The 72089-nt window shown below is 34.7% G+C and overlaps 3 protein-coding genes across 3 annotated transcripts in view; 2 read left to right on the plus strand and 1 right to left on the minus strand.

Annotated features, from left to right (window-relative positions):
* The window catches only part of LOC120083741 (laccase-13-like), a 3615-nt gene extending 409 nt beyond the window's left edge, over positions 1-3206 (minus strand). The window contains exons 1-5 of the mRNA XM_039039592.1: positions 3090-3206; positions 1868-2019; positions 1169-1413; positions 954-1085; positions 1-858 (exon numbers count right to left, since the gene is read on the minus strand). The exon at positions 1-858 is cut by the window's left edge and continues 96 nt beyond it. Coding sequence (XP_038895520.1) covers positions 1-858; positions 954-1085; positions 1169-1413; positions 1868-2019; positions 3090-3206 — 1504 coding nt within the window. The remainder of the gene's footprint in view (positions 859-953; positions 1086-1168; positions 1414-1867; positions 2020-3089) is intronic.
* Positions 3207-46115: 42909 nt separating this feature from the next.
* Positions 46116-51256, plus strand: LOC120083340 (sorting nexin 2A). Its single transcript, XM_039039060.1, has 5 exons — positions 46116-47506; positions 47594-47803; positions 48082-48342; positions 50202-50288; positions 50825-51256. Exons 1-5 carry the CDS (start codon positions 46469-46471, stop codon positions 50903-50905), a joined length of 1677 nt encoding a protein of 558 aa, XP_038894988.1. The 5' UTR covers positions 46116-46468; the 3' UTR covers positions 50906-51256.
* A 2308-nt stretch (positions 51257-53564) lies between these two features.
* On the plus strand, positions 53565-55933 carry LOC120083339 (exocyst complex component EXO70B1-like). Its single transcript, XM_039039059.1, has one exon. The coding sequence runs from the start codon at positions 53788-53790 to the stop codon at positions 55687-55689; it is 1902 nt and encodes a 633-aa protein (XP_038894987.1). The 5' UTR covers positions 53565-53787; the 3' UTR covers positions 55690-55933.
* The last annotated feature ends 16156 nt before the right edge of the window (positions 55934-72089 follow it).

Raw genomic sequence — 72089 nt, forward strand, 5'->3', positions numbered from 1 at the left:
GATCTGTGGCTGGGTTAAAATTCCCAAAACCGGAACCAACGACGTAGAAATGGTAGCCATGGAGATGCATGGGGTGATTTTCAGTAGTTACAATGTTGGTATCTTGCAACACAATCTGCACACTAGAACCATATCTAAGCCTATAAGCCTTAGTCCCTCGGCTAGGCTGCCACAATCCTCTGCTCACATTCCCAGTGTAATCAAATTGCAGCGGTGGAACCGGCGGAAAATCGGCGGTGAAAACGCCTGGAACACCTTGGTAATAGGCTTGCATTATGGAATTGGACTTTGGGAAAACAAAGGAAACGTTGTTAATGCTGGCAGTGAACCGAGTGCCGTTGGGGCCTTGGCAGCGAGGGCTGTTTGGATTGGTACAGTTGTTGAGGCCTAATCCGACAGTGAAGAATAAGTTTTCGTCGATTTGGGTTGGGACGTTGACTTGATTCGGGCTTCGGAGTTGGTCGGTGAATCGGGTGGCGGTCGGGGTGTCGTTGAAATTTGGGAGTTGGGCTAGAATGGGTTGTGATTGTTGTTTTTTTTGTTGTTGTGGGCAATTGTTGTATTGGAGGATAGCCGTGGTGGTGGTGTTGTCAAAGGCGGCGTTGATGGCGGTGTTGTAGGCAGTGGCAGCCATGTAGTAGTGGGCTGGTGGTTGGTTGGCTGTTATGAGGACGTCGGTGGTTTGTCCAGGTCCGATCATAATGACGTTTGTTGCGAATGGTTTGGTGTAAGCTGCGTCGACTGCCACCACCGTCATCTGGTGGTTGGCGATGGAGAAGAATAGTTCTTGATTCAGTGCTGAATTTATGATTCTTAAAAGAATCGTCTCACCAGAATCCACGGCCAACCTCACCGTCTCTACCAAAATGTCATAAACAAAAACTCTTTTCTAATAACCTTATATATATATATATATAATATATATTATAATAAATTTATCAATTATTCAAAACCAACTTTTTTGGAGCAGATATAGAAATCGCCGGGCTGGCCATTAATGGTGTAGGCATCAGAGACATTAGGAGCCGCTCCAGTGAAAAGTGCTTGCCTCAACACACTAATCGGATCTCTATCAAACCATTCCCCTGTTTTACAAAACCAATATTTATTTGACAACGAAATGAGTAGCTCATGTAATTTATAAAGATTATGAGATATCTGCATTTACCAAGAAGAAGAGGAACTTCTCTCTCGGGCATTATGAAAGGATATGGAGAACCCAACTTAGGATATATAATGAGAGCCCCATACACGGTGGCTCGAAGCCATCTGCTATGAGCATGCCACCATAGAGTTCCTTCTTGATCCTCAATGGTGAATCGGTAGGTGTAGCTACCCCCTGGCTTTATGGAGCATTGGGTCACAAACTCTGGTCCATCTGCCCATGGATTCCTCAGCTGCCTTATCCCATGCCTAACCACATCACAACTCAAAATTATGTTGGATTATAGCAAAATATTAGATGAGTGGTTGTTGTATATAAAAAAAAGTTCAAGAAAATCATTGACTCTAAGCACTATAAAATGAGTCTATATCTTTGGTTTCAAAGTATCCCAATTAAAAACACCTTATGTTTAGTTAAATTCTCTTTATGCATTATCTAATTTTCTAACAAATTAATTATTAACACGGTTAAGTATCACCTACCATTTTAAAAGGAGGGTGCTAAATTCTTGAATGAATACTATTTAATCCATATTTTTGACTTCTACATAGAATTCCCTCTTAAAGCTTTCTATAATTCGAAAGAAATGGAAAGAATTAGCCTCTTTGGAAAAGAGTTGTAGAGTTGGGGATTTTCTATTGAAACATAAGATTTGTTGATTATTGTTGAATGAATCTATTTTTGTTAAAAGTTAGTAAGTACCAATGGAGAGAAACATTGTAGCGGGCAGCATTCACAACTTTGATAACAAGGGAATCGCCATCTCTGACCGCTAGAGTGGGGCCAGGGAACTGCCCGTTTACCGTTATGACGTTGTGGACTTTGCACAGCCTCTTCACTGCCTTCGGTTGCACCTGTCCGTTCATTTTTTTTTTTAGTATATAATATATATAAATCTATAAATCATGATTAGGTCCATCATAATTCCATTTTGTCCATTTTTATACATAGTTTAAAAAATAAAAATAATCTATTTTTTTTAAAAAAATAATCTATTTTTGTAAAAAATAAAAAACTGTCATATGGTAGATACTTATTTGGTGTAGTTTGAGATACACACTAAATAATATGCACTCAATTTTTGCAGTCAAACTATTGGCTAGAATGAAAGAATGGGCATAGTCTATCGAGCAGGTAAGAATTGGTCAATAGAGAATGTGAAAAGTGAAGACTTCTCTTGAAAACTATTTGATTTTTTATTTTTTCATTTTTAAAAATTAAGCCTATAAACATCGCTTTCATTAATTATTTTCTATGTTTTGTTGTCTGTATTTAAAACCAAAGCCAAATTTTGAAAATTAAGAAAACGTAGGTCTCGTTTGGTAACCATTTTTTTTTAATTTTTGGTTTTTGAAAATTAAACTCATTTTCTCTTCGTTTCTTACAATGATTTGCAACATTCTTGAGTATAATGGTTGAATTCTTAGCCAAATTCCAAAAAAAAAAAAAAAAAAAAAAACTTTTTAAAAACTAATTTTTTAAGTTTTCAAAAAATTGACTTTGTTTTTTAAATTATTGGTAAAAAGTAGATATCAAAGGTTGGAAGTAGAAGTAGTATTTATAAAATTAATTTAAAAAAAAAACAAAAACAAAAAAAAAAACCAATGTTTAGATAGAAAGTGTGAAAATTATGAGTAAGAAATTGTGAGAAAATACCATGTTTGATAACCATTTAGTTTTTGAAAATTAAGTCTATTTTCTCTCAATTCCTTACAATGATTTTTATTTTTCTTGAGTAATTAAATAAAAGAGTAGAATTCTTGACCAAATTCCAAGACAAAAACTATATTTTAAAAATTACTTCTGAGGTGTAGAAAAGATGTTTATAGGCAGAATGTTTAAAAACTTAAAAACGAAAAATCAAACGATTGCTGAATGAAACCTAAATGATTAGTGAATGGAATGGAAGATTTTGAGAACTTACAATGAACTCATGGTAGTGAGTTTCAGCAACAGCAAAAGTAGAGAGTAAAGGGAAGAAGCCCAAAAGGGAAACCAAAAAGAAAGAACAAAAAGACTTCATGTTAAACAACTCCTCCATCTCTCTGTTTCTTTGTGATGTGTTTGGTTGATGGAGGAACTGAATGAAAGTAGCTATTTATAACAAGAAAAAGAGGAGGGAAAAAGGAAGACTAAATTCAATATAATTTAAGAAATTCCCAAAAAAAAAAAAAAAAACATTTTGTTGCAAAATTAGGTTCAGAGAGTCAGCAGGTATACTGAGGATTTAAGGTTAAATCCTTTTGGTCCAACCATAATGGGGATTTGTTGTACCCACTTCTTTCCCACACTACTTATCATTCTCCATAAAACACAAACATTCAATTCTATATCTTGAAACTACTGAGATTTTTATTGATTCACATTCTCGATACGATTACAAAAGATTACGAGTATATAAATGAAATAGTACATTACTAGATCATTTGTAAGAAAAGTTTTGAATCAGATGAAAGAAAATGTTATAAAATAACCATTATGGATTCGCCTAATGATTGTGGGAACATAAAAAAAAAAGTCAAAAGCTAAGAAGTCATGAGTTTAATCCAGGGTCATTACATACCTAGGATTTAATATCTTACGAGTTTTCTTAACACTCAAATATTATAGAGTTATGTAGATTGTTCCGTGTGATTAGTCGAGGTGTACGTAAGTTGGCTCGGACACGCACAAATATAAAAAAAATGTTAAAAAATTAAACTCATGTGGTAACATCATACCATTCATGGAAAAAATATTAAGGGAATTATGTATAGATTTTCAATATAGGCTAAATATATCAAATGGTCTCTAATTTCGATTTTACCACTAAAATAATAAAATTTCTTTACGTAAAAATAAATATGTTGTCATTTTTCTTAAAGAATAAGTATGTTAATATTTGGTACTAGAGGGCAGTAATTTGTCAAACATAGCATTTAAATGACATTTCCACATATGTTATTTATTAATAAAATTAATAAGTTGATATTACTAAAAAGGTGTAGATGATTGATGACTAAATTGAAAAAAGAAAAGAAAAGGACGGATGAAATAGTTAGTTCTTCAATTTAAATACATTTATATGTCAGTTGAGCTACGTTAATTGAAAAAATAATAATTATTATTATTAGTGAGGAAGAGTCCAGTTTTAAAAAAGAATTTGTGATTTTGTTTTTCGTTTTAATTGGATTTATTTAAAAAAAGAAAAAAAAATCTCCCTATCAAGGCTGGAGTTGTTTAGTAATTGGAATTTGTCTTAATCAATGATTGGTTAGCTCAACTAAGAGTGTTAACTGTCTACTCCCATTTATTTTATAAAATAAAAATAAAATATATTCTTTTCAATATATTTACGCATGAACTCAGCTTAATTACCATGGAGGGACTTGATTGCCTATCCTATAATTGTTGTATTAAAAAAATAAAGTTAAAATATTATTTTGGTCCATATATTTTGAAATTTGTTCAATTTGTAGTCTTTAAATTTTTAATTATCCAATTTTAGTCCTCATACTTTAAATAAATCTTAAATTTAGTTTCCACTACTAGTTTATTGTTGATTTTTTATAAAAAAAAAGTTATTTATTAGTATTTTTACTTTAAATTTTGATAACATATTCACATATTGTCTTTCTTTGCATGAAAATTATTATTAATATTATTATTTAACCAGTTTCAGTAAAAATTAACTTAAGAGAAAATTTATTGAAACGACAAGAATTAAAATTTGACAATTAAAAGTACAAGAATTAAAATTAATAGTATTTTTAACCCAAAAAAAGTTATATATCTAATTCAATGTGTTTTTTTATTTTTCTCATTTGAAAGTTTTGCTTATTTATGGTCAGTTTTTATGTCAATTAATTGAAGTTAAGAATTAAGATTGAGATTCAAACATTGACGGGGCAATTAAGGTATATCCAAAATCTTTAGATTATTATATTTTTTTCCGCTAAAATGAGTATAGTTCAATATATATATATATATATATATATATATAAGGAAAAATTACATATCATACTTCTCAATTTGTAAAGGTATGAATTTTTATTAAGTTTTTAATTTCATTAAATTGTACCTCAAACTTAAATAAGTGTTACAATCTTAACATTAAACGTAACATTAAACGTAAATGATGAGTTATTATCCTCTTGAACTTTTATTTTAGAATTTACTAAAAAAAAAATATATTCTCAAATACTTTCCATTAATTATAAAATATATGCATGAGATAAAATTTATAAGATTTAAACATGAACATTTGTGAAATTTTTAGTAAAAAGTTAAATCATCATTGAATTTTTCAATGATTAATTTATATATTAATCAAATTTAAATTTGTAGAAAAAAAAAAAAAATCCTCGATATTACTGAATTACTGAGTTTACAAAGATTATATATATATAATAAATAAGACTGCGGCATTATTAGACCTAGATTCTTTTCGAAACTATTGGTTTTGGAAGATTTATTTAGTGATTGTGCATTAGCTAGACTAATTTTGTCATTGACTTGATTGATTGAATACTAACGGCCAAGATACCACATTTCAAATATTTTTACTTTTTAGAATAATATATCAAACAAGAATGCGATCATAATCTCACATATCAATTATTGATAACAACTTTAATAAATTTAAAACATTTTAGAAATGAAAAAAAAAAAAAAAACAAGATTATGGAAATTTATATCTAAGTTGTGGTTAATTACATCTCATCGGTGAACACATGAAAAGTCTTGAATAAAAATGATATATAGATGATTATTTTATAGAGGTCTAACTATCCATCGTTCAAGAATATGATATAAGGAAAAATAACTCTATTAGTAAAGCCCTTTTAGTCAAATCAAAATAATAACCACGTTACTTTACAATAATATAAATTAGTATTATAGTATATATCTTGTATAAATAGATTATAGGGAAAAAATCAATTTGCACCTCTAAACTTTAGATGTTGTATTCTTTTTGAGATCATATGTGAGGTGCATGAACTAAATCTCTAACGAGATCGATTGTATATGTTTTATGTCTGATATTAATAAATCAATTTATATCCTTAACCACCATAAATTTTGGAGATTGTATTTTGTGTTTTCTATTTTTTTTTCTTGGACAAATATAGAATAGATACAAAACATTTTTTTTAAGAAATAAAATTGGGTTTCATTGATGGTTTAGTTATTGAAAAAAGAATTGACATAAAATTTGAAACTAGGTTCAAAGTACTACCTAATTCTTTAACGTTGTCAAATTTCAATATTTTTTAGTTCATTCTCAAACATAATATAAAAAGCTTCCTATGGTATTTGGCTTAATGTATTCTTTTCTTTTCTTTTCTTTTTTTCCCTTTTTAATAAGTGTTATTTAGAATTAATTGTTTATAATATAAATGAGTCAAAAGTAGTTAATTTTGTAATTAAACATCAATCAAGGCACTAATTGGCAATGTGTAGTAGTTCAGTATATAAAAATGAGCAGGTCAGAGAGGGGAAGGTCAGATTCGTTATAACAAATTAGTTAGCCTACTAATTGACACTCTCTGAAAATCATGGCAGCTTAGGATAATATTTTGTGATATAAGTAACTAGAACACCAATGAAAATGTTCCACATCAAAATAAAATAAAATAATAAACAAGTGTGAATGATAGCTAACCAAATATGAATTTATAGCACCGTGTTTGGTAACGATATCGTTTTTAATTTCTTGTTTTAGAAATTTATGTTTATTGTCTCAATTTTTCAATTACCCTTTTCATATTTCTTGAAAAAAAATACCTAAATTCCTAGTTGAATTCTAAAAATCAAAATAGGTTTTTAGAATTTTTTTTTAAGTTTTCAAAACTTATCTTAAGTTTTGAAAACATTAATAAAAAGTATATTGTTCATTAGAGGGATCAGTAGTACTTAAGTGTTAGATGTAACTACGGGGATAAAACGGTAATTTGGCCTAACTGTACTTATGAGCACTTTGTGAAGGGTCATTATACTGTTGATTGGTTATATCCAATGGACACAGAAATTATCTGTAGTGCGAAGAGTGTAACTATCGGTCTTTAGTGGAGTGCCCGACAGTTAACGGATGGTGGATAATATAATTAAAGAGTTTAATTAATTATTCATGTATCGTTGGAGCTTCAAGCTACAGATCTATAAGATCCTCTTGGTAGCTCAAAAAGGATTTAGTTGAGAATAAGTTTTTGGGTTAATTTGAATTGTTCAAATTAATAAGAGAGAATTTAATTATATATATGATATAATTAAATTGATTCAATTATATATGATATAATTGTTATAATGTATTTAATACATTATAGTTTATTTGGAGGAAATAAATATTTGAATGGGATTCAAATATATTTTCTATGAATGTGATTCATAGTTGTTAAATTTAATATAAATATGATTTATATTAAATGCCATAAAATAGAGAAAAGGAACTATAGTTTATATTGTATATGATACAATATTAAAACTATAGGTTATGTGTTATATTTGATATAACATATAGTTTAATATAAATATGATATGATAAGTTAGTTATCATATTTATTTATATTATTTTATTATTTTGAATAATAAATTCCTATTTTCTCTCCAACCACCATAGTGGGTGGTTATTGGGTTTTGTGGCAAAAGGAATAAAAGAAATTAGTTTCTCTTCTTCTTTCTAAGACGAACAAAACAACAAACTGCATGATTGAAGCTTTACTATACGATAGAGTTTTTCATAGAATTGTTCTGTGAGTGTTCTTCAATCTCCTTCCTCCTCTGAACTCAAACAAACCCTCCAGAGCCCATCACTTATGGGTTCTCATCTTGAGAATACAAAAGGTTCACTATGGTAGTGTCTCTGTTTGGTTCGTGAAGTTCTTGAAGAAGGTCTTCAAATTTTTGCTGAGTTCGAGGTTCGTGACTGTTCGAGGGAATTACAAGAAGAAAGGTTCTTCAAAGGTGATATTTCTTGAACCTTTTTTTTTTTATTATTGTAAAAAGCATGTTGTAATTTGTTTATGAATGCATACCTTGAATGTTTACTGTAAATTTAGTTTTTAATAAAAATGAAATTTGGATGATATCCACTTCCACTCAAGGATCTCCTTTTCAAAACGAGTTCTTTCAATTAGTATTAGAGCCAGATTGTAGTTCTGATTCCAAATTCCATTTATGTATTAAAATCATTTATAGTTTTGGTGGGTTTTAATTTCTGCATTGTGTTTATATGATAAATCTTTGTGGATGGTTGTTGATGGATGATTTGGGATAGTAATCTATGTTTATGGTTTTATGTTTAAATTTACAAAGTTAATTTGTAAGGGCCCCTGCATTTGTGGGCAATAAATTGCAATCGAATCTGTATTCGTTAAGTTTTGAGTCGCTCGTGAGGCTTCAGAAGAAGAGTTGCAGTGCGTTTCAATGGAAAAGATGAAAGGGTGGTTGCCGCATCATATAGTTGGAGCTAAATGATCGTTTATATTTTGTTATGCGATCGTGTAGAATTTACTACACGATCGTGTAGCATTTGCTAAATGATCACATAGCTAATGCTACGCGATCATGTAGAGTTTACTACACGATCATGTTGCATTGGCTGCATGATCGCATAGGCGCTCCATGGGTAGACGATCGAGCGGTATATGATACTCGATGCAAGCTTGCTGCTAAACGATCGTGTAGACTATCATGCTCATCGCATAGTCATTAGCTACACGATCGCATAGTATACGATACTCGAAGCTCGCTACACGATCGTGTAGACTTTCATGCTCATCGCATAGTCAAAAGCTACACGATCACATATAAACGATCATCTATACTCGACGATTAGAAGTTTGCTACACGATCAGCTGCAAGGGTTCTTGGTGGAGCGGTTCGAGGTGAGCGGTTCAAGACCCGGTTCACTTGTTCCAAACCGGTGGACTCAATTTTGTAATAAGTTAGCCTTTAATTTCCAGTTTTTTGAGATTGTCTATCTCGGTCCATCAATTTTAGTTAAATATACAAATGTATGTATGTTTTTTTATATGTCATATTGTATGTCATATAGTTTTTAAGACCCACCATAGGTTATGCATTTTTTTCATGCATCATTTTATATTATAAGTGTTATATATATTTAGTATGCATGATTTAAATTACATAAAGCATGCTCGCGCATCATATAATATAAGAGTTAGTATGCATGCATTATAGCATAATCCATGCATCATTTATATTATAAGTGTTATAATATAAGGTTGAAAGTTGCATGGAATGTTGGGTTTTATGTCCTAAAATCTTGTAGTTTATAAAATAATAAACATTTTCTGTTATTAATATATTTATTATTGATCTCATATTGTATGAAATTCTAAATCCAATAAATTAAGACCCATGACTATCGTATGAGTACTTGAACTTTATGTGGAGACATAAGAGTGGATCGAGTTCGAGCAAATAGTCAAAATGATCTATGGTACATGAATGAGGTTGGGTACTTATTCTAGTAATACCATTAATGCGACATACTCTGTAGTTGTTACAAAGAGTTGTAAAATGCTATATACGATGTGATCCTAATTCGTACATGTTATGACATGAGGAGTGAGGGTGTCCTATGCAATGAGTTTGCATAAGATCAGGACCAAGAAATAAGTCACTCTTACTTTATAAACACTGTTTACTGTTTAAGACTGACTATTTCACCTAGATGACTTAGGTAATTCGATCTTAATCTTGAGCTAACTATGAACTCCTGTTTATTCGGATTGCCCTTAGATTTGTATAGTTGAGGGTTGGCTCAACAGCATCGGCTCAATAAGACTCCCATTTTAGGGGTGAGATCGGATAGATAGCTGAGGACATAGGGTGCAAGACGAAGTTCACGCCTACCCGATTTAGGGTAAGAGAAAGGTTGTTCTCTCAAGTACTGAATCCAGATCTTGAACAAGAGCCCCACCCTCTCACTGGGCTGAGAGAGTTTGGTTTAGTGATTGGATCACTAACCAGTTGTTCATTAGAGGATCAATAGGGACTTGAGGAATAAGACGTAATCTCGGGGGTAAAACTGATATTTGACCAGCCGTTATACAGAACAACCTGTGAAGGGTCGACTTGCTGATTATGGTTAAATCATGTGGACATAATATATCTACAGTGAGGGGAGTGCAACTATGGGCTTTAGTGGAATGACTCATTAGTCAACGAATGGAGATTTTAGTAGAGTGACCCATTAGTCAACGAATGGAGATTAATTTGTTCTAATGAGTTTAGCCAATTAATCTCAGATCGTTAGAGCCCATGATCTGTAGGTCTGCGAGGTCCCCCTACTAGCTCGTAACGGACTAGCTCTAGAATAGCGTGACAAGTTAATTTGAAACGTTCAAATTAGAATTAAGGGAATTAGTAATTATATGAGATATAATTATATGTTTAATTTTATAATTAAATGGAATAGGAGAATTTATATATTTAAATATGATTTAAATATATAAAGATGGATATGTATTAATTTAATATTTGATATTAAATTAATTAAGTTTTATTTAATAATTAATTTATGAGATTAATTAATTTTTTTCATTTTTAAAAAAAATAAAAATAGATTTTATAAAATCAAATTTTGATTTTAGATAAAATTGAAAAAGTAAAAACCAAAAACACACAAAATCGAAAAAAGGGTTTTTCCATTATCCATCACCTAAGTAGCTTACACATGAAGCAATATCTTGGCCTTGTCTTCTCCAAGCATGAGCTGTAACTCATGCAACTCTTCTCTTTGCATATTGATCTGCAATATAATGAAGAGATTGCAGTGAAAATCAAACATGCAATTTATAGAGATTTGAGAGAAAATTTGGTTTGAAGAAAGAGTTCTTCAGCTGTTTTTCTTCAGTGAGCTTTTCTACTTCTATCCTTGATTCAAGCTTGTTTTGAGTCCCACAACTCAATCTAGAGCACCAAGAAAATAGTGGGGAAGATCTTGAGGTGGTCTACAACAAGATTTGGAGAAGATAGCAGTTGGTGAAGAAGCTTTGAAGAAGTTCTACAAGAGGTATGTCTTGAAACTCATTTTTTTTTTTTGCAAAAGCATGCTTTGTATTTTGCCAAAATTAGTGAATTTGAGTGCTTAGATGATCCTTGTGGTTCTGCTGTTGTTGATACAATCCTACATGGAATGTATGCTATAGCTTTATTCATTACTTGTTTATATAAAAGTTATATATTAGTAATGAATGAACATTGCATGAAGCATGACACAACTTTAGGTTAATTTATAATTATTATAATTAACTTATGTATGTCATTCATGTGATGGTTGGCTTTGATTGTTTCATTTCTTATAACATTTCATTTCTTATAAGTATTATAATAAATGAAATTAGAATTAAAATCAATAATAAAGAGTTGCATGCAAACCTTAGGCTATAATCATTTTTTAAAATTGTTTTAAAATTTGATTGAGATAGACCTAAGATCACGTTTCCAATGAGATTAGAAATCTAAGTTTGATCTTTTAAATCAGTTTAATAGGATTAAATTGATTCCTAATAAAAGATTAAATATGTAACAAATATATCTATAAGGGACCTTTTGTCTAAGGTTGATTTTGGCTAGGCTAAGGTACTTAAGTCGATGGAAACATCGCACCCCTATCTGGAAAGATGAATTAGATAGATTTGTTACATGCATGCAAGTTTGATGAAAGTCTATTAAAGAGTTTAATGGGACTTGAATCAAAGTTGTTTAATCAGCAAAAGCAAGAGTTGTTTTTTTAGCAAATTAAATAAATCACTTAAATAAAATCAGTAGCCGGATTTTCTAAGTTAATGAACCCTAGGAAGAACACTCAGTGGGAGAAAAATGTGGTATGTGATACTTCACTTTAACCTCTACACATTTCTCCCTAAAAGTTCACACCATGAGATCTACTCTCGGCCTCGAGGCACCATGGGTGTCTCCCTACTGGTGGCATTTGTGTAGGTTAATATCAAGGTGAATGGAGAGAGTGTTTATAGTAAGTGGGAGCAGGACATGTGACAACATATCCCTCAGTCTCTCTCATTAGGTTGGATAAATTTTCATGCATCGCCTCGAGGCATCGTGGGTGTCCCTCTAAAGGATGTCAGTTTTGCATGACACTTTATTGATCTCCAAAAATGGATATGGTTGCTTTAGTCTCTTGTCCTAATCGGCTTTCCTTAAGGTTGGCTCATTAGGGCGAGACTTTAGAACCTAAAATGAGGGGTTACACTTACACGGAATTGTTAAAGATGTTCACAAATTCATGACCGAACAATGGTGACTATTAGTTACAGTTACAAGTAGTTGTTTTTGTCTAATGGTTAAGAATGTCTCATTTCAGTGAAGGGGCACTTGATCACCCTACGGTGACTTTTATCTTACCTTATTGAAGCATCATTGCAAAATAGATGTCACTTAGGGTACATGATGACGGGAAATTAGAAGTCAATTATTCAACAACTAAAATCCCGTGGATGCAATATGCGATGCATGTTCTTAAGATATGCGTTTATAGTCATGCGTCGATAGTCATGCGTTGGAGTGATAATGTGTTAACGAATGTATGCGATAATCATACGTCCTATCACAAGTTTTCTTGCGTTCACGTCAAGTATAACATGAACGCAAGTTTCTCGAGTGATCCGAGGTCGAACACAGGGACTTGTAGCAAAATGAATGCGGTAATGTGCATACGGCAGTTTAAACAAAAGAATGATGGAGGGGTTTCTATATTAACACTACTCTTACTCCTAGCTAACAGACAACGCAATGAGAATATGCATGAGAGGTAGAGATATGACAACATTTGACATGAAACAAATGAATGGGAAAATAGATAAAATGCGGAGATGTTTTCATTGCAACCCTTAAGAGTGACCGCAAGGGCAAACTTAGTCAACGCAAGCCATGCAATCATGCTATACACACGTGAACCTAACTCTAGAACGTATGCGGTGTATCTGCGATAATGCTGAGAAGCCTATGCCTGCCTAGACCTCCATAACCCGCTCACTAGCTCTCGCCGCATGAACATGGTTGCCACATAACACCTTATCCTACTTCCTAGACGCATGCAATATCCTATCTGTAGGGCACATACGCTGTGTGATAGCAAACAGAGCTTATCTCTAAATTCCCCATTCTTGCCTATGCGTTCCAATCCGCTCTCTCGAGTCTTAGATTTGATTTTTAGACTATTCTATCAAGTATGCCTAAATGATGAATGATGCGCTCATAGGACAAGGTAACCGCATGAACTTGGCTGACCTAAGATTATTCCCATCTCTAGTGAACAATGCATACATTTCTTAATGCGACCAACCACTTACCCTCCCGGGCAGTTGGTTGTTGCTGATTTTACTCATAGACAAGTAATGCGTTAGCCTATAGACAAGCATTGTCGTAGCTTCACACTAAGAAAATAAGGTTACTCATACACTCAAGCAACGCACACCTCTCGGTAGGTTGCTACAGGCTTCATATCCCTAATCCACATGACTAAGTAAGCAATACCCAAGCAATCTCACTAAGTGTTGTAATGAAAGTAAAGAAGCTGAGAAAAGAAGATAGAGATGGAGTCGAAGGAAACAGAGAAATGCATTGAAAACAAATTGTATTAATTCCTTAATCATAAAATGTCATACAATACAATATAAGAAAAGAAAGGAAAATGAAATGATCGGCTGGAAGCAAAGACTTGCTTCCAGCGGATGTGTGTCAAGGCTGCCAGTAGTGCCATGGATGGGCGGTGGAGCTGACTCTCTCGAGATCTAGCTCTAGTCGAAGGCTCCGGTCGTCACTCGAAATGGATGAAGGAAGTGAAGAACTCTCAAGCGTCTTCTCACGCATTTTGTCTGGATCACAAGGATCCGCCCTAGGAGAACCTCAGGCGAAAATCTTGGATAACTTGAATTTCTGCTCATCCACTTCTATTTATAAAGCTTGGATCGCTGACAACATTAATGAACTGCTCTGAGTTTGACATTCGGTGCGTTAGTCCTTTTCTGAACATCTGCCGCTAACGGCGTGGTAGGTGAAACGTCAACATCATCTTTTGATTTTCTCAAGGTAGATGCATTGATGCGTTCATTCCACCAACCTTGCGTTGATCCCATTAGTATGTGTTATCGCATAGCCTCAATCATTCAATGACCGCATTCGCTTAATACCGTAACTCTACATGATGACCGCAATCGCTTGACGAGCGTAACTCCCATGCGATGGACGCATACGGCCTATTACCGCAACATCCATGCATTGATCGATATGTTCGCCTTTGTGATGGAGAGTTTCTTCGCATGCGATCGTCTATGGTGGTTCGATTTCCGCGTTTGCGTCCATTTCATGTATTAGCTACAAAAATAGAACATTGAACGCATAATAACGTATAATAACGAATTAGCCGAGATTCATTATGTTGATCGACGCAAACTCATTTTCTCATGAATTCCTAGCATAATTGCCACATATTCTGCTTAACAACCTTCATAATTCTAAGTAAAAGGCCTAAGATGACATGCATTTCTGCATGTCATCAGTACACTAGACTATTTTGCTAAAACTGATTAGTTTTCTAAAGGTGGTTTAATGTAAGTAGGCTTAATTAAGTTTGTTCTTTTTCAGCAATTTAAATGGCTACCGTGAATCTAAGTTTACTTGCCGCCAAAAAATTAACTGGCGAGCATTATGCTAGTTGGAAAAACACCATAAACACGATTTTAATCATCGATGACGTTTCGTCTTAATGGAGGAGTGTCTTCCCATTCCACCTTCTACTGCTGCTCGAAATGTTCGTGAAGCATATGAGCGATGGAAAATGGCAAACAAAAAGGCTTGAGTCTATATCTTGGCAAGCCTTAACGAAGTCTTGGCCAAGAAGCACGAGCCCATAGTCACTGCACGTGAGATCATGGAGTCCTTGAAGGGAATGTTCGGACAACCGTTCACACAGCTCAGGCATGACGCTCTCAAATACATCTTCAATTCACGTATGTAAGAGGGGTCACTTGTTCGGGAACACTTTTTCAACATGATGGTCCACTTCAATATGGAAGAGATGAACGGGTCAAGCATTGATGAGGCCAGCCAAGTTAGCATCGTACTAGAATCTTTACTAGAAATCTTCCTGCACTTTCATAGTAATGTTGTTCTGAAAAGGATTGACTACAATCGTACTACCCTACTCAATAAGCTGCAGACTTTCCAATCCTTATTGTAAAGTAAGAAGAAGAAGGATGAAGCAAATGTTGCTTCATTTTCTAAAAAATTCTATAAAGGTTCGACCTTTGGAACTAAGTCTGCACCTTCTTCCTCTAGCACCAAAAAGTGGAAGAAGAAGAAGGGTGGAAAGAGGAAGGTTGCTGCTAACCCAGGAGTTGTTGCTCCAAGAGGTAGACAACCAATAAGGGTTGACAAAGGAAAGTGTTTCCATTGCAACTAGGATGAACATTGGAAGAGGAACTGCCCCAAATATTTAGCAGGAAAGAAGAAGGCCAAACAAGGTAAATCTGATTTATTTGTTTTGGAAACTTATTTAGCAGAGAATGATGATTCTGCCTAGATTATTTACTCTGGGGCCACTAATCATGTTTGCTCTTCGTTTCAGGGAATTAGTTCCTAGCAACAACTTGATACTGGTGAGATGACGATGCGAGTTGGAATCGAGCACGTCGTCTCAGCTGTGGCAGTGGGAGGTCTCTGGTTATCTTTATAGAACAAATTTCTCAGTTTGAATTATGTATTTGTTGTTCCTGATTTAAAAAGAAACTTAGTTTATGTAAAATGTCTATTAGGACATCATTATCAGTTAACCTTTTCTTATAATAAAGTGTTTATTACTAAGAATGATGTTGATGTATGCTCTGCTCAACTAAAAATAATTTGTATGTGTTAAGGCTGTTAGCAACCCTTCATAACATAGAGATGTTTAAAACTGTTGTAACTCAACATAAACGACTTAGAATTTCTCCTAAGGAAAATGCAAACTTTGATACCTAAAACTAGGACACATTATTCTCAATAGGATTGAGAGGTTGGTGAAGAATGGAATTCAAAGCGAGTTAGAAGAAAATTCTTTACTTGTGTGTGAGTCATGCCTTGAAAGCAAGATGACTAAAAGGTCTTTTACTGGAAAAGTTCATAGGGCCAAAGAACCTCTAGAGCTAGTGCATTCAGACCTTTGTGGTCTGATGAATATAAGAGCTAGGGGAGGTTATGAATATTTCATCACTTTCACTGATGATTATTCAAGATATGGGTATGTTTATTTAATGCAACATAAGTCTGAGTCTTTTGAAATGTTCAAAGAATTCAAGGCTGAAGTTGAAAATGCATTAAATGGAACGATTAACACACTTCGATCTGATCAAGGTGGAGAGATTATGGATTTTACTTTCCAAAACTATTTGATAGAGCATAGAATAGTATCCCAACTCTCAACACCTAGTACACCTCAGTAAAATGGTGTATCAAAGAGGAGAAATCAAACCCTATTGAACATGGTTCGGTTTATGATGAGTTATGTTTCCTTACCTGACTCGTTTTGGGGTTATGTAGTGAAGACTGCAGCATATATCCTGAACTGCGTTCCTTCTAAGAGTGTTGCCAAAACACCTGTGGAGTTATGGAATAGTCGTAAAGTCAGTTTACATCACTTCAGAATTTGGGGTTGCCCAACACATGTGTTTGAGGCCAATCCTAAGAAACTGGAACCATATTTAAGGTTATACCTATTTGTAGACTATCCCAAGGGAACGAGAGATGGTTATTTCTATGATTCTAAAGAAAACAAAGTATTTGGATCGATAAATGCTACTTTTCTTAAGGAGGACCACATAAGGGAGCACAAACCCAGAAGTAAAATCATGTTGAATGAGATTTCCAAAGAAACTAATGAATCTTCAGCAGGAGTTGTTGAAGAGCCTATTACCGAAGCAAGAGTTGTTGAAGTAGGTTCATCTAGTAGGTCAAATCCACCTCAAGTGTTAAGAGAACCTTGACGTATTGAGAGGGTTGCAAACCCACCTATTCTCTATATGGGTTTAACTGAAATCCTAAATATGGTAGTTGATGGCGAGGTTGAGGATCCATTGTCTTATAAGAAGGAAATGGAGGATGTTGACAGAGATGAATGGATAAAAGCCATGATATCGTAATGGAGTCTATGTACTTCAATTCAGTTTGGGAAGGTGCAAACCTTCAAGACTAGACTGGTGGCAAAGGGTTATACCTAAGTAGAGGAAGTCGACTATGAGGAGACTTTCTCGCCTGTTGTCATGCTGAAGTCTATTCGGATCCTCCTATCCATTGCCTCATATTATGATTATGAGATATGGCAAATGGATGTGAATACTACTTTTCTGAATGACAAGCTTGAGGATACCATTTATATGGTGCAGCCAGAGCGATTCATAATCCAAGGTCAAGAGCAAAAGGTTTGCAAGCTTAATCGATCCATTTATGGACAAAATAGGAATCTCAATCTTGGAATATAAGATTTGATGTTGTGATCAAATCTTATGGCTTTAATCAAAATGTTGATGAGTCTTGTGTCTACAAAAATATCATCAACAGTTTAGTAGTTTTCCTATTGTTGTATGTAGATGATATCTTGCTCATTAGGAATAATGTAGGTTTACTGACTATAGTTAAAAACTGGCTAGCAACCCAATTTCAAATGAAAGATTTGGGAGAGGCTCAGTTTGTTCTGGGTATTCAGATCTTTCGAGATCGAAAGAACAAAATGTTAGCACTGTCTCAGGCATCTTATATTGACAAGATGCTTGTCAAGTATTCGATGCAGAACTCCAAGATGGGCCTATTGCCTTTCAGGCATAGAGTTACATTGTCTAAGAAACAGTGTCCTAAGACACCTTAAGAGGTTGAAGATATGAGACATGTCCCCTATGCATCTACCGTGGGTAGTTTGATGTATGTGATGTTATGTACTAAACTTGACATCTGCTACGCAGTGGAAATAGTCAGTAGATATCAGTCCAATCCAGGATTAGATCACTGGATAGCCGTTAAGAACATCCTCAAATATCTATGGAGAATGAGGGACTACATGTTATTGTATGGTTTTAAGGATTTAATCCTTACAGGATACACGGACTTTGATTTTCAGACTGATGGGGATTCTAGGAAATCCACATCAAGATCAGTATTCACTCTTAACAGAGGGAAAGTAGTATGGCGAAGCACCAAACAGGGGTGCATCGTAGACTCCACCATGGAGCCTGAGTATGTAGCGGCTTATGAAGCTGCTAAGGAGATCGTTTGGCTCAGGAAATTCTTGACTGATCTGGAAGTTGTTCCAAATATGTCAAAGCCCATCACACTTTATTGTGATAATAGTGGTGTTGTGGCTAATTCCCGTGAGCCTAGGAGTCATAAGCACAAAAATCACATAGAGCGGAAGTATCATCTCATCCGATAGATTGTGCATCGAGGGGACGTGATTATCACGAAGATAGTTTCGGAGCACAACGTTGCTGATCCATTTACGAAGGCTCTCACAACTACAGTGTTTGAGGGTCATCTGCAGAGTATGATCTATGGGACAGACCACGGCTGGACTAGGGTAAGTGTGAAATCTTGTACTGGGCGTGTTATGCTCTAATTTATTATTTTTGTGTACTTATATTTTATTATCTTGTACACCCCACTAGCTTTAGGACAAGTGGGAGATTGTTGGGGTTGATGCCCTAAATCTTGTAAGGTCTTATAGTTTGTAAACATTGTATGAATAAACTTTTATGTGATTAATAATATATGATAATTTTATTTACTTTGTCTATAAAATATGTGATATTTTAGTTGCATTAACCACAAACCAATAAACTAACATCCAAGTTTATCGTTGTAACTTAAACATGTATGTGGAGACATATAAGTGGATCATATTTAAATGATAACCTAAATGGTCTGTATTAGATGGATAAGGCTGGGTACCTTATCTTGGTGATACTACAAGTATGACCCGTTTTGTAGGTGTTACAATTGTTGTAAAGTGCTACAAATGATCTGATCCTAATCATTCATGTATTAGACATGCGATTAGGGATCTATACAGAGGAGTTTGTATAAGACCAAACCACGAAATGTTTAGTCTCATTATATAACGTCGTTCATAATAAAGACTTTCACTTCACCAGAAGGACCATTGGTAACATGATTTCAATCCTGAGTGAGTTGTGAACTTCTGCCTATGAGGGTGGCCCTTTGATTTGTATGGATGAGAGTGACCAGATCGCCGACTCAACAAGTCTACCATTTTGGGGATTCGTCTGATTGGGGAGCTGAGAACACAACTACACAAGATGGAATTCACTCCTTCCCTGAAGTAGAGGTAAGTAGATAAATTGCTCCTTTAAGGGCTGATTCTGGGTCTTGAATAATGTGGCGCCTCATCCTCTCCTGGCCCAAAAGGGGTTTAGTCATAGTGAGACTATGATCAATTGTTCATTAGAGGGATCAGTGGTACTTAAGAAGTTAGATGTAACTACAAGGGCAAAATGACAATTTAGCCTAGTTGTACTTACGAGCAATTTATGAAAGGTCATCGTATTGTTTATTTGTGAAAGGTCATCAAATTAAGTTCAAATAGACTTAATTTAGTCCATGAACAAATCAAGCACGAGCTTACCTAACTTGTGGGAATTCTATAAATAGAGGAGTTCTTCTTCATTTTGAAGTTAAGAAGTTTATGACTTCAAATAACCTACAAAGAAAATTCTTCCAACTGTCAGACAATTCCCTAAGCTCCTCAAGATTACTACATTCTTCAAATCAACCGTACACATTCTTTTAACTCCACGAAACACATTTTTTCTGAAATAGCATGTGAATAGTAGTACTCGTTTTAAAATTTTAAAGGATGGTTTATTAAAAAAAAAAAAAAAGGGAAAAATCAAAATTTACCCTAAACTTGTTAGGTTGTATCAAATGTCACTTTAAATTTTAAATTCCATTAAATTGCACTCCAAACTTAGATGGTTATTGTAATTTTAACTTTAAACTTTAAAAAAAGTGTTGCCATTTTTATCATCTAATGTTATTTAAAAGTTTGTTAAAAACTTATTCTTATGCGCTTCCAATCAATGAATTTGTAACACATATGTATGGTGCAAAATCAATCAGATTAAAAATGAAACAACAAAGCTAGAGTTGAATTTTTTAAAAAAAAATTGTGAGTTTTTGACAAAGTTTTTCAATTTTTAATTTACGAATCAATCAAACTTAAATTTGTGCGAATTTTAATATTATTGAAATTAGTGAGTTTGTTAAGACTCATACATGTATTTTAGTTAAAATAGTAGTCAAATGGGTAGAAATTGAAGGGTAAAAATCTCTACTAAAAAAAATAGTGGGTAAATTGTAACATTGAACTAAGTTAGTCATTCGATAAATTTTTTTAGGATTAAGTATTGATAAAAACAACAAACCTCCACAATTGTATGATATTGTCCACTTTGGACATAAATCTTTATAGCTTTATTCTTGGAACCACCCCAAAAGACCTTATACCAATGGAGATGATTGTCCTTACTTATATACCTATGATTATTCCATTCCTTAACCAATGTGAAATTTTAATCGCATTCTTAACATTAAAGATTTAGGAAAAAACCAATTCTTTTGTTTTCCTTAATTTTAATTTAAAATATATTTTTCCTAGAGTGGTTTAAACTTTATTTCAATCGCTTTCAATCAAATCAACATATAATATCATAGAGTGAGTGATCAAGAGATTTGTGTTTGAATCTCCCACTCTTGATGTACTAAAAAATTTGATGTCAATGTCACAATGTCAAAAGGAAAAACAGTCAATTTTAACATTATTTTCTCAAAAAAAAAAAGGAAAAAAGAAAAATAATCCTAAGATTTTAGTGTTAAAAAGATTAATTTGAAATAAAAACTGAAATACAATTATCTCTCCTTCTTTATTGACTTTTGTTTCGAGCTGTCTAATCACCAACAATGCTCTTGTTAAGTTGGAATGCATACATTCTTCAAATAATAAACGACTAGGAATTGTTAAGTTAGACATGAGTTGGAGTTTATGCCCGAAATTTCATGGGTCTTGTAGTTTTTAATTGTACTGTACAAACAATTTATATATCTAATAAAATCTAAAGTATTTTATTTTACATTTAGTAGCATTAACCACAAAACCAATATACTAAGGTCCAAGATTATCTTCTGTAAATTAAACATGTATTTGGAGACATACAAATGGATCATATTTAAGTGATAATCTAAACAGTGTGTAGTAGATAGATAAGATTAGATACCTTATCCTGGTGACACTACGAATACAACCCGCTTTGTAGTTGTTACAATTATTGTAAAGTGCTACAAATGACCTGATCCTGATCATTCATGTAGAGACATGTAAGCAGGGGTATTCTATACAAAGAGTTTGTATAAGACTAGACCACGAATGAATAGTCTTACTATATAACATCGTTGATAGAGGAGACCTACAGTTCACCAGGATGACCATAGGTGACTTGACCTAAATCCTGAGCGAGTTGTGAACTCCTACCTATAAAGGAAGTCATTTGATTTGCGTAGGTGAGAATGACCTATATAGTCGACTCAATTTATCTTCCATTTTAGAGATTCGTCTGATTGGGAGCTAGGAACACAACTTCATAAGAAGAAATTTACTCTTTCCCTACTGTTAGGAGAAATGGAGAAATTGTTTCCTTAAGGACTGATTCTGGGGCTTGAACAATGTGGTGCCACACCTTCTCCTGACCTAAGAGTGGTTTGATCATAGTTGGACTATGACTTATTATTCATTAAAAGAATCAGTGGTCATAAAGACAGGTTTTGAGTCCCAATTTTATTTTTCCGAAATTAAATTCAGAGTTAATGGTGGGATTTTAATGTTTCTTCATTTTTTTTTATAAATGTGGAAAATTGCAATTTTTGGATGGTTTCGAGATTAGTTTGTATATATTTTTGCTATTTTGTTTACAATTCGGTATGCAAGGGGCCGTCATTTTTTGGCATAATTTTCTATCGAGTTTGTAATTATTATAGTCTAGGTCATTCGTGTTGTTTTCTGAAAAAGATCTGGAGCTTTTTGGGGCCAAAATGGAGGAAATTGGAGTAGAAACATACTGTAAAGAAGCTTTTTGTACAACAGTGTCACGGTGCTACGACACGAGGGAACGAAATTTTTTTTCAAAGCATCACAACGTTAGGGTATAGCATTGTAGTGCTCTGAGGCATGTTGACATGAAGTAGAATAGTTTGGCGAGCAGTTCGCAGTCCAGGTGATTCGACTCCTCTAGTGGTTCAGCAGTAGTGTTTTATAATAATTGGTTTTTTTAATTAATTAAATTAATGTAATAGTTATATTAATGTAATTAATCGTTGGAAGGTCAATCTCAATCCAAAATATTACTGTTTAATTATGAATTGGATGAATGGTTAATTTTATTTTATTTATGTCATAATGTATGTCAAATAGTCAAAATTCCACCATATGATAAGCATTAATTCATGCATCATTTTAACATAATGGTTATATTATAAGTTTGCACGAATATTGAGCATGCTCATGCATCATACAATATAATAGTTACAATATATATTTGCATACATAAATAACATATCAGTTCATTATTTATATTATAAGTGTTATAATATATAGTTTCTTATGTTTGGATGTATGTTATTATTTTTCAAACTATGATAACATAATGAAAAATGAGATTGCATGTTGCATGACACCATTTTAGGTAAATTATAAATGTTATAATTTTTTCAAAGTATGTCGTTAGATGCAATCTTAGGTTTTAATTTTTTTCATTTTACTTTAAAATAGTTATAAGTCAAATGAAATTATAAATTAAAATCTATATAAAGAGTTGCATGCTAACACAGGTTTCAAATCATTTTTTAAATAGTTTAAAATTTGATTCACTGTAGACATATGATCACAATATTTTTAATAAGATTAGAAATAGGTTTAATCTTTTAATCAGTTTAATAAGATTAAATTGGTTTATCATAAAAGATTAAATTTGTAACAAATGTATCTATAAGGGACCTTTGTCTAAGGACGATTCTGTCTTGGTTGAGATATTTAAGCTAATGGAAATGGCATACCCCTACTTGGGAATTGACCTGGAAGGTGAATTAGATAGATATATTACAAGTATGCAATGGTTGATTAAAGTTTGTTAAAATGTTTAATGAGCATTGATCAACTTTGTTTAACTATCCGAAATACTCAGTAAAAATAATTAGTCATATTTTTCTAAGTTAATTAACTCTAGGTAAAACACTCAGTGAGAGGAAATCGAGGTATATGATACTTCATTTTTTCCTATCACATTTCTCCTTAAAAGTTCACATCATGAGACCTATACTCAGCCTTTAGGCACTTTTGCTTGTGTCCCCTTACAGGTGGTGGTTGTATAGGTCAATAACAAGGTGAATGGAGAGAGTGTTTATAGTAAGTGAGAGCAGGATGTGTGTCAACACATCCCTCGATCTCTCTCATTAGTTTGTAGTAAACTTTCATGCTCGGCCTCGAGACACATTTGCTTGTGCCCCCTATGGATGGCATGTACATGACTTTTTACTCAAATTTTAGAAATTGATAGGATTTCTTTAGTTTCTGCCCAAATCGATTTTTCCCTATAGTTGGCTCATTGGGGTAGAACTCTAGAATCTAAATGAGGTGTTACACTTACAAGAAAATGTTAATTAAGTTAAAAATTTATGGATCAAATAATGGTGACAAATAATTGTAGGAACAAGAGTTGTTTAGGTGTAATTAATGGTTAAGATAGTCTCAATTCAGTGAAGGGGTAATTGATAACCCTACGGTGGCTTTTACCCTGCCCCACTGAAACATCATTATAAAATAGATGTCTCATAAGGTGCATTAATTTATTTTGTTAAATTTATTGGTTGTTTAAACTAGGTAATGCTTGTATAACTAATATAGATAACTTATACATTTTCAACAATTTCAAATATGACAACCATTACATTAAATTTGCTTGCGACTGACAAACTTAACGTCGATAATTATACTACATGGAAAAATACTATCAATATAGTGCTTATCATCGATGACCTTCGATTTGTCCTCATTGAGAAGTGTCCTCAAGTCCTACCTGTTAATGCCACTCGAAATGTTCGGGAGGCATATGAGTGATGGGTCAGGGTGAATGAAAAGGCCTAAGTGTATATCTTGGAAAGCTTATCTGAAGTCTTGGCCAAGAAGTCCCTGATGGGAATGTTTGGACAACCGTCCACTCAGCTCTGGCATGACACTCTCAAATACATTTTCAATGCTCGTATGCAAAAAATGGCCTCTGTTTGAGAACACGTTCTAAACATGATGGTCTACTTCAACGTGGGAGAGATGAATGGGTCTGTCATTGATGAAGCCAGTCGGGTTAGTTTCATCTTCCTAAAAGTTTCCTGCACTTTTGGTAGAAATGTTGTTGTGAACATGATTGACTACAACCTGACCACCCTACTCAATGAGTTACAAACTTATTAATGCTTAATGAAAGTCAAGGAATAGAAGGGTGAGGCAAATGTTACCTCATCCTCCAAGAAGTTCTACAGAGGTTCGACCTCTAGAACCAAGTCTGTACCCTCTTTTTTCGACACCAAAAAGTGGAAGAATAATAAGAGAGACCAGGGGAAGGCTAACCCAACTGCTGCGAAAAGGGCAAGGAAGCCAAGACTGCAAAGGGAATTTGTTTCCATTGCAATCAAGAGAAAGATTGGAAGAGAAACTCTCCCAAATACTTGCCAGAAAGAAGAAGGCCAAGTAAGATAAATATGATTTACTCGTGTTGGAAACATGTTGAATGGAGAATGATGATTCAACTTGGATAATTGATTTAGGCACCATTAACCACATTTGTTCTTCATTTCAGTGAATTAATTCCTGGTGACAGCTGGAGATTGATGAGATGATGATGTGTATTGGAACTAGACGCGTCGTCTCAGCTAAGGCAATGAGAGGAATTCGTTTATGCTTACAGAAATCATTTCTTTTATTGGACAATGTTTATGTTGTTCCTGGTTTGAAAAGGAACTTAATTTTTGTAAAGTCTTTCTAAAACAAAACTATTCATTAAATTTTAATGTAAATAAAGTGTTTATTTACAAGAATGGTGTTCATATTTGTTTTTCATATCTTGAAGATAGCCTTTATGTGTTAAGGTCGTTAGCAACAAAAACCCTCATAAATACTGAACTATTTAAAACTGCGGTAACCCAGAATAAAAGACATAAAATCTCCTAAAGAAAATACTCAACTTTTGACACTTAAGGTTAGGTCACATAAATTTCAATAGGATTAAGAGATTGGTTAAGAATGGACTTCTAAGTGAGTTAGAAGAAAATTTTTTACCTGTATATGAGTTATGCCTTGAAGGCAAAATGATTAAGAGACCTTTTACTAGAAAAGATCACAAAGCCAAAGAGCCCTTAGAAGTTGTACATTCAGACCTCTATGGTCCTATGAATGTTAAGGTAAGAGGTGGATTTGAAAATTTCATCACTTTCACTAATGATTGTTCAAACCCTCTTAAAGAAAATGCTCAACTTTTGGCACCTAAGGTTAGGTCACATAAATCTCAATAGAATTGAGAAATTAGTTAAGAATGGACTTCTAAGTGAGTTAGACGAAAATTCTCTACCTATATGTGAGTAGTTCCTTGAAGGCAAAATGACTAAGAGACTTTTTACTATCACAGAGCCAAAGAACCCTTAGAACTTGTATATTCATACATCTATGGTCCTATAGATGTTAAAGCAAAATGAGAGTTTGAATATTTCATCACCTTCACTAATGATTATTTAAGGTATGTGTGTGTTTATTTAATGCAACTTAAGTTTGAAGCCCTTGAAAAGTTCAAGGAGTATAAGGCTGAAGTTGAAAATGTATTAAGCAAAACAATCAAAATGCTTTGATCTGATCGAGATGGAGAGTATATAAATCTGAAATTCCAAGACTATTTGATAGAATATGAAATTGTATTCCAACTCTCAACACCTGGTACACCTTAGCATAATGGTGTATCAGAAAGGAGAAATCGAACCTTGTTAGACATTGTTCAGTCTATGATGAGTTACGCTTCCTTATCTGACTTGTTCCAGGGTTATGCAGTACAAACTGCAACTTATATTTTGAATTCTATTCCATCCAAGAGTGTTTCTAAAACACCTTTGGAGTTATGGAATGGCTGTAAATGTGAACCCCGAATCCTAATTTCTCTACTTGAGTATATTCCCTAATGAGACTAGTGTGGTGAGTAGATTGATGTGGAAACTAGTGTGTGATGGTAGAGAAAAGGGTGGAAAATTAGAAGAAAAATGTGTATTTGGAAGCTTGACTTTTGGGGCAAAATTTGAAAAATTGGCTACGTATAAACCTATATGATGGATGCGTTGGATGTGTTGGATCCGTTGAATAATGGATGCGTTGGATGTGTTGGATGCGTTGGATGATGGATGTGTTGGATGCGATGGATGCGTTGGAAGGATGGTATGCGTCCATGTGACTAAAGGAAGGAAAATTGAAGTGATGTGATGGAAGGTTGGATGGCACAAAGGTAGGCGAGGACGCGGGCAAGGCATGCGTTGGAAGGGTGGCATGCATCAATGCATAGCACCCAACCAAGCGCCCATGCGTCGAGCACCTCTGCCAAGTGCCCAGCCCATGCATCGAGCGCCCATGCCAAGCGCCTCTGCCAAGCGCCTAGCCTATGCGTCGAGTGCCCTACCAAGCGCCCATGTGGCCGAGCGAGCCCTATAAGCGATGCCCAGTGCCTATGCCACACGCCCATGCGTCGGTGACCAGCGCCTATGCCAAGCGCCATGCGTCAATGCCAAACGAACCTTGCGGTGATGCTGAGTGAGCAATGCATCGAGTACGAGCAGCCATCCTATGCGTTTGTGGTGGCTGGCTCTTGTGATGGTTAGGACTTGCGGTGACTAAGTGAGTTGGCTTGCTATGCGTTAATTATGAACTATGCATTGAACATCCAAGGATTTGTGGACGCATAAGAAAGATGAGCTCACCTAGAGGACGTCATCAAACATGTGTCTTTTTGGGAGGAAACCTTAAGCCTTAAGCATTTGAGGTGGTTGCATAAGAGGACATGCAATTTGAGTCCCCTTGCGTTGGCTATGTAGGAGAAGGACACTTAGATTACGTTGGTCAAAAGTTGTGTTGGTAGTGTGAGGAAGAAACACTTGAACATGCAGCCAAGTAGGAGGTGTCGACCTTGGAGAGTGTTTGGATGCCTATAAATAGAGCCAAGGACTTCTTTTTCAGATCACAATTCAAAAAGACATTAAAAAGAGTGGGAGAGCTGAGTAAACATTGCATTGAAAGCAAAAAAGGCGTTGATCATAGAGCTTCAAAGAGGACACAGTGGACAGTGAAGTCTGGAAAACAACATCAACTTGGGACGAGGAGTTCTCCCAGTATACTCGTGTGTTTGGAGTGATTCTAAAGCCTCCTGAAAGATCTGAAAGTCTAGTTTTCAGGTAGGGCTGCCGGAGAAAAAGATCTAAAGGATTGGGCTGGAAACTAAGAAGAAGACAGAAGGGTCAGGCTGTTGTGATAAGCTTGGGCCAGTCTTGAAGATTTTGTGATTCCAGCCAAACCACAAGGAGTTATGAGCTCAAATTTTAGGGTAAGTTTCCTGAGACATTTTAGAACATGTTTGTAGAAGAAAGTATCTTAAAATAAGGCCTATAACTATGATTAATCTAAGTTGTAACTTGAATCTGGATTATAGGGGTGAAAAAGGGAGCCCGAGGTAGCAAGGAACTACTAGAGTGAAAAGTTCCTAAGCAATCGAGGTGAGTGACTAAAACATTTGTCTAAATATTTACAATGTTTTAAAGAAATCATGTTTTAAAGAAGATTATTCTCATGCCAGCTAGTTTTATAAAGTAATTTCCAAGCAAACCATGAGTTATGTTTTAAACACATGCATGTGTGGGAAGTTTGTTGAAAAGCTATTTATATGTGTTAAATATACCCAACATGCATTAGTATCTTTAAAGCCATGTTTTTATATGTGTTATAATTTACATGCTTTAAAGAGAAAGTCATTTATGACTAGTTCTACTTAAAACGCGATACCGAAGGACATTTGAGAAGCTATTCGCCCAACTAGATACCAAAGGACATTTGAGAAGGTATCTAACCAACTTGGTACTGAAGGATGTTTGAAAAGGTACCAAACCAACTTGATACCGAAGGACATTTGAGAAGGTATCCTAGCAGCTCGATACTGAAGGATATTTGAGAAGGTATCTGAGCAGAAGTACCTAAGGTATGATGGTACTTAGTATGGCTACGTGCACGTAGGTAGTTAGAGTCAGAGATTGAGCAAAAGGGTTCTCTCTTGACTAGCAGTTGGTGTTGGGATTATTTTTAACCATAGCAGGGTTATTCTCGACTGAGAAACAGTTTTACTGTTTCATGATTTAAACAGCTTTATATATTTTATGCTTGGAAAATGTTTATACTGCAGTACAAGGTACTGTAGAAGCTTATATTTCAGTTTAACTCTTTATTAAGATTTTTGCATGAGAATCAGTTATCTTTCTTAAATCACTCACTGGGCTAGCAAGCTCACCCCATTTTCAAATGTTTTCCTTTCCCCCAGGTAGTGGTCAAATCCTCAAAAGATAGCTCTGCATCCGCTTTACCACTAAAGGATAAAGATATTGTAACCCGTCGGTTTAGGTGGTTATTGTAAATATTGTACACATGTTACTGTTGTTCATATAGGGACTAGGGTTTTGGGCTTTGTGACTTATGAATCTCGTGTTGTAATTACTCTAAACATGTTATGTTTCTGAATTAATAAATTTGTGGCCTATAAGGCATTCCGCTGTATATGAGTTATATATTGGTATCAGAGTTATTCCGCAAGAGTTATTAGGCAATAAGTGTCAACCAAAGGGTTGATAACTGCTGCAGTCACGCCCTTTCCTAGGCTAAGAGAGTGGTCTGGGGCGGGGTGTGACAGTAAAGCTAGTTTACGTTATTTCAGGATCTAGGGTTACCCAACACATGTGCTTCAGGCTAATCCTAAGAAATCGGACCTCGTTCAAAATTATGCCTATTTGTAGGCTACCCAAAAGAACGAGAGGTGGTTACTTCTACGATCCTAAAGATGATAGAATATTTGTGTTGATAAATGCTACATTTTTAGAAGAGGACCACATTAGGGAGAACAAACCACGCAATAAGATACTATTGAATGAACTTTCCAACGAAACTACTGAACTTTTAACAAGAGTTGTTGAAGAGCCAAGTACATCAACAAGGTTGTTAATGTTGGTTTATCTAGTAGGTAACATCCACCTTAATCGTTGAGGGAGCCTCGACGTAGTAGGAGGGTTGTCACCTATTCGTTATATGGATTTAACATAAACCCTAACCGTCATATCTGATGGTGACATTGAGGATCCATTGTCCTATAAGAAGGAAATGGAGAATGTAGATAAAGATGAATGGATCAAAGTTATGGATCTCGAAATTGATTTAATTAATTTTTAAGGGTGCCAAAATATGGTCCAATATTTGCTGCTTAATTTATCATGCATTGGATGTATGTTTAAATTAATGTTTGAATTTGTATTAAATAAGGTATGTCATATAGATTCAAAAATCTCATCTTAGGATAAACATATCCATGCATCATGATTAAGTATAAGTGTTATATTTTATGGATGCATGATTTAGTTAGCATGCCCATGAATCATAATATAAGTGTTATATTATTTTGATGTATGATTAATTAAGCAGTTCATGCATCATACAAAGTGTTGGATTTAATGTCCTACACTGATGGTTTCTTGTAGTTTATAATGATAAATTATATATCCAATAAAAGAAGAGGTATTTTATTAAGGTTTAGACTGCATTAATTCAATCCAATAAAATAAGATCCAAAGTTATTTTATGAAACTTAAACATGTATGTAGAGACATACAAGTGGTTCATGTTTAAGTAATAATATAAATGGTTTGTAGTAAATGTTACAATTGTTGTAAAGTGCTACAAATGATTTGATCATGTTCAAACATGTGGAGACATGCGAGCAGAGGTATTCTATACAAAGAGCTTGTATAAGACATACAGGTGGTTCATGTTTAAGTAATAATATAAATGGTTTGTAGTAAATGTTACAATTGTTGTAAAGTGCTACAAATGATTTGATCATGTTCAAACATGTAGAGACATGCGAGCGGGGGTATTCTATACAAAGAGCTTGTATAAGACCAAACCGCGAAATGAATAGTCTCTCTATATAACATCGTCGCTAGAAAAAACTTACATTTCACTATGATGACCATAGGTGACTTAACCTTAATCCTGCATGAGTTGTGAACTCTTCTCTATGAGGGCAATCCTTTAATTTGTGTGGGTGAGAGTGGCCTTATTAGCCGACTCAACAAGCCTACCATTTCGGGGACTTGCCTGAGTAGGGAGCTGGGAACACAACTACACAAGATGGGATTCACTCCTTTTCTAACATTAGGGAAAGTAGATAAATTGCTCCCTTAATAGCTAATTCTGGGTCTTGAACATTGAGGCCTCAACCTCTCACTGGCCCGAGAGATGTTAGTTTATAATTGGACTATAAACTGTTTGTTCATTAGAGGGATCAGTGGTATTTAAAGAGTTAAATGTAACTATAGGGGTAAAACGGTATTTTGACCCAGCTATAGTTATGAACAATTTGTGAAGGGTCGACTTACTGTTGATTGGTTATATCAATAGACACATAAATTAATGAAAATAATCTATAGGTAAAACGGTATCAATAGACACATAAATTAATGAAAAGAGTGCAGTTATCAGTCTTTAATAGAGTGACCGGTAGTTAATGAAAATTGATTAATTTAATTAAAGAGTTTAATTAATTAATTTTATATCATTAGAACATATAATCTATAGGTCCATAAGGTCCCTTTATTAGTTACTAAAGGATGTATAAAAGGAATGATTTGAATTTTTCAAATCAATTGCATATTAATGAGATTAATATAATATGGTTAATTATAGATGTGATCTATAATTAAGAGAGAAAAATATTTGAATAAGATTCAAATATTAAAGAGATATATACATATAAATATATGATAATTATATGTTGAATAATTTTATATTAAATATGATTTAATATAGTCGTTTAATTGATTAATTAATGGTTAATTAATTAATTTTTTAGAAGTAGAGATAAAAAAACATGTGATGTTTATTTATTTATTAATTAATTATATATATTAAATCCAATTTAATATATGGTTATTTAATTATCGGACTAATTAATTAAATAAAAGTTATTTAGCTAAATTAGAACTAGAGTAGGAATAGGAAAGACTAGGAGAAGGGGGTCACTCGCCCTCTTTATAAATAGGTATTCATGGCTCATGTTTATGACACAATTGAATTGGGAATTCTAAATCCTAGTCTCCCACTACTTCTCTCAAAATCTCTCTTATTTTCTCTTCTACTTCTTCTTCCTCTTTCAAGTCTTGGAGACCAAAAATCCAATTCTTGGAATCTTAGAGAATAACAAGGTTTCACTTACGGTGGTGTCCCTTGATCATGAAGAGACGTTAGATAAATATAATCATTATTTTTTATCAACGTCATTAAATGCAAATTTTAGGTTTTAGTACGACATTAAAATATAAGTGTTATATGTTTAATGTGATAGATTAAAATCTATAATCAAGAATTGCATGCAAACATAGGTCCAAATTACTTTTAAATGGTTTAAAATTAATTCACCTAGACCTATGTTGGAAGTATTTCTATGAGATTAGAGATAGGTTAATCTTTTAATTTGTTTTAATAGGATTAAAATGAAATCCATTAAAAGATTAAATTTCTAAAATAATTTCCCATGAGGGACCTTTGTCTAAGGAACATTCTGTTAAGGTGGGGTATTTAAATTGAGGGAAACGGAACACCTCCACTTGGTAACCGATTTGGGAGGTGAATTGGGCAAATATTTTATAAGTATGCTATAGATGATTGATTTTATTAAAGAGTTTAATAATTGAAATCAAGTATTGTTAAAACATTCAATATAAATGTTATATTGAGAAAATTAAGGATTTAAATATATTCATTAGTCGAAGTTTAAATAAGTATAATAAAACCTTAAAATAGTAGAGTATTTGGTGAGAGAAAATTGATATATGGGATATATCAATTTTAGCTCTCATGTCCCTAAGAGTTCACACCATGAGATCCATGCTTGGCTTCAAGTCGCCTTGGGCGCGGCCTCCCTTCGAAAAGTGTTTGCATGGGTTAATACTAAGGTGAATAAGGAAAGTATTCATAGTAAGTGGGAGAAGGACGTGTGTAAATGTATCCTACGGTCTCCTATATTAGGTTGCACCACGAGAGTCTTATGGTCCGTCTACATGTCGTCTTGGAGTGACCATCCCTTCGAAGGGCCTAATAATAGGATTTGAAACAACACAAACTTCAGTAATGGATAGAGTTTCTTATGGTATTAGTAATTAGCTGAGATTGTCTCAATTTAGGGGAAGGGTAGCTAATGACTCTTCGGTGGCTGTCGCCCTAAACCTCTGAAGTATCGTTACAAAAACTAAATCAATAATTTAACTAGGGTTTTTTTATTACTTGTTTTTGCTAAATTGATTGGATAATTATTTTTGTAATGGGTTAAGACAAATATAAAAAATACGGTCAATTGTTCGTTATTCGTTTCAGCATGTCTTCCACAATCATTTTCTTGCTTAAGAACGAAAAACTAATCGGAGAAAATTATGTGACGTGAAAATCTAACTTGAATACGATTCTAGTTATAGATGATCTATAGTACATCTTAGCAGAGCAATGTCCTCCAATCCCCGCTCGTAATACATCCTAAGCATTAAAGGATGCTTATGACCGCTAGACAAAGACTAGTGATAAGGCCTGAGTTTATATTTTGGCAAGTTTGTCTGACGTTCTTACCAAGAAACATGAGGCCATGATCACTACACTTTAGATCATGAAGTCCCTCCAAGAGATGTTTAGACAACCGTCCTCTCAGATCCGACACGAGGCCCTCAAGTACATTTATAACGCACATATGAAGGAAGGCCAATCAGTTAGAGAACATGTTCTCGATCTGATGGTCCACTTCAATGTCGCCGAGACGAACGACATGGTCATCAACAAGAAAAGTTAGGTGTCCTTTATTCTGGAATCTCTTCTGAAGAGTTTCCTTCATTTTCGCAGTAATGCAGTTATGAATAAAATAGAGTATACCATAATTATCCTTCTGAATGGGTTACAAACGTATCGGTCTCTTATGAAAAGTAAGGGATCGGTAGAAGGAGAGGCAAATGTTGGCCATTCCAATAAGTTTCACAAGGGTTCATCCTCTGAAACTAAGTCCGTCTTCTTATCTTCTGGTTCTAAGAAGATCTAGAAAAAGAAAGAAGGGAACTGAAAGGCTCCCACTACTAGAAAAGGCAAGGCCAAGGCCAAGCTAGCCGATAAGGGCAAATCTTTCCACTGCAATATGGATGATCACTGGAAATGCAATTGCCCTAAGTACCTTTCACCGAGAAGAAGAAAAAGAAGGAAGGTAAATATGATCTACTGGTTCTAGAAACTTGTTTAGTGGAAAATGACCATAATGCCTGGATACTTGATTTGGGAGTCGCTAATCACGTTTGTTCTTCTTTACAGGGAATTAGTTCCTTCCAGCAGCTCGAGGAGGGTGAAATAACAGTCAAGGTTAGAATAGGAGACGCCATTTCAGCTCATGTAGTGGGAGCTGCAAAGTTATTTTTGGAAATAGATGCCTATTTTTTAAAAACTTGTATATAGTTCTAAAAATTAAGAGGAACCTTATATCTATTTCTTGTTTAATTGAACAATCATATTCTGTTTCTTTTTCATTCAATGAAGTATTTATTATGAAAAATGGTGTCATGATTTATTCAGCTAAACTAGAAGACAACTTATATGTGTTAAGACCAATTAATCAGAAGAACTTTTAAATCATGAGATGTTTAAAACTGCGAATACTTAACAAAAAGGTAAAGAATTTCTCCAAGTAACAATAATACCTATCTTTGGCATTTGAGATTAGGTCACATATATCTTGATAGAATCAAGAGACTGGTAAAAATGGACTTCTATGCGAGTTAGAAGATGATTCATTACCTCCATGTGAATTCTGTCTTGAAGGAAAAATGACTTAAAGATATTTTAGTGGAAAAGGTTATAAAACCAAAGAGCCCTTTGAGCTCATACATTCAAATCTTTGTGGTTCAATGAATGTAAAAGCTCAAGGAGAGTACGAATACTTCATCTCTTTCATAGATGATTATTCAAGGTATGGTTACTCATACTTAATAGGACATAAGTCTGAAGTATTTGAAAAGTTCAAGGAGTATAAGGCTGAAATTGAAAACCTGGTAGGTAAAACAATTAAAACACTTTGGTTTGATCGGAGTGGAGAGTACATGGATTTAGAATTCCTTGACTATATGATAAAATAACCCTCTCCTCTGATCTACGCCCTCCTTCAGCTAGACATAAGCCTGGAATTCAATCCCAACTTTCAGCATATGATATACCTCAGTAGAATGGTGTATCAGAAAGGAGAAATAGAACCTTATCAGACATGGTTCATTCTATGATGAGTTATGCTCAACTACCTAGCTCGTTTTAAGGCTATGTAGTAGAGACTGCAGTTCATATCTTGAATAATGTAACTTCGAAAAGTGTTTATGAAACACCTTTCGAGTTATGGAGAGGGTGTAAACCTAGTTTATGTTACTTCAAAATCTGGGGTTATCCCACACACATGCTGGTGAAAAATCTTGAGAAGTTGGAACCTTGTTCAAGGTTATGCTAATTTATTGGTTACCTTAAGGAAATGAGCCTCAAGAAAACAAGGTGTTTGTATCGACAAATGCTACACTCTTGGAGGAAGACCACATGAGAGATCATAAAGCAAGGAGCAAATTAGTATTAAATGAAGCAAAATCAACAAGGGTTGTTGATGTAGCTGGTTCTTCATCAAAAGTTAATGAAGAAGCCAGAACTTCAGGTCAGTCTTGTCCTTCTCAATCGTTGAGAATGCCTCGACGCAGTGGTAGGGTTATATAACAACCTGACTGTTACTTAGGTTTTAACTAAAACTCAGTTTGTCATACCATATGATGCCATTTAGGATCCATTGTCCTATAAACAGGCATGAATGACATAGAGAAGTACCAATGGGTTAAAACCATGGACCTTGAAATGGAGTCTATGTACTTCAATTCAGTATGGGAGCTTGTAGATCTACTGAAGGGGTTAAACCCATAGGATGTATATAGGTCTATAAAAGAAAGACAAATATAACTGGAAAGGTACAGACCTTCAAAGCTCGACTTGTAGTAAAGGGTTATATCCAGAGAGAGGAGGTTGACTATGAAGAAACTTTTTTCCTTATTGCTATGCTTAAGTCTATAAGAACTCTTTTACCCATAGCCACATATTATGACTATGAGATAGGGAAAATGGATGTCAAGACTGCCTTTCTAAATGGTAATCTCAAAAAGAACATATTTATGTCTCAGCCTGAGGGGTTCGTAGCCCAAGGTAAGGAGCAAAAAGTTTGCAAGCTGAATCGATCCATTTATGGGTTGAAGCAGACGACTAGATCTTGGAACATTAGATTTGATACTGCGATCAAATCTTTTTGTTTTGATCAAAATATTGATGACCTTATGTCTACAAGAAAATCATCAACGATGAAGTAACTTTTTTAGTACTTTATGTGGATGATATCCTACTCACTAAGAATAATTTAGGGTACCATACTGATATTAAGAAGTGGTTGTCAGCCCAATTTTAAATGAAATATTTGGGAGAGGCGCAATATATCCTTGGGATTCAAATTATTAGGGATCACAAGAACAGAACACTGACTTTGCCTCAAGCAACTTATATCGATGAAATGTTGACTCGATATTCGATGTAGAACTCTAGGAAGGGTTTATTACCTTTTAGGCATAGGGTTCACTTGTCTAAGGAACAATATGTTAATACGTCTCAAGAGAATATGAGACGTCTTCCCTATACCTCATCTGTGGGTAACTTAATGTATGTTATGCTCTACACTTGGCTAGACATTTTTTATGTAGTAGGAATAGTTGGTATGTACCAGTCCAATCCAGGGTTAGACCACTGGACTGTAGTTAAGAATATCCTCAAGTATCTAAGGAGAACAAAGGACTACAAACTTGTGTATATGTCTAAGGATTTGATCCTTACGAGATACACCAACTTTGATTTTCGAACTGATAAGAATTCTATGAAATCTGCGTCAGGATCAGTGTTTACCCTGAATGTAGAAGTTGTAGTATGGCGTAGCATCAAGTAAGGATGCATTGAAAACTCCACTATGGAGGCAAAATATGTAACTACTTGTGAAGTAGGGCTTAGGAAGTTCCAAAGTGATTTGGAAGTGGTTCCAAACATGGACTTACCTATCACCTTATACTCTGACAATAGTGGGGTAATAGCCAACTCTAAAGAACCTCGCAGCCACGAACAAGGAAAACATATTGAGAGGAAGTATCACCTCATATGGAAGATTGTGCAATGAGGAGATGTGATTGTCACAAAGATCACTTCGGAGCACAACATTGTTGATCCATTTACGAAGGCTCTCTTGGCTAAAGTGTTCGAGAGTCATCTAGAGAGTCTAGATCTGCTAAACATGTACGCTGTGTAATCTAGACCAAGTGGGAGATGTGTAATAGGTATATGGATGCTCTAGTTTATTGTATTTATTTATCATTCTCGTTGCTTTGGATAGTGATATTATGTACATTCCACTGATTAGAGTTTTAGTTTAAGTGGGAGTTCGTTGGGTTATGCCCTAAAACTCGTAGATAGTAAATGTAAATAATTGACCGTCATCAATAAATAGTTATCAATGTTATTTCAATAAATGTTATTGATTGTGTTTGTCATCAATAAAAAGTTATCAATATTATTTCTATTGATTGTGTTGTATTCTATTTTGTCTTAATAACCCTAAATCCAATAAACTAATATCCAAGGTTGTCTTATAAGTCTTGAACAATATGTGGAGACATACAAGGATCAATTTCAAGATACGACCTAAGGGTCTATAGTTAGGGATAAGGTTGGGTACCTTATCATGGTGACACCGTTGATTAGTTAGGTTTCTATTTCAATAGGATGACTTAGGCAACTTAGTCTTAATCCTAAGTGTATTGTGAACTCATTGTTCACAAGGGATTGTCCTGATTTGTATGGGTGATAATGGTCAGTTCGTCAACTCAATAAGCCTATCACTTTAGGGATAAGACCGAGTGGGGAGTTGGGAACATAATAATACAAGATGAAATTCATTCCTTCTTAACTTTTGGGTAAGTAGATGAGTGTTCCCTTAAGTAGTGTCTCCGAAACTTGAACAAATGACCCTACTCTTTCACTAGCCCGATAAGGGTTTTTGTTTAATTGTTGGACCATAAATAGGTTGTTCATTAAAAGAGTACTGATACTTAAAGATATAGAGGTAACCTAAGGGTAAAACGATAATTTGACACAGTTGATGTTACGAACACTCGTAAAAGACTAACTTGCTGTTATTGGTCTATATCCATGGACACAAAAATATATATGCAGTAAGAAGAGTGCAGTTGTGGGTTTTTAGTGGAGTGTACCCTTACTCAATGAATGTTGATTAATTTGGTTAATGAGTTTAACCAATTAATCTCATATCATTGGAGCTTCTGATCTTAGGTCCACAAGTCCCCTTATTAGCTCACTATAGGATATTAATTAGGAATGATTTGAATTATTCAAATCAATTAAGGAAATTGTATATTGATGTGATTAATATATAATTAATTATAGATGTGATCTATAATTCAAATGACGTAAGAGAGATATATTTAAATGAGATTCAAATATTAGATTGGTATGAATTTGATTTCTAAAGAGATGTATATATATATAAATATGTGATATTTATACGTTAATTAACTTAATTGATTAAAAAATGATAGAGAGGTGGAACAATATAGACATGTGATATTTATAAATATTAATTAATTAACTATATATTAAATCGGATTTAATATATGGTTATTTAATTAATTGGCATCAAGGGTAAAAAAGGAAATACTTGGAGAAGGGTTATGTTCATCTTATTAGCCCCATTTAGGAAAAAGAATTGATTTGGTGAAAATCATACACTAGCCTCCAAAATAATTTACTCACTACACTTTCTCTACAATCTCTCTACCTCTTCCTCTACCAAGGGTTGGAGACCACTCATCCAACTCTTTTAATCCTAGAGAATAACAGGTTATTTTTGTGGTAATGTTAGTGATCATTGAGAAGATGTTTGTGCGAGGAATAAGAGAAATTTCGAGGAACTTGGGAAGTTTATAAAGATAAGAACCATTCTTCCATTTTGCTTTTCCTTTATAGTACATGCTGAGTATGTTATTTTTGTTTAAGTTTGTTGTTTTTATTTCATTTAAAATGGAAAAATCGAATGCAATGTGTCCTCATACTTCTGCTCGGGATTCAATCCCTACAATTTGATCTGGGATCTTGTAGATCAACCTGATGAGGTAAAACCTATAAGTTGCAAATGGATCTACAAGAGAAAAAAAAAGGAGCTAACGGTAAGGTGCAAACCTTCAAGGCTAGATTTGTGGCAAAGGGTTATTCCTGGTTGAGGGAGTCATCTATGAGAAGATTTTTTCACTTATTGCCATATTAAAGTCTATCTAGATACTCTCGTCCATTGCCACATATTATGACTATGAGATTTGGCAAATGGACGTTGAGATTGCCTTTCTGAATGCAATCTTGAAAAGACAATCTATATACAGCAACATGAGGGATTCATAACCTAAGGTCAAAGCAAAAGGTTTGCAAGCTAAATCGGTCCATTTATGGACTAAAACAAGCTTCTTGATCTTGGAATATAAGGTTTGATACTATGATCAAATCTTATGACTTTGATCAAAATGTTGATGAGCCTTATGTTTACAAGAAAATCATCAACAGTTCAGTGGCTTTCTTAATCTTGTACGTAGATGATATCCTACTCATTGGAAATGATGTAGATCTATTGACTGATATAAAAAGTGGTTGGCGGCCTAATTTCAAATGAAAGATTCGGGATAAGCGTAGTGTGTTATGGGTATTCAAATCTTTAGGGTTCGAAAGAACAAATCGTTGGCCTTGTCTTAGGAATCATATGTTTACAAGATGATTGTCAAGTATTTGATGTAAAAATCCAAAAGAGGCTTGCTACCTTATAGGCATGAAGTTGTTTTGTCTAAGGAATAGTGTCCTAAGATACCTTAAGAAATTGAGGAGATGAAACAAATCCCCTATGCATCAGCTGTTGGTAGCTTGACTAGACCTGACATCTGTTATGCAGTGGGAATAGTCAGTAAATATTAGTCAAATCCAGGAGGTCTATCATTAAAACCATCCTCAAGTATCTTCGGAGAACGAGAGAACTACATATTCGTGTATGGTCTAAGGATTTAATCCTTACAGGATACACAAACTCTGATTTTCAAACTGATAGGGAGTCTAGGAAATCCACTTCAATCTCGGTGTTCACTCTTAATGGAGGAGCTGTATTCTGGAGAAGCACAAAACAGGGGTACATTGTTAATTCCACCATGGAGGCAAAATATGTAGTAACTTGTGAAACTATCAAGAATGTTGTTTGGCTTAGAAAATTCTTGACTGATCTGGAAGTTGTTCCTAACATGTCAAAGCCCATCACCTTTTATTGTGATAATAGTGGTGTTATGGCTAATTCCAGGGAGCCTATAAGCCACAAGTGTGAAAAGCATATTGAGTGCAAGTATCACATGATACGGGAAATTGTACATCGAGGGGACGTGATCGTTACGCAAATAGCTTCAACGCACAACGTTACAGATTCGTTTACAAAGACCCTCACGGCTAAGGTGTTTGTGGGTCACCTAAAAGGTATGAGTCTACGAGAAAGACCACATTTAGTCTAGGGCAAGTGGGAGATTTTGTACTGGGTGCATATTGTATGCCATAGTTTTTTGTTTTTGTGTACTTTTGTAATAGTTTGACTTTTATGATGTACACCCCACTAGCTTTAAGACAAGTGAGAAATAGTTGGAATTGATGCCCTAAATCTCGTGGGTCGTGTAGTTTGTAATTGTACTATACAAATAATTTATTTATCTAATAAAATATAAGACATTTTATTTGACATTGAGTAGCATTAACCCACAAAACTAATAAATTAAAATCCAAGGTTATCTTATGTAACTTAAACATGTATGTGGGGACATATAGGTGGATCATGTTTAAGTGATAACCTAATTGGTTTGTAGTGGATGAAGTTAAAATGATGAAGCAGTCGAATTCAGTGTTTGAGACAAAAAGATGTTAAAATGATGAAGTTAGGAGCTAAAATGATCAAATGAAGAAGGAAAGAAGGTTTCTGCCCTACCGAGCGTTGCAACGCTCTCATTATACCTAAGTCCAATGCTAGCTCAACATTATTGGACAAAATTCTCGAATGTAGGCCAGCGTTGCAATGCTCTGGAGATGCCCCAACGCCACCATCGCACCGCTTGTTAACATTGCACCTCTAACGCTCTAGGACAGAATAGGTAGTGTTGCAACACTCCCCCCTGAGCGTTGCAATGCTACATGGTTTTACGGACATTCAAACTCAACGCGCGTGCAACACAGCGTCAAGGCAGCACTGTGATGCTCGCCTGACGCTGGACCAATTTGCACTGTAGCATTGCAACGCTCTTCCTAGCATTTAGACGTCGCGACAGTTTTATAAAAGGATTATCTGGGTCAGTTGATTACATCACACCAAGTATACTCGATTTTGAGCGTCGTCGCCTTATTCCAATTTGGTTTTAACCCTATTTTTCACTAGATTCTGTAATAATTCCTTCCCCTTTGAGCTTTGTATCGAGTTTGAACATGTTTTATGGCTAAAGGGTAAGAACTTAGCTTGGATTTGTTAGATTAATTTCGTTCCAATTTGATTCTTGAGACTTGTTATGTAATTCTGCGAGTTTATTACGAATTTATGAGAATTTATTTTGAGCATATTCTTCAATTGTCTTGTATGGGATAATCTGACAAATTAACTATGCATGTATAATTGACTGCTTCGATTAGCCCTAATTTGTAATCGTTAGGTAGTCGTCATCTAGAAGCAATCGTTAAGTTAGTTTATTGTGTTAAATTGGGATTCCATTTAGCAAGCATTTACTTTCTAACTTGGATAAATCTCGCTCAAATAATTGGTTAGATGATTTATTTGGCTTAGCTTTGCCTCATATCTTAATTCCTGTTAATTACCTGATTGAGGATTCTCGTTTTTCCTTTAATTAACTTGATTTTATGGATTACCGGTTAGGATTCTAACCGAGTAGGCTAAGTTTAAATTCAAACATTCTCACGTATATTTTGATTAGTTTGTGATAGAACTGAAAAGGAATGAATTAGACTAGAATTACCCAAGCTAAGTATTTTGTTCAATTGATTATTCACACATCTATTTGCATCGTGCACTTTTCATTTTCTTGCAATTTACTTCAAAATTTTACAACCCCCCCTCCCCTGGTTATTGTCTACAAATGTCAATTTTCGTAGAATCCAAATCGGCTCTCTGTGGTTCGACTCCAGACTTGCCACTTGTACTACTAGTTAGTATAAGTAGTTAGTTCAGTGCATACAAATATCATTTGCGTAGGCGCGAGTTTACGGACGATGGTGAATCCGACGGCTGACCATTGGTTATATCCCATAGACACAGAAATATATCTGTAGTACGAAGAGTGCAGCTATCAGTCTTTAGTGAAGTGATCGGTAGTTAATGGAAGTTGGTTAATTTAATTAAAGATTTTAATTAATTAATCAAGTACCATTAGAGCTTCAATCTATAGGTCCATAAGGTCTCATTGGTAGCTTAACTGGGATTAATGAGAATCAGATTAATTTTGGATTAATCTGAATAGTTTAAATCAATTGAGGAAATTAATTATATATGATATAATTAATATAATGTATATGATACATTGTAATACAAAGTTTTTTTTTTTAGAGAATAAATATTTGAATTTGATTCAAATATTAATTATATGAATGTGATTCATATTAAATACTATATGTTAAATATATATATATATATGTAAGTATGTATGTATAATTGATTTAAATTTGTTTTTAAATTAATACGTTAAAAAAATAACTCCCCCCTTAATTCTCTCTTGATCGTATGAGTGGGGAAGAAAGAGATAAAAGAGGTTTTATCTTCTTCTTCATGTATTATACAGGATACAAACTCTCTCTATCCGTAGTGTGAAATCTTCTCTGCAAAAATATCTCTTAGGAAGCTCTCCCTCCCCCTCTATCAAAATTAAGAACAAGAAGCCCACAAACTTTCTAATTTATTCTCACCCTTCAGAGACTACAGAGGTTTCATTGTGTTGGTGTCTTTTTGGAACTGCCGTGTTTCTTGGTTATTCGTGTTCAAAAGAGTTCCTGTGAGATCGTTGAGTTCGTGACCAAAGATGAGTTATATAAGAGACTAGTCTTCAAGGGTAATTGTTACTCAAGTCTTTATTTCCTCCATTTTCTGTGTTTAGCGTGTTGTAATTTAAAATGTGTATGATTAGTTTTCGTCCTCTGAATTCCTCATTTTTGTATAAAAATAAAATTAAGCTACATTCGCTTCCACACTGGTGTTCACGCATCCTTCACAAGGCATATGATAAGGTGGAGTGGAGCTCTATTCGTCAGATGATGGGAAAGATGGGTTTTGCCAGTGCTAGATCCATTTGATCATGCAATGTGTTGAGTCTATCTCCTTTTCCGTCCTTTTAAATGGGAACGAGTAAAGACAATATTGCTTATCTAGAGGATTACGATATGTGGATCTGTAACGATCTGAGTTTAGGAGGGGTACATGAATGAACCGAGATCACATCCAAATGAGAGGGATACTGAAGACATGAAAGTATGGTTGAGAAAGGTTTAAAAAAACTGAAAGTTACTACCTATCCCAATAAGGTGCATTTTCCTTTTCAGTGGCTTAATCATAAGACTCCAATGCTCAGTTAGGAGCAATCCTATGTTAGGTGACCTCCTGAAAATTTTCCTAGGATGCATGAAGACGAACCAAGCAGAAGCATGTGGGCATGTAATGACTCGAGTTTAGGAATGGTACGTGAATGAATCGAAATCACATCCGAATGAGAGAGATCCTGAGAATGAAAGTATGGTTGAGAAAGATTTACAAGAATTAAAAGTTACTACATATACCATCAAAGTGTATTTTCCTTTTCGGTGGCTCAATCATAGGAATTGTACATATCTCATATGTAATAATAAATCACAGTCCATTTTCATCCAACATTTCCAGCTTGGTTTTCACTCTATGTTGAGTGACCTCTTGAAAATTTTTCTAGGATGCATATGAGTGAGGACAAAGCATGCTGAAATGACCAATGTTGGCTTGTGGAGACAGCCTTCAGACTTGGAAGCACAAAAGGATAATGTGTTAGGTTGTAGGGAAATAAAGTATCAATTCTAGATTCTGAGTTCTGAATCCTAGGACTGAAGCATTACAGGATCCTCTCTCGCCATATTTGTTCCTTATTTACTTTAAAGGACTTTCAGCTCTTTTAAGGAGGAAGAGAGTGTTGACCATTTTCAGGTTTGTCGATTAACTCTCATTATCTTTCTATTTCTCACCTTTTTTTTTAGTTGGAGTAGAAGGTGATTAGAGCGATCTTGGAGACATATTAGAAGGCTTCATAACTATCAAGAATACCAAAGTAAAGGTGATCCATAAAATTATGGATGATCTGAAGATTAGCTATTCTTTATCTTTAGGGTAATATTTGGGACTCCCTTCCCTAATCTCCCAGACTAAATGTTAGGTTTTTCGGAATATTAAGGATAGGGTGTGGAGAGCTCTATTAGGTTGGAAGGATTTTTTTTTTTTTTTTTTTATACCTAGGTTATAAAGATTTACTAATTAAGGTAGTGGCGCAAGCTATTCCAACTTACACCATGAACTATTTTCAACTTCTCAGGACTTTATGCGGTGAAACTAGTCAATTGTATGCTAGATTTTGGTGGAGATCATTTAAGGATAACTGTAAAATCCACTAGCACAGCTAGTCCTATCTGTGCTCTAAAAGTAAGGTCTTGGTTTTAAGACATTATTAGCATGTTCAATCAATATATGTTGATCAAGCAAAGTCAGAGAATTTTGAGGTAGCCTAACTGTTTGCTTTCCAAGGTCCCCAGAGGTAAGTATTTCATAATTGAAAATTTCTTGATTGCAGGTCTAGGACATAACTCGTCCCATGCTTGAAGGAGTATTATGTGGAATAGACAGTTTTTTGAGAAAGGTTTTCAATGGCAAGTGGGAAATGAAAAATTAATTCAACTTTTGAGGGATCCATGAATTCCTAGGGAGGAAAGCAGAATCCCGATCCTTGTAGCTTATAGGGCCGAAATGTGGCATGTCTTGTTGAGAGGGAGATGGAATGAAGAGGTGATCCATGCTAGTTTCCTTAAAGGTGATGCTGAGACTATTCTTCAAATTCCTCTGCCTTGACGTAGGGATAGGGAGGAGGATGAGATCATATGGGATCTTGAAAAAAGGGGGAGGTTTTTATAGTTATAAATACGTATTTTCTTGGTTTGCATATTTCTAAGTTAATAGTTCCAAATTCTTTTAGTGAGAAGTCTTCCAACCATATATCAAAATCTTTTTGAAAGGCCATGGCCCATCCAAAGGCCAAGATATGTTGCTAAAAAATTACCCACGGTCTTACCCACTAAAGGAAACCTTAATATATTTAAAAAAAAAAAAAAGGAGTTTTTTTTTTTTTTTTTTTTTTTTTTTTTTTTTTTTGTAGAAAGCATGCGGAATCATCTACCCATCTATTCTAGAAATGTCAAGTTACAAGGGAGCTTTGGCCTATATTCATCAATTCTACCAATTTTGATATCCTTTGTGATGACAGAAAGACATTGAGTAATCAAGACCAATGGTTTTAGTTTCTTGAGAGATGCTCAGTACTGTAGGTTGGCAAACATCATCATCTCTTGGCAAATCTGGGTGGTGAGGAATAAGTTTATATTTTAGATAATTTTGGCAGATTTTAACTCCATCAATATCTGTAGTGAGAAACATATGCATGAATTTGAAGATGTCGTTGTTGGAAAGGGTGTAACAAGGGTCTTGTTTTCTACCCCCAGTAGACTCGATGTCTGGTTTCCTCCTCTAAGGAACACTTGGAAGATGAACGTTGATGCGACCTGGAACCTTTCCACCCCTTATGGGGTATGAGATGGGTAATTAGGGGTTATCTAAGGCATGTTCGTCTTACTGGTGGTATGTGATACATCTTTAAGGACATTACTGAGGTTTCCTTCTTTATTGAAGAAGCTAAAGACATGGTGCAGACTCGGGGGAATATTTCGTTTTCCCATATTCATCGATCTCACAATACATTAGCTCATAACCTAGCATCCAAGGCCACAATTTTATTCTCTTTTGTTGTAAGATGTAATTGTTTTGTTTTTTTTTTTTTTTTTTTAATTTCTTTTATAAGAAAAACCCCCAAATAGTGGAATTTTAAAAATTAACTAAAATTTTTTCTCACGATACGATTAAGAATAAGGTCATAAATATAAGCCGAGTTATAAGGCAGTCCCGTCCCATTCATTAAATATCAATGATTTTCCATTACCACAAACTTATCTTCATTTAATTTTTCAGCCATTTTCTTATCCAAATTATTTGAAAAGTCAACGAGAAATTGGCGCTATTATGCTGCCACACGGATACTAAAAATCTCGGGGGAAGAACGAAGAAACACTATTACGGTACTACCCCTGACCATTCTTCCCGTAGACGGGAAGCCTACTGAAACGGCACCGTTTAGAGGTGGAGGTTTCTGTGAAGGGTGGATTCCAGCGGCCACGTGCTTGTCTTCCTCAGTCTTCGTCTTCCTCAGCTGCCTCTCTCCGCCACGCCGCTCGGTGGCCTCCTCTGCAGTACTCTGCATTTTCTCTTCAAGATTTGTGTTCTCTCAAAAGGGTCGGATTGAACCCTAGAGAGTTTCTTCCTTTTGTAGATTGCTGAGTTGATCAAACCAAGTGGTAATTTTCTGAATTCTCTGTTGTTTTACTCGATTTTGTTTTGGGGATTATATTATACGATGATGGACTCGGATAATCAGGGCTTTGAAGAAGCCCAATTGTATTCCTCTCGTGATGAGATGGAAAATTTGGTTCTCAAGGAGCCGTTAAGCTCCAAATCTTTCTCTAGTTATCGCAGTGCTATGTCCTCGCTCTCTGATTCCCACCATCCTCTGGCTCCCCCGACTATTCTTACACCGGCTGACTCAGATCCCCTTCTTTCGCCGCCGCTCGATCGAGATCTCCGAAAACCTAACGCGTCTGATCATTTTTTCTCTGAACCGCTTCACTTTGGTCCGTTCGATGGGAATCATGTCAGTGATGTTAATGGTGTTGAAAGCCCCAGCAAGAGTTCGGAAAGTTCTGGGGGTTTGTCCAGATCTTCCTCTTCCAACTCCGATTATATAAAAATTACAGTCTCGAATCCCCAGAAGGAGCAAGACGTTTCGAACTCGATAGTGCCCGGTGGGAATTCGTACGTTACTTATCTGATCACTACGAGGACGAACATAGCGGACTTTGGAGGATCAGAATTCAGCGTTCGAAGGAGGTTTAAGGATGTGGTGACGCTATCAGAACGTTTGGCGGAGTCTTATAGAGGGTTCTTTATACCCCCACGGCCGGATAAGAGTGTGGTGGAGGGCCAAGTGATGCAGAAACAAGAATTTGTTGAGCAGAGAAGGTTGGCACTGGAGAAATACTTGAGGAAACTAGCGGGACATCCAGTGATTAGAAAGAGCGATGAGTTTAAGGTGTTTTTGCAGGTTCAAGGGAGATTGCCACTGCCAACGACAACAGATGTTGCATCTAGGATGCTTGATGGGGCGGTTAATCTCCCTAAGCAATTGCTCAATGAGAGCGCAATGGCGCCTCAGGAGGTGGTTCAGCCAGCAAAAGGTGGAAGGGATTTGTTAAGATTGTTTAAGGAATTGAAACAATCTGTGACGAATGACTGGGGCAGTTCAAAGCCTCCAGTTGTTGAGGAGGATAAGGAATTCTTGGAAAAGAAAGAAAAGCTGCGTGATTTCGAGCAGCAGCTCAGTGCTACATCTCAGCAGGTGAGATACTTGTTTATCAGTTAGTCAAACTGTGTATTTGAGAATGTGTATGTTTTTTTATTGTCTTGGTGGCACTGATTATCTCAGGCTGAATCATTGGTCAAAGCTCAGCAAGATATGGCAGAAACATATGGAGAGTTAGGTTTGACATTGATTAAGTTGACAAAATTTGAAAATGAGGAGGCTGTATTCAACGGTCAAAGAGTTTGTGCCGCCGACACAAAAAATATAGCTACTGCTGCTGTGAAAGCAAGCAGATTATATCGAGAGCTCAATGCTCAAACTGTGAAACATTTGGTAATTTTTCTTTATCTTCCTCGAGATTATGAACTGAAACATTTCTATTTGTTCAAGTTATTTTGATAATGGCTCTTTTAAGTATTAAACTGGACAGTTAGTATTGCCCAAGAAACTCGTATACACCATACACTATTCAATTTATCATTTATGTATGTAGACTATGAACCTTATAGTTCATTCATGTACTGATAGATTAATAGCAGCTAACTGAAGACTTGTGCATTTGATTATAATCCTGTAATTATTTCATAGATATTTAATTTATATATTTTCAGGATGTACTTCACGATTATCTTGGGTTAATGCTAGCAGTTCATGGTGCATTCTCAGAACGCTCAAGTGCTTTACTGACTGAGCAAACTCTATTGTCTGACTTGTCCTCATTGAATACAAGGGCTGAAAAGCTTGAAGCCGCATCATCTAAAGTATTTGGCGGTGACAAATCAAGGATTCAGAAGTTAGAGCAGTTAAAAGAAACCATAAGAACTACAGAGGATGCTAAAAATGTTGCAATGCGAGAATACGAGCGCATAAAGGTGTCTTCTCATCACATCTTGCAATGTCTTTCTTTTTATATGATTTTTAACTGTAGTACATGAGATGGGATGTATGCGATGGCATAATTCTCACCTTGATTTTGAAGCTCCGTTGCTCTTATTATCCAGAGTGGAGTTGTTGCTTGTAGGATCCAGACTTTTGTAATAATTTTTCTTTGTAAATGTCTAAGTAAGGACATTTATGTGGAAGATGCTCCCATTATTATTAAGCCTCTCCTTGGGTATATATAGAGCTTATATTATGAACTCAGAAAGTGACACCTGATGCTTATTTTTCACTGGCATCATATGGTAGAGGTGTTACTATAATATGTTCATGTTTAGCTTTTTACCGGCATCTTATTTTTTACATTGTTGGTGAGAGGACTTGGGGTTGCCTTCATCAAAGAGCAAGTGGTTGGAGAATGTCAGTCACTAAAAATAGGCAGCTTCATCAAAGAGCAAGTAGTTGGAGAATTTCAGTCACTAAAAATTTTTACTTCTTTTATTTATTTTTCATTGTAATCATGGACACAACTTAGTTGGAGGAACTAATTTGGCGATACTACTTTGTTATCAAGATTAGGGTAAGCCCTAGTCATTTATGCCTAAGCGTAAATGATTCATTCTTGGAGCCTGTAAGATATGGATAGAGTATCTGTTACAGTCATATTAGAGCATATGATTCAGTGCTTTAAGAGTGATGTAAAAAGAGATGAAATTGGCTTTCTTATCTATGAGGAACCGTAAACTAGGGCTTTGATTAAACCATCAAGAGTTGGCTCAATAGTCAAAGGTGCAAGGTGTAAACCCAGATGTCTTTTGAGGTTGGGGTAAAACCATGGCTAGCTGCCTAGTATATATTCATACGTACATGTAAGCTGACTCATGTACATCTGCTTTCAATTAAAGGAGGAAAAAAGATTCCCACATTTTGGAGATGATTCATAATGAGGAACAATTTGTACTTCGTGCTCATCTGATCTGAGGTACTTAGCCGTGGGATCTTCTTTTCCTTCTTTCCTGAATGGCGTAAGGTTTTTCTCAAGGTGTCAGCTCTAGAAGAATCTTCTTGATGTTTTATTCTGATGTCTTATTTCATATATGAATAATTATCATCATTTTGTGTTATTTTTGGAGTAAAGGAGTGAGACCCAATATTTAAAAAAGGTCATTGAGGCTTATGCCTTGAGGGCTCACCTTGAGATAAGACTCAGATTTTTAGCCTTGAGACTCACCCCACTGAACCATAAGAAGCTTAAGCGTACTGGAGTTTAAAGTCTATGTCTCGTGTACTGATTAGAAAACTAATATTAGTTTGTCTCATTCTTAAAAAAATATAAGAAATTGAGTTGTGAGTCCTGTGACAATTTGAACTATTACCACTTTTACTATTGTGACAAACAAAAGTTTATAGTATAAGTCCATCCATCTTTTTCTTTCATTCTTTCTTCTCTCTTTCTTTCTTGCTTGATAAGAGTGCAAGTCAATCTTATTAATGATTATTAGTGATTATAGTAGTGATGTTAAAAACATACCCGTTTAGAGGTTTTTTTGAGTGGCGATTGACGAGTTTTTTCTTCTTCTTTGTTTTTGTTTTTGTTTTTTGTTTTTGAATTTTTATAAAAAAATTGTATGTATATATACTTTTAGTAGTATTTAGCAGTACTTAGAGAGGAAAAGTTTCAAGGTCTTCTTTGTTTGCGAAATGTTCTAGAGGTTGTATTTCCTAAAGCTCGACTCAGTTGTCATCATTTTTTGTGAATAACACAATGCAAATTCTTGTGTATACCTGCATTTCTTACTTTGGCTTCTCAGTCCTTTTTTACGGTGACCTGATGATGCTGTATGTAATCCAGGAAAACAATAGGAGTGAACTGGAAAGATTTGACAGAGAAAGACAAGCAGACTTCTTGAGTATGTTGAAAGGGTTTGTAACAAATCAGGTGCGTACTTACCATCTTTTCTATTGGGCAGTCATCAGGTTTTAATTCATAATTCATGCTTTGCATGATTGTATGAAGTGTTTTTTCACGTCTCTTTGTCAAGTATGGAGATTTACTCATCCCGAAACAGACAATGTCGTGAAATATTTTGAAAGTCCATATTCTTCTATCATTTTAACTTGTGTTGAAACATGGTTCTGTAAGTTCAGATATTGTTGGTAATTGGTTTTAAAGATTCCTGGAGGCGTCTTTAGTTTCCAAGGGGCCAGGAATCGAGTAGTGGAAGGCGGGGCCCAGATGTTGACTGCAATCAAAGTATTCGGATTGTAAGAATAAGGAAAAGATTAGTGGTGGAATCTGTGACTTTTGTCGAAATTGATATGAATGATTGTGTGAACAGAATCATACGTTCTATGATGAGTTCTCTCTGATTTTTGTGAAGATTGCTATGAATGATTATGTGAACCAAATAGTACAAAAACTGCATGATTTCTTGATCATCCTTGATGTTAAATATGGGAACTTTTGCTGAATAGGTTGGATATGCAGAGAAAATTTCTGATGTATGGGCAAAGGTAGCAGAGGAGACTAGTAGCTATTCAAAGGAGAGCCATTGAACTTGTGTGGCATCAGTTCAAAGCCTCAAGAAGATTCTTTTTTCCTCGTTTTTCTTTTCTTTCTTCTCTTTTTTTTGGTCTCACTAGATTCATTTTTCGTCCATTTTGTTGATATAATTTACCATTTTTAAGGTAATAAAATATAAAGAGGAACACTTGGGAAAGGTTTTTTCAACATCTTATTGCCCAAGTTGTGTCCCTACGAAATGTTATGTTCACACACTGAGCTGTTGAAGTTCATGTGAAACTGAGGTTTGATATTGTAAATTGATCATCTTCTTTTACTTCTTGTTTTTCTCGATCACATTTTGATTGAGCATATATATACCTAAATCAGTTGAGTTTTGTCGAGGTTGGTTGGCCGTTGTTTAAGAAATATGGGTTTTTTTTTTTTTTTTTTTTTTTTTTTTTTTTTTTTCCTGTTTTGTTTTGTTTTTTTAGTGTTCTTCTCTGCAGAAGAAAACGACAAGTCGTTCTTTTGACCCTATCAAAACGAGAGCGACAAGTCGTTCTTTTGACCCTATCAAAATGGCATTTTCTTGGATTTCCCAATGAATAATGCCAAACTATGTACCCAATTGCCCCTTAAATGTGGGTATTATTAAATTTGAATAAAATATTCATTTTTTTCTCCTTTGCTTTAATTTAATATAGAACTGGTCACATATGACCCATTTCTATAATTATTTATAACTTTCACATTTTTTTTAAATTTTAATGTTTACTTTTTATTTCACTACTAAAGCAGCAAAGTGAATCTAGGCAATCATTTTTCTCTAGTATTCTTTGGGTGATTTGTCGTTAGTTATATAATGACAAAAACATAAAGTTTTTTGAAAATATAACCATTGATAGTGTACTCCATGCTAGTTTAATAATTATTACATTGTCTTTTAAAAGGTTTATTATTGTTTATAAAGTACATAATTAAAGAAAATAGAAAGTTAAATTAAATGTTTATGGCGGTGAACTTCCAATCTTCTATTTACTAAATTTTGAATTTTGTGTTTCTTAAATTTTTTGGCGTATCCAATATTTTTATAAATTGATGGATCTATTAAACATAAAATTAAATTTTATGTCTACTAGTGATCGGACATTAAATATTCGATTTTGTATTTAATAGATTTATGATTTTTTTTTTAAATTTAGAATAAATCGATATCTATTAAATATTTTTTAAAGTTAAAAAACATACAAGTTTTCTTAGTTAAATTTGTAATTTAGAATTAGTTAAAGGCTGATTTATCGTAAATTAAAGAAAAGAAGTATAAGTTCTCCATATTTAGAATTGGTATTATGATACTAATTAAAGTCAAATATAGGCTTCAATTAGTAATTAATTAATTTATTATGAATAAATATGATTCAATTCAAAGGCTAATGCATAATGATGATAAATTTGAAAAAGAACACCAAAAAGTCATTTGGGTCTCTTCCTCCTATAGGAAAGAAAAGAAAAGAAAAAGAAAGCATCCTTCTTTTTTCTTTTTCTTTTTTTTCACTCTTTGAATTGTCCTTTCATTTTCTCTCCCACACTTCTTTGATAATCTCCAAGCAATAACTCATTTTGCTCTTGAATTTCTTGTGTACTTTAACTTTGACTATCCCCTTCCACTTTACTTTGGACACACTTATTTGTAAACTTTATATTATTCCCATAAATCAAGACAAAATTTAGAGTGATACTTAGAGATTGACATGTTTCTTTAGCTATTGATGTTATGAATTCATGTTAGAATTATTATTTCAATTTCATTCATCTTTTGGTTGCTTAATGTTTCTTTCCCTTTTTTTTTTTCATCAAGAGACATCAAGATTACATTGAAAAAAAATAAAAGTTATAATGAACCTAAATTCATACAATCATCCCTAAATTATAATGTTGTTGCAATTCCACAAACAACATATGACCTATAACTCTCATGCTTTTCTTTTTCTTTTTTCCTTTTTTTTTTCCCTTCCAAAAAGGAATCGAATATGTCATACTTAACCTTAATAGTAGGGGAGCAAATTACAACAATTAATTACGCATTTGCAAAAATGTATACAAATATTATAATTAATTTAGATCCATTTTCCTCTCACATTTGCAGCATATTTCAGCTAAGTTGATATTCCTCAACAATAACAAGCAAGATTTAAATAATAAAAATAAAACTACAGAAAAATACTTAAGTACGTTTTAGAGAGAAAAAATAATCTAGTACTATCATAGTAAATACTACTCCATTCATCAATTGACATGTCATTAAATGAATTATTAATTTATTTGGTGGAGTCCACATCATTCTTAAATGCTACTTATGTGGCATGCAATGAATGGAGATGGTACTCAAATTTTTCTTACTATCATAGTACTAGAAAATTTCTCCGTTGTAGGTTCATCTATCTTTATACATCATACTAAATTGTTCAATTATAATTTGTCATGTGGCAAATATGAAGAGTTGGGTTAGAGGAGGGAGTTTGTAAAGTGAACTCCACTCCTTATTTAGTCCAAAGAATTTGTGGACTTGAGGATTAAAAAACATTGAAGTAAACGTGGTGAGAAGTAATAGAATTGTAAAAATTTAGTTGGGTAGATGTGAATGAATGGGTGGAGATAAGGTGAGTTATAAAGATTTAGAGAATTATTTTGATATTGATGGAGAAGAAGTGAATAATGTAAAGAGTTGGATTAGTAATTAAGTGATCGAGAATTATAGAAAGCGCGTTACCCATTTTTTCACTTTTGGTTTCTCTTCTTCAATCACTCTTTCTTCCTCAATTTCCTCACCTTCTTTTTCATTTTCTTTTTTTCTCTCTCGCATTTTCTCAAACAGTTTCTACCCCATTTCCAATGCTTCATCCCCTTTGATTCTTCTTCTTCCTCCATTTCAATGGTTGACAACGGCGAGGAGAAGCTGCTGGCTATGGCTCGCCACATAGCCAAGACCATGGGTCGTAACGAGTCCATGGCTGATGATATTCTCCAGATTTTTTCCAATTTTGATGCTAGGTTTTCCCTCGATAAGTTGTCTGATAAACCCGATGAGCTTGACCCAAGAGCCCCCGCCGCGTTGCAGCGCTCTCTCAAGTCTTTGGACCGCCGGATCTCTCAATACTTGGCCGCCGACCACCCCATTTGGGCTGACTCCGCTGATTCCTCTGCTTTTCTTGACGCTATCGATGAGTTGATGGCTATCATTAGAGACTGGGCGCCTATGTCTAAAGATAACTCTGTTGCCACCTACCTTGCTCGCGCCGACGATCTGATGCAGCAGGCTATGTTCCGTGTCGACCAGGAGTTCCGGTCCTTGATGGACCGTGGAGGTGAGTCTTTTGAATTGACTCGCCATTTCAGGAACGGCGAGTCAACGGGCGATTTCTGCTTCGATTCTGAGGAAGATGACGAAGGAATTCTTGGCGATGGCGATGCTCTCCAGATCCCTGTGGCGCAGCCGGTGACGGATTACAACATCGTTATTGATGCGCTCCCGTCCGGGACTATCAGCGATCTCCATGAAATAGCGAAGCGTATGGTGGCGGCTGGGTTCGAGAAAGAGTGTTCCCACGCTTACAGTAGTTGCAGGAGGGAGTTCTTGGAGGAGAGTCTTTCTAGGTTGGGGTTACAGAAGCTGAGTATCGATGAAGTTCAAAAGATGCAATGGCAAGACCTTGAAGAGGAGATTGAACGGTGGATGAAAGCGATTACCGTCTCCCTTCGAATTCTCTTCCCAAGCGAACGACGCCTCTGTGAACGCGTCTTCGTCGGCCTCTCCACCACCGCCGATCTTTCTTTCATGGAGGTGTGCCGTGGATCGACTATTCAGCTATTGAATTTTGCAGATGCGGTAGCCATTGGCTCCCGCGCCCCGGAACGACTATTCAAAATCCTCGATATGTTCGAGACCTTAAGAGACTTGATGCCGGAGTTCGATTCAGTATTTTCAGATCAGTACTGCTTGTTGCTTAGAAATGAAGCAATTACAATCTGGAAAAGGTTAGGCGGAACAATCAAAGGGATCTTCATGGAGCTTGAGAATTTGATCCGCCGTGATCCGGCTAAAACTCCGGTACCAGGGGGCGGCCTTCATCCAATCACTCGATATGTGATGAATTACCTTAGAGCAGCTTGTAAATCACGGCAGACTTTGGAGCAAGTTTTCGAAGAAGCTTCTCTTCCTTCTAAGGATTACACCAAGCTCGACGACAGAGCCGCAGCATCATCTTCCTTATCCGTTCAAATGGATTGGATCATGGAGCTTTTAGAGAGCAATTTAGAGGCGAAGTCAAAAATATACAAGGATCTTTCCTTAAGCTCTGTGTTTCTAATGAACAATGGGAGATACATTGTTCAGAAAGTGAAAGACAGTGAATTAGGATTGGTTTTAGGCGACGATTGGATTCGAAAACACTCGGTTAAAAACCGGCAATACCTTGGGAACTACCTGAAAGGCTCATGGAGCAAGGTGATCGGAGCATTGAAAGTGGACAGTGGCACTTTAGCTCCGGCCGTGATGAAGGAGAAGCTTCAATCATTCAATATGCAGTTTGAAGAAATCTGCCAAACTCAATCCACATGGGTGATATTTGAGCATCAGCTTAGAGAAGAAGCAAGAATCTCAGTTGCCAAAATCCTATTGCCAGCATATCAAAAGTTCATAGCAAGGTACCAGAGTTTGCCAGAGTTGTCGAAGCGAACAGACCGGTATTTGAAGTACACGGCGGAGGATATGGAGGCTCGAATCACTGAGCTGTTCGAAGGAGGAGGCGGCGGCTCAGGCAGTGGAAGGAGGTAAAAGGGTAAGTCACCAATGTTAAATATTTGCTTGTATATCTATACAAATGCCATGTTTCATAAATCTTTTGGCTTAGAGAACTGGGCAAAGAAATTTTTGGCTAAGTTGTAATTGGTTTGATCTGGGTATAACTGCAATTGCAACTGTTATGTGTAGGGGCCATTCTGAATTATGATTAAATTTCAAAGCTTTGAAGCTTTTTCTTGAATGATTGATAATGGTGGATTAGAAGAAATTACTGGGCTTTTGAAACTTCTATTGCTCCTAAAACTACTGTTCAGACTGATCTAAATTAGCCTCCTCCGTTCCTAGTTTTGTTGGATTTCAAGTATGGTGTAAATAACTTCCATCTCAAATGTTAAAATGTTACATTTTAACTTTAGATTATGTTTCTAAATCTTTTTTAGAATGGATTTGATTTTTGAATGGGGATTTGAACATTAACCCAGTTACAAATACTTCAGCTTGACCTATGCTATGTTTCTATGAGCATTTTGTTTCTGGTTGAAGTTCATGGACAAAATTACACTTCAGCCAAAATGAACATAGTTTTTGAGTTGATGGAGCTTGTAAATTAAAATTGCTTTAGTTTTAATGCAGTTTTTTTTTTCTCCGTCTTCCCCCAAACTGATCAATTAAAAACATGAACATATTAATCCGCCAAAAGTAATTGACACCTCGTCTCCCAAGGTTGAATATTCAAATCTGTAAACTCCCACTTATATTATTAAACATATATATACACAGTGATTCGCTTGATTTTGGTGAGTTGGATATCTCTTCCAAGTGATTAGCCTTCTAAAGAGTTGGTGCCTCGTTTTCCTTATATTGACATATTAATTTAGATAAGAATTTAAACTGAGCTGATGAGTATATTAACGATTAACTTGAATGATGGACTTAAAGATCATATGTCCAAAGAAATCAATAGTCGTTTGAAATAATACTAAAATAATATGCACTCCAAATATGGATTATTATAACTCGCACTAAAATAGTTTGTCTCTCCAAATATCTACTTTTGATTGTTGTATAGAATATCAAACAAATTGAATTTGATTGCTATAAACCACCATCTCAATTGACAACAATGGCAACGATGATTATGATTTAGTTATCGAACAGAGTTGCAACGCTCACATGAGTAATGACCAGGTGACCAATTTTAATATTACCAACAATTACAATTTACAATAGTGAGGAGTCTATGGTAATGGCAGTGGTATACTCTGTACCTCATCTCCTCACAAAGGTATTGGTCATCCCTTATATACACACAAAAGTATTAATGACGACATTATCCCATTTCTACCTATCATTAGTTTGATCCATGGTTTAAAATTTCCACCCAATTTTCCAAGTTTCCATCGGAACTTCGAGATTTTAATGACCTCAAAATTTCAATCGGAACAAATTTCGTTTTTTTTTTTTTCAAGTTCTACAAGTTTCGAGAATATTCCAAAAAAATTCAAATTGAAAAAACCACAGAGGATTAAGTTTTTTTTATGTGTTACTTTTTCTAATTTCCATATTTTCTCAATTTTTAGTTTTATTTTCTAAAGAAATTGAATTTGAAAAAACCAAAAAAAATAACATAGATTTATTTTTAACCTCATTCAAACTTTTTTCATTAATTTTCACATCATTTTACCTAAAAGTTAAATTGATGTGAGTTTTTTTTTCTTTAACCATCCAAAACTTTTATAATTTTCACATATTTCACTTCAAAATATTTCTAAATTTTATATTGAAAAATTATTTTTAATGAAAAAATTGTTGAAAATATTTACAAATAATAGCAAAATATCATAGTCTATCTGTGATAAATAGCGATAGACGACTATCTATGTTTATTATGATAGTAGTCATCGCAGTCTATCGCATATAGACGAAATTTTGCTATCTTTGTAAATATTTTAGTTCATTTTCGTATATTTGAAAATAACCATTTTATATTATTTTGTAATTATTTTCTATTATTTTTTTAAATTTATGTTCTCGTATCAACATTTACATAGACATTTACAATAGACATCTAAATGTTGTCTTACTTTATATAAATTATGATGAATTATGGTCAATTATAGTCTAATTAAGTTATACAATCAGAGTTTCATTAAATAATTATAATAATTTCCACAATTTTTTTCTTCAGAATTTTCATAGATATCGATATTTCCATAAAATCGAGACCTCGATGTTTCGAATCTTGATTAGATTATTCTTCATCAAGAAATTTATGTACGTACGTATATATATATATATTAAAAAAATACCTTTTTGGTTGTCTCTAGGTTTTGGGTTTAGTTCCATTTGGTTCTTAGGGTACAAAATTATTACACTTTTAGTTCTTAAACTTTAAATTTGATTTCAATTTAGTTAATATGTTTCAAAATGTTACAGTTTTAATTTATCTTTGAATTTTGAGTTTTATTTCAATTTGGTCATTAAGTTTCAAGATCTATTTTTAAACTCAATTTTCACTAAATATTCATTTTAGTCTTAGACGTTAATGTCTATTAATTAATTTAAATTATAATGACATAAAATTTTCCAATTAATTTTAGTGAAAATAGAGGTTAAAAGTGTAAATCTTGAAACTTTAATGATCAAATTGAAACAAAACTCAAATTTCAAAGAAAAATGGTTACATTTTAAAAATCTAGAGATTGAATTGAAATCAAATTAAAAATTTAATGATTAAAAGTATAACTTTTTGAAATCTATCAACCAAATTAAAATTAGACTCAAAATCTATGAGCCAACAAACAAAGTATTATTTTTCCAAGTTTTTTAACTAAGTTACCCTATATGTAGTTTACTTGGTTATTTTATTACTTTTCTAAAAACCTATGCTATTTCAAAATAAAATTTGAAAAATATATTATTATTATATATAGCATATTTCGAAGGTCCAAAAAAAAAAAAAAATACTTCGTGATATACAGCTGAACTCAAACTCCATTTGATGTTGAAAAAAAAAAAGAGTAAGGAATCAGAACAAATACAGAAAAATAGAATCTTGTCCAATAGAATATTTTCTGCACTTAGTTGTGGCAAACTCTAGATTTATTTCTGACCTAATAAAAAAATCATCTGGAAATTTGATACATTGAATTTTATGCCAAAAGACATAAAGTGAAGATTTGTGAATCTTTTAGAACAAATCTCAAATTTTTTTTATAAATTGTTTTACTATTTTTATAATTTTGAAAATTTTTATTATTTTTAATTAAAATTTTAAAAAATTTACTATTTTTCTTGCCAATTCTTATTATTTCAGTTTAAAAATAAATAATTAAATATATACTAGATTACTGATATCACGATTTGTGTGTCTAATATGTAGTACCAGACATTTTTTTAAAAAAAATAATTTAACTATTGAACACAAAATTAAATTTTGAAATTCAATTAGAAAAAATAATTAAATTTTTTGTCTAATACTAAATTGAAAATTAATATGTCTATTAGACATTTGTAAGGGATTTATTAGAGTTAAAATTGAAGGTTTATGTCACGTTTGGTAACCATTTTATTTTTTGTTTTAGTTTTGAAAATTAAGTGCATAAACACTACTTCCACCTTCAAATTTCTTACTTTATTGTCTACTTTTTATCAATGGTAAAGTTGAATGTAAATTTAAAACAAGGGTAAAGTTGGTAACCAAAAACAATTCATATGTGAAAAATAGTGTTTGTATACATTAATTTTTAAAAAAACAAAAAATTAATAACCAAATGTTACCAAAATGAACTTATAATTTTAAAAGTATTTATACATAAACATGAACACGTATGTGAAAAAAAATAAAAGTGGAATTATATATATACATTAAAGAAAAACATTGCAACCCAGAATGTTTCGAACTCTGATCGTCAAAAAAAGCAAGTTTCGTTTTTATACAACTTAAGGGCACGCTTTATTATAATATATGTAATATACAAATAAATATTTTTTCATATTTAATNTATATATATAACGACATGATGTGAGGGGTGCACATGTCCACCAATCCTTTCGTAGATTTGCTCTTGATGAGACATGTTCTTGTTTAGTCATTGTATTATTAGTTTATTATCGGAATTTTCAAATAAAAAATTTGATCTCCATTGATCTTTTCTCTATAAAGTTTGGAACATATCCAACGTCAGTTTTTTTTTTTTAATTATTATGTGACCAATTTTAATAGAAATTAACTTAAAAACTGAGCTTAAATTTTATTAAAAGTATGAAAACTAAACTTGAACATTTTGAACTGTAAGAATTAAATAGAAAGAAAACATAGATCAAAATAATACTATGTGAGATTCAATGAAAATAATTTAATAAGTGTAGTAATAAACTTGAATTTGTATTTTTTCTGTATGCAAGTATCTCATTTATTTGTTTTAAGGGCTTTTCATGTTGTTCTCTATGTTGATTGTCTCAGTAATTTTGCAACTTAATTGTTTTCTCTTTTGAAGCCATATGATCCTTTGAAGTGGTTTTGGTTTTCAGAGAGTAATATGATCTTCAACTCTAGAGTTTTTTACTTTAAGAACTTCCAAGAATCTTATAATCTTATACTATGGAGTTTCCAACTTCAAGTGCTTTAGAGAGTCTGGATTGTCGTCATCTTGAAGTCTTTTGAGTGCTCTCAACTCTTAATTTTCTAGACATGTGACATCGTCGGGATATGTTAAGTTCTTTTCTTCAATCTCAATTTCTTTAGCACAATTGGAGGTATGGGGATTCAAACCATAAACCTCGTGATTACTAATTAATACACTTGTATGCCAATTGAGCAAATGTCGATTTGGCTCTTCACTTTCAATTTGGACACATGTTGACTTGTAATTAACCTCAATTTGATCATTTTAATTTCGTCATTAATTTAGAAAATGATATAGCAATTTGTGATTAGTCTTAAATTTCTCATTTAACAAATATTTTAGCATACATATTTTTAAATGCATGACTCTACTATCATAACTTTGTCCAATCATATTGAACATTGTTGAATACATTTTTTTCCCCATTTGTGAGTATCTAGACAGGCTTACACATACACCATGTATTAAAATAATCTCAAGGGTGTCAAAAAAATCGTAGGATATTAAATCTTTGGAATGTGCAGGCTACCATGAATTGAACTTATTCCCTCATCTTTTAGTTTTCTTTTAGCATGCATTCACAATGTTGGGTTTAAATTAAAGTTTGCTATGAAAATGAAAATTAAAGAATATAAAAGAACGTAAAGGAATTGACAAATAGATATACGTGGTTTACTAATTGTGTGTTAACTACGTCCACAAGGCAGAGGGACCGAAGAACAGTATTATTAGGGAGAATATTTTTTGAATACACAAAATGGTGTCTTTAGGTTTAGATAGTTTATATAGCACATTACTCTAAACTCTAGGTGAAGGAACTCTTATACAAGAGTACCTATAAGCGAAAACAGATCTTTCCAATTCATTGTGACAGAATTTCTACACATACATTCACATATACAGATATGCATTAACAACAATAAATTACTGGCATGCTTAAAGGATAAATGACAAGAGAACGAGTAAACATACCAGTTGAAGACTTTCTTCTCGGCAAGACTCACTCTCTCCGCGAACGAACTCCTCTGGCTCTCGCTAGACCAGCAAGCAATCGTTCAGCACCTCCAATCGTCTACAACGAACGGTTTCGCACGAACCCTAGGAAATGGAGACGACACCACCACTTGGAGCCCTCAGTATTCTCAGAGTGAGAATCCAAAGGGTGGGATTTGTTCAGATTTGGTAGAGGTGAGGAGGAAAGGCTATCGTTTACAAAAGATCAAGCAAGTGAGAGAAGAAAAAGACTATCGTATAGTCAGGTGCTTGATCATTTAGGCGAGGTACACGATCATGTAGGAAAAACTGGACGATCGTCTATACGATCGTTTAGTTAGACTCGGGTGCTAAGCGATCATTTAGGAAATGGTAAGCAATCGTTTAATGAATGTGCGTGCGAGTGTGCGATCGTTTAGTAAACGCGATGCTCTGTCGTATAGGCTCCTAAGTGCTATGCGATCAAATGCAATCACACCGTGAGCAATTATGCGTATATCATGAAAAATGAAAACCATTTTCATTTTATTCTTCAGTTATGAAAACCGAATTGAACTTCCCACTAACGCATGAATTCGGAGAAAACGTCGGGCAATTATCTCATAACTATCAAATTAATAAAATAATAAATATAATCATATTATATTCATAACCTATAGTTTGATATCATATATCAACCATAGTGTTTTCTCCTCTACTTGATATAAATCATATTTATATCCAGTTTTCTCCAATTTAATGTATCTTATACATTTAGTCAATCATATCATATATAATTAACCAGTTCAATTATATCATATATAATCGAACTCCCTCTTGTTAATTTGAACATTTCAAACTAATCCAAAAACTGATTCTCAACTTGTATATAAGCTATCAAGGGGACCTTATGGACCTATGGTTCGAAGCTCCAATGATACGTGAATAGCTTACTAAACTCTTTAGTCACGAGATCCACCATCCGTTAACTGCCAGACATTCCACTAAAGACCGACAGCTGAACTCTTCTTACCATAGATATATTTCTTTGTCCATCTGATATAACCAATCATGAGTACGATAACCCTTCAACAGATCTCGTCAAGTGAGAGCAACGGCTAGGCCAATTCTACCATTTTGTCCCTTTTAGTTACATCTCACTCCTTAAGTACCACCAGATCCCTCTAATAAACAATACAACATAGTCCTACTATGTGTAAACACATCTCGGGCCAATGAGAAGGTATGTGGGGCCACATCGTTCAAGTCTTGGATCAGCCCTTAAGGGACTATCTATCTACTTACCCCTGCTTTCGGAGAAGAAAGTAAATTCCATCTTGTGTAACTGAGTTCCTAGCTCCTAAATCAAAAAAAATTCCCAAAGTGGTAGGTTTGAGTCTTGAACTGGCTACTCGCACCCATGCAAATCAAAAGGATCACCTAATGGCAAGAGTTTCCAACTCACTCAGGATTGAGGCCATGTTACCTATGGTCATCTAGTGAAGTGAAGTCTCTATCATAAACGACGTTATATAATGAGACGATTAACACTTCGTGATCAGTCTTATACAAACTCTTTGTATAAAACACCCCCGCTCGCATGTCCCCAACACGAATAATCAGCCTCACCCCTTTTACACTTCTTACTTTTCAGCAAAAGTTGGTATGTCTGCAACTCGTTGAGGAGAGTTGTAAGGGTATATTCCACTTTGTTAAAAGATTGCATTACTAACAAAGTGGAGGAAACTCTTCAACAAAGAACACAGGATGATGCTAACCTGACTGCCCTCATCGATTTAGACCCATTCATCTCTGTCACATTGAATTGACCATCATGTTAAGCACATGTTCACGAATAAGAGGTGTCTTCCTCCATTTTGGATTTGAAGATGTATTATAAGAGCCTCATGCTTGAACTATCTAGACGGTTGTCCGAACATCCCCCGTAGGGACTCTATGATCTCACGCGCTGAGACCATGGGCTCATCTTCTTGGCCAACACGTCACTAAGATCTAGCCAAGATATAGGCTCGGGCCTTCTCGTTTGCCCGTGTCCATCGCTCGTACGCCTCTCAAACATTTCAAGTGGTGTTGAGAGCTGGAATAAGAAGAACAGCCTTTGAGAGGCAAACATTAGATCCTCGATGAGAAGCATCATCGTGGTCATATGTTTCCAACTGAAAAGTTGTCGCCAGTAAGTTTTTCGGCGCTAAGCAAAGCAATTGTGGCTGTAGCCATTTTAAAAAAACCGTTACTAAAAAAGAAAAAACTTTATAAGACTTTGTTAAATCACATTTTAACCAATTAGTTTTAGCAAAATAGTTTCCAAGTAACCTAAGTGATAAGACTTCTATTTTGTAATGATGCCCCAGTGGGGCAGGACAAACGTCACCAGTGGGGTGATTAGATGTCCCTTCACTGGGATGAGATATTCTCAACCATTAGGTAGAATCAACTCTTGAATTGAACCTAATAGCCACCATTTATTTGGTCCAGAACTGTTAACCGTTAACAATTCCACGTAAGTGTAGCCCTTCGTTTTTGCCGGCCAGAGTCCCATCCTAATGACCCCACCGTAGGGAAGAAGCAGATTAGGACAAGAGGCTAAGTAACCTTATCCTCTTACAGGAGATCAAATAAAGAACATGCAAAACTCCATCCTATAGGTGGACACCTTCCAGGTGCCTCGAGGCGATGCGCAGAAACTTATTCTTCATCCAACGAGAGAGACCGTGGGATACCTGTTCGTCACTTCCCGCTGCCAATTAACTATGTGTTGGGGTTGATGACCTCCCTAAAAGTCTCGTATCCTAAGTTTGTAAACAGTTTGTACGAACGCTTGTGTTGTTAATATATGATATTATTTTACATCTTATATTTGCTCAGTTCTTTGTTTATTTGCTTTACCACAAACACTAAAATCATAAATCCTTGGTTGTTTGTATGTGACTACAGCATGTATGTGGTGACATACAAGTGGATCATGTCTTGAGTGATAACCAAAAATGGTCTGTAGTATATGGATATAGAGAGGAACCTTATCCTGATAATGCTACGGATGCTGAGCCGCTTTGTAGAATGGTCACAAGTGATGTGACTTGTCACAGATGGTCCGAATACCCATAAATACATTCGTTTATGGTGCGCAAGGACCTATTTAGGGCGTGCCATGCCAATGAGGTCGATCATTTGTGAATAACCCAGATTGATAGACAAATCTCCTGCATTACTCGAGTACATCCCTACTTCTGGTTCATATACAAGCCTAGATTCCGATGATGTACAATACAGGAGCGGTTTAATTGGTACCTTCAACCGTAGGATGACTAGGTACATACCTATCAGAGATTTCTGTAAGACAACGATTCTATGTTATAGTGTTGAGAGACTTCTACAAAGGGCGTCTTTTTGAATTAATTGTATGGGTTGCGTAAATGGTTCAGGTACGAACCGTTATTCTTTCAAACCTCCATATACAATTGTCATATGGGGAATTACGTTAAATTGGGTTGGAATACACGCTGTTACCACTAATTACAACAATGGCCATTACAATTCTGAGATTCTAACCAATTTAGTAACTGTATGTCGCTACGATATGTGAGCACCAGGGGACTAATATTAGATTGATAGTTCAGGTTATCCTCTATAAGTATGGCTTATGATTCTGGGTTCATATCGAACGATCGTATTGATGTTTGTCGCAATATCTCTGAGACCGATATCCGATCGTTAGCTTAGAGAGCGCACTCTGAGAAGGTAAAAGATAAGATAGAAAGAGAATCACATCTTGTATATAGTAACCTTTGGAAACCACTTCCATGAATTATTAGTGATAGGTTAATTAGGTGTGAAGAACTGGGTCAATAAATATATAGGAAGAAATTATCAAGTTGTGTAGCCTGTAAAAATTGCAAGCTCGGAGTGGGAAGATGTTTGCACACGTATAATAAACCATAGGGAAATTCCACAAGTAGCTACGAGATGGAGGAAAGGATATAAGTAGATTGAGAATGGTGGAGAGGACCCGTCAGACTGCGTGTGATTACGCGAGAGAATGGTACGCGAGAGAAGTCGGTGAAAGGAGCTTCGGTATCATGACGAGAGAATAGCTGGACGATATATAGTTAGTATCGATGGGACAACGATCTATCTGTGGTATTAATGGTATCGAGTTTGTTGCTCCGTATATAGGGGAATAATGGGGCTCAGTATGAAAGGAGGAATGTGGACTTGTCAGTGGCTGACAGACGTTTAGTCAAGCTATTCATGACTGTTGAGCCTTCGAAAGCCACCGGGTCCTAGTGCACTGGGATAGCCGTAGGAGTAAAGAAATGTGGGAACCAGTTGGAGTGAGTAGCGGGTTAATTATGGTTCATTGATCAAGAGGACCCGATTTGTATGATTAGATCGCGACTTTATTAATATGATATAATTGGCTAAATGTATGAGATACATTATTTTGAAAAAATTAGATATAAATATGATTTATATCAAGTAGAGGAGAAAATACTATAGTAGATATGTGATATCAAACTATAGGTTAAAAATATAATATGATTATATTAATTAATTAATTAATTAATTAGTTAATTATATGATAATTAAGCCAATTTTTACGTTTGGACGTAGGTTAGTGGGAATGAGTCAGTTATTGTAACCGATGAAATAAAAAATGAAATCGTTTCATTTTTTAAGACCCCGTTCGTCAAACGCCCCGAAGAAAAAAAAAGAGAGCGCGCTGGTGAAATTGTAAACGATCGCTTAAGTTTTTTTGAGAGCCTATACGATAGCACTCTCCACCTAAACGATCGTCTACCTCGTGCCTAAACAATCGCATAGCTTCTCTAAACGATTGTATAGTGTGCCGATTTTGCTAAACGATCGTATAGCTTTTACTAAACGACCGTTCAGTAAAACCTACATGATCGTGTAGCTTCTCCTAAACAATAAACAGTCTGCTAGCGATAGCATCTTCTTCCCTCCCACTTGCTTATCGCCTACACGATCTATGCTTCCTCATTCCTCTACCAAATTCACCAAAGACCACCCTTTGGGTTTTCACTCCGGGAATATTCGGGGCTCTTTAGTGGTGGTGTCGTCCCCATGGTGTTCGTGTTCACGGTTGTTCATGTTGTTGTAGTCGACGATTCTGCTGGGCGTTGGTAGATCGCTTGGAGGGTTCCACTGCATTGAGTTCCAAAGATTGAAGATTGTCTTCAAGTGGTATGAAACTTTCTCTCTTGTTATTTATCTTGTTCTTAGCATGTCGATAATTAGTGTTTGTTTGTATAACTGTGCGTTGAATGTATATTGTTGTATTTCGGTCACTGTGAGATCGGAGCTATCCGAACGTGCTCATGGAACTCTTAGATATGAGATCTTTCACTATGAACATTCTCTCCATCCACCTTGATATTGACCTACCCAAACACCATCCTTTAGGGGGACACTCCCAGGATGTCATGAGGCCGAGGGTAGATCTCACGGTGTGGATTATAAGGGAGAAATGTGAAAGGTTTAAATGAAGCATCATATGCCCCAAGTACCTCCTACTGAATGTTCTACCTAGGGGTTCATTAACATATACAATCCGACTACTGATTTTAGCCTAAGTCATTTATTAAGTCCGCTAAAAAATAACTTTTTGAAATAAAACAAGTTCAAGTAGTCACATTTAAACTCTTTAATGGACTGTCCTTAACTTGCATGCATGCATCAAATCTATCTAATTCACCTTTCTAGGTAGGTTCCCAAGTAGGGGTGTTACGTTTTCGTCAATTTAAATACCCCAGCCTAGCCAGAACCCGCCTTAGACAAAAGGTCCTTTATAGATAGATTTGCTACACTTTAACCTTTTATTAGTCAATTTAATCCTATTAAAATGATTAAAAGATTAAAGCCTCAGGTTGCTAATCATATTAGAACCGTGATCTTAAGTCTATTTTAAAACCATGAATTAAACCTAAGTGAGCATGCATGTCTTTCTTATTGATTTTAGTTCTATTTTCTCTTTAATCTTTAAAAAGAAACAATAAAAACACATTGCTACACAAAAAGGTATTTATAACGCTTATAAAATAATTTATGTGTCATGCTTCATATAATGTCGGGTCATTACTGTACATAACTTTTATATACAAGTAACAACCAAGCAAACATGTTTTTCATACACCCTTATACTATAACATTTACAATATAAAGATGATGCATGTCAATGCTATTTATGCATTCATAAATATAATTCTTATATTATATGATGCATGAGCATGTTCTTACGTAATTTAAATCACGTTTCTCTAAATCATAACATTTATAATAAAGAGATGATGCATGACCAATGCATAACCTAAGATGGGATTTTTCTATATGTGCATACCATATGACATATAAAAATGAGCATACATCTCATGTATAAAACCACAAATTAATGGATCGGGATGAACCACCTCTAAACCGGAATGAGAAAACTGCTATTACATTTTTCCACCGAGCAAACCGGTTCACAGGCGAACCGGGTCTTGAACTGTCGGGCAAAGCTCTCATCGTGTAGTAAAATGCCTCTAGGTAAACGATCGTTTAACGCACACTAGACGATAGCACGAATGTTACATGATCGCTTAGACAATAATGAGGCTGCGAAGCCTGATTTTCTAGACGATCGTTTAACACGCGAAAGGTAAACGATTTACTACGTGATTTACTCCGCAATCGTATAGTCAGTAACTAAGTGATGAGGCTTGTTGAGCTATACGATCGTCTAGTGCGAGCGCGTTAAACGACTCTCGAGCATCCAATACTCAGTGATCATCTACCCCATCGTCTACACGACCCGATCAACACTTGATCGTCTTCTTCCTCGAAGAACAACAACCTTTGCGACGAAGCCTCTTCACGAAGGGCTCAAAACTCAAACTAACTTTGAAATTACAGACTCGATAGCAATTAATTATGCCAAAAAATGCAAGAGCCTTTACAATTAACTGAAAATGTAAAAGAATTTAAACAAACCAAGGTTTCATCCCAGAAAACTCCATTAATCAACACATCCACAAACGAATTAACAATTAAAACAGAGAGTAGACATGTTTCACCCACCGAGAATGTAAATGCAATTCTTTGCAGCAATGAATTTGAAATATCAGTAACCTGGCTCTGATACCAATTGAAGGAACTCTTATACAAGAATACCTGTGAACGAAAGGAGATCTTTCCAATTCATTGTGATAAAATTTTCACATATACATTCACACATACAGATATGCATTAACAATACTAAATTACTGGTATGCTTAAAGGATAAAAGACAAGAGAACGAGTAAACAAACCAGTTGAAGTCTTTCTTCTCGGCAAGACTCACTCTCTCTGCAAACGAGCTCCTCTGGCTCTCGCTAGACCAGCAAGTAATCGTTCAGCACCTCCAATCGTTTACCATGAACGACTTCGCACGAACACTAGGAAACAGGGATGACACCACCACTCGGAGCCCTCAGCATTCTCGGAGTGAGAATGCAAAGGGTGGGCTTTGCTCGAATTTGGTAGAGGTGAGTAGGAAAGGCTATCGTGTACAGAAGATCAAGCAAGTGGGAGAAGGGAAAGACTATCGTACAGTCGGGTGCTTGATTGTTTGGGTGAGGTATACAATCATGTAGGAAAAACTGGATGATCGTCTATACGATCGTTTAGTTAGACTCGGGCGCTAAGCGATCGTTTAGGAAATGGTAAGCGATCCTTTAATGAATGCGCGCACGAGTATGCGATCGTTTAGTAAATGCAATGCTCTATCGTATAGGCTCTCAAGTACTATGTGATTGAATGCAATCACACAGTGAGCAATTATGCATTCATGCAAAATGAAAACCATTTTTATTTTATTCTTCAGTTACAAAAACCAAATTGAACTTCCCACTAACGCATGAATTCAGAGAAAATGTCGGGTAATTATCTCATAATTGTCCAATTAATAAAATAATAAATATAATCATAGTATATTCATAACCTATAGTTTGATATCATATATCAACCCTAGTGTTTTCTCCTCTACTTGATATCAATCATATTTATATCCAATTTCCTCCAATTTAATGTATCTCATACATTTAGTCAATCATATCATATGTAATTAACCAGTTTAATTATATCATATATAATCGAACTCCCTCTTGTCAATTTGAACATTTCAAACTGACCAAAAAACTTATTCTCAACTTGTATCCAAGCTACAAATGGGACCTTATGGACCTATGGCTCGAAGCTCCAATGGTACGTGAATAGTTGACTAAACTCTTTAGTCCACGAGATCTACCATCTGTTAACTGCCAGACATTTCACTAAAGACTAACAGCTGAACTCTTCTTACCATGGATATATTTCTGTGTCCATCTGATATAACCAATCATGAGTACGATAACCCTTCACAAATGCTTGTAAGCAGTTGGGTCAATTTACCGTTTTGCCCCTGTAGTTACATCTCACTTCTTAAGTACCACCAATCCCTCTAATGAATAATACAACATAGTCCTACTATGTGTGAACAACTCTCGGACCATGAGAAGATGTGTGGCGCCATATCGTTCAAGCCCTAGATCGGCCCTAAAGGGAGCTTTCTATCTACTTACCTTTACTTCGGAGAAGGAGTGAATTCCATCTTGTATAGTTGAGTTCCCAGCTCCCAAATCAGGTGAATCCCCAAAGTGGTAGGTTTGAGTTGGCGAACTGGCCACTCGCACCCATGCAAATCAAAGGACCATCCTCAATGGCAGGAGTTTCCAACTCACTTAGGATTGAGATCATGTTACCTATGGTCATCCTAATGAAGTGAAGTCTCTGTCATGAGCAATGTTATATAACGAAACGTTAACACTTTGTGGTCAGGTCTTATACAAACTCTTTGTATAGGACGCCACCGCTTGCATGTCCCCAACACGAATGATCAGGATCAGACCATCTGTGACAAATCACAATACTTGTAACAATTCCACAAAGCGGGCCGCATCCATAGCATTACCAGGATAAGGTTTCCCTCTTATATCCATATATTACAGACCATTTTGGTTCTCATTTAAGACATGATCCACTTGTATGCCACCACATACATGCTTTTGTTACATAAAGACAACCAGGGATTTTAGTTTATTGGTTTGTGGTAAAGCAAATAAAACATCTAAATGTACAAAGTCAAAAAGTGAAGTAAATATCATCCCAAAAATGGGTCATAATGTAATAACTACCAATAAATAAATATGCTAGATACAAATTTGAATAGGTTTAAGGGGAATTGCCCCTGAACTCCCACAAGGGCGCGTCGTCCCTGGACCCCGGCGGACTGACCGGACATCGATACTCCTGTACTTGGTTGTTTGAAGTGCCAATAAATAAATTCAAGGCATTCCAACAAAGTTTTTTTAGACATTAGAATATATTAGGCACCATGTTTTCCAAAATAAAATATAGCTTAAATTACCCATTCTTACTAGTTTGGGTTTGCTTCATTTTTCATAGTATTAAAAATTTCTATTTGGTCTCTAGGTTTTCGTAAATCTTCCTTAATTCATATTTTATCCGTTAAAAAATACTCTTTTTTTAATCAACCCTAAACTTTGATATGATTAGCGCTTTCAATCAACCAACTCTCAAAAGTATGCAGAAGTTCGAGAAACTAGAGCATGGTATATGGATATATAACTTGGTAATTGTTCACAACAATCCGTGTCGAAAAAATCATTTATAAAGGTTGATTAAATATTAAAGATAGATTAAAGTATAAAACTCTATGAATCAAATTAAAACTCATAAAAAATCATAAAAACCAAACTAATAATTAACCTGATAACTTTTGTTTTTGGGAAGTAAATATATTTCATGGAGTTTGTTTTGGTTTAGATTTATAAGTACATTATTTAGCTAATAATTAAACTAATGATAGATTTAGAATCTTAGGTATGGTGTTGTGGGCTTAGGTTTCCTTAATTAATCAAATTACATTATATATATTATAAGTTTAATGAATTAAATTAATCCCAAAGGATGCCTCAGTTGTGTTTGCTTAGGCTTAGGATTTGGATTAATCAATGGTCGGTGTCTTGTCTTATGTTAGGGTTTAATTAAATATCTCTGGCTAGAAAATTCTAAATTAATTAAGAAATAGCTAGGAAGCTTCGTTTTAGTTTGTAACATGGCTCGAGAAGGCTAATCACAATTCTGATAATAATGTTGAAGGAGTTTTTGTCTCCATATGTTTGCCAAAACCACACCACTCCCTATATTTATATTAATCAATTCCTTTAAAACTTTATTTTAATCTTCATTTTATTTACATATTTTATATACTTTTATGTATACCATCATGTGTTCTCTATTTTTTTCTTACTAGTATATTTGTATGAATATCTTTACCAAGTTTTCAAACATCACATTTTTTGTATTTTCAAAACTTTCCATTTCACAAATATATAATTGTGGGTGAGGGAGATAACTAGTATTGTTAATTTGCAAATTTTTTAGGTGTTTGTATGTTGCTTATAATTGTTTATGTGTATTTTTTAAACTTCAAGTTTCAATAATAGACATATTGTTGATGGTAAAATCCAACTAAACAAATTTACTTGATCTCCATACGTCGATGAATTTGTGATTTTAGAAGGACGTGATCCGAAATGGAGCGACACAGGATGAGGTGACTCGGGATGAGGCGATCTACAAAAGAGAAAGAGTTGCGCATTGATGTGGTGCTTGATACAAACACTCTGATACTTAGTCAAGAGTGAAGAAGGTAACAACTTTTTTAGGAAAGAAGATAAACTTACCATGTGAAGTTATAATAATGTATTTATG

Source organism: Benincasa hispida, chromosome 8 (assembly GCF_009727055.1).
Source record: "Benincasa hispida cultivar B227 chromosome 8, ASM972705v1, whole genome shotgun sequence".
Taxonomy (NCBI): Eukaryota; Viridiplantae; Streptophyta; class Magnoliopsida; order Cucurbitales; family Cucurbitaceae; genus Benincasa; species Benincasa hispida.

Bases quoted from the DNA above. Each gene is read 5' to 3' on its own strand.
- LOC120083340 (XM_039039060.1), top strand. From the start codon at position 46,469: ATGATGGACTCGGATAATCAGGGCTTTGAAGAAGCCCAATTGTATTCC. The intron at 47,507-47,593 runs GTGAGATACTTG...TGATTATCTCAG, and splicing joins TCAGTGCTACATCTCAGCAG to GCTGAATCATTGGTCAAAGC. The intron at 47,804-48,081 runs GTAATTTTTCTT...ATATATTTTCAG, and splicing joins CTCAAACTGTGAAACATTTG to GATGTACTTCACGATTATCT.
- LOC120083339 (XM_039039059.1), top strand. From the start codon at position 53,788: ATGGTTGACAACGGCGAGGAGAAGCTGCTGGCTATGGCTCGCCACATA.